The sequence below is a fragment of the Candoia aspera genome, chromosome 5 (assembly GCF_035149785.1).
Source record: "Candoia aspera isolate rCanAsp1 chromosome 5, rCanAsp1.hap2, whole genome shotgun sequence".
NCBI classification, from domain to species: Eukaryota; Metazoa; Chordata; class Lepidosauria; order Squamata; family Boidae; genus Candoia; species Candoia aspera.
In genome coordinates, this window is record NC_086157.1 from 63,160,832 (window position 1) to 63,223,249 (window position 62,418).

At 36.4% G+C, this 62,418-nt stretch overlaps 2 protein-coding genes across 2 annotated transcripts; both read left to right on the forward strand.

Annotated features, from left to right (window-relative positions):
- The first annotated feature begins 9,687 nt into the window (after positions 1-9,687).
- EPCIP (exosomal polycystin 1 interacting protein) lies at positions 9,688-12,107 on the forward strand. The gene has a single exon (XM_063304419.1). It carries the CDS (start codon positions 10,342-10,344, stop codon positions 10,993-10,995), a length of 654 nt encoding a protein of 217 aa, XP_063160489.1. The 5' UTR covers positions 9,688-10,341; the 3' UTR covers positions 10,996-12,107.
- Positions 12,108-25,128: 13,021 nt separating this feature from the next.
- On the forward strand, positions 25,129-60,250 carry PAXBP1 (PAX3 and PAX7 binding protein 1). The gene is made up of 18 exons (XM_063305424.1): positions 25,129-25,739; positions 32,980-33,105; positions 34,677-34,853; positions 36,295-36,516; positions 38,166-38,269; positions 39,516-39,736; positions 41,084-41,273; positions 47,910-48,033; positions 49,132-49,231; positions 49,995-50,110; positions 50,922-51,121; positions 51,775-51,919; positions 52,020-52,141; positions 53,873-53,949; positions 54,061-54,127; positions 55,183-55,329; positions 56,852-57,006; positions 59,189-60,250. Exons 1-18 carry the CDS (start codon positions 25,280-25,282, stop codon positions 59,304-59,306), a joined length of 2,871 nt encoding a protein of 956 aa, XP_063161494.1. The 5' UTR covers positions 25,129-25,279; the 3' UTR covers positions 59,307-60,250.
- The last annotated feature ends 2,168 nt before the right edge of the window (positions 60,251-62,418 follow it).

A 62,418-nucleotide genomic window follows, 5' to 3' on the forward strand; every position in this document is an offset into this window, starting at 1 on the left:
TTTGTCCTTGGGGAACCTGCCATATTGCATCCTACTTTGTTCAGAAGGTCCCATCCCAACTTGTAGAGGCACAGGTGTGAAAGAGGATTTTTTCCCATAAATTAGTAGGATTAAGGTTTGTTTCACTTATTTTACTTATAAAATTTCTAGCTCTATGCACTATAATCAAAGATGTAATTCTATGCAATCATTTCATTCTGAAATTACTGTAATTAAAATGAATATAATTTTTTTGAAAAATTACTGAATTGATTGTATAATTGTATAATTATAAAGAATGAAGTTCTTTATAAGCACATATCTGGAAGAGTCTTTGAACTGAGTAAGACCTACCATGGACTAATCTGGACAGGACTGCTTTCAATAACATGTTTTAAGTTGGGTCATGCTGACTATTTTTTTTTGTCTGTTTAATGGAATAAGATAAGAGTATGAGCAAAATAAATCAGTTAAAGTGTGCCCTGAATATATGATAAAAAGCAGGTACATTATACATAGAGTGTATTCTATGCTGTGATTGAATAAACAGGCACAAGTATCACAATGAAACAAAATAAATTCTGTAAGAATTACTTATATTCCAATTTTGGAACATTTTCAGTATTGCTTCTCTTGAATTACTTGCAAACTGGTACATAAATCCTTCAAACAACATGAAAGAAAAAGCAAAGTAAAACTGAAATATATTTCAACTGATTCCAGAAGAGAAGGAACTACCAGCTCAAATTCAAAATGCTGATTTTGATCTTCCAAACTTTTTCTTACATGCAGCAGTGACGGTACATTAATGAAAATTTGGTATGCTGGCAAAACCACCATTGCACATACTTACAGCTGCCAAACCTTGTGGGGGGAGGTTTTCTTTGTCTGCAGATAAATGTCCGAAGAATCACTGAGAAGGCTCTGCTTCTTGCGGAGATCAATTTGGCCTCTGCTCATGCTGCAAGTATACAAAGAACCCAAATGTAGGATTTTAAACTTTGAGGAAGTTCCTGAGGATAGCTGTTATGCTAGCCAGAGTCCAATTCATGGAATATTCCTAAATTCAGGATTAAATTTGACTACAGTTTGCTGTTTAATAAGGGTATTAGATAAATGTATAAAACTGTTAGGGATATATGATGACACTGTACTTGGATAAATAGTATATAATATAATTAAAATGAGAAAAGGGCAGTCCAGTTGCAGCTTTTTTTCAGCACCAAGAAAATCTGCATCTACTAATTTTAAAAATTTATTTCAGTGATCTTCTGAAATAAATATTTAGGATTGTATTTTATTGGCATCAGCAATTAACCTTACATCAACCAATTTTTAAAAAAAACTGTGCTTTAAAAATATATTTTAAGGTCTACTGAAGGATGCCACCTTGTATAACGTACTTCAATACTCCATAATTTAGCTGCCAGTTTTGCAGTATAATATTCCTTTCAGAAATTACAGTTTCCTGGCATTTTATATTAAATCCATTAATTTTGAATTCCTAACTTTCTCAGTCCGAGCTTAAAAGTCTTCCAGTATCAGCACAAATATTTCGTGGGAGTAACAGGCTGCTATGATACCACATGCTTGGATAAAACAAACATTGGCAATGCAATCACCCATTGGCATTTGCAAGTTTGCTTAAAAGAAAACTAATTCCAGGAACTGAACACTATGATACTTGGGGTTTTTTCCACTATATGTTATCTAATTTTAAGGACAATGTTATTTTTTTAAAAAAGCATAGTTAACTATACTGTGGGAAAAACTATAATTTAAGCACATATATTAAAAAGCATACCTACAATTGTATATTTAGAAAAGCAACTTCAGTCACTATGATTTAGAGGTGGGCAATAGTGCACAGAGAACTGAAGCTTAATGCTCTCATCCCTGTATTATTCCAGCATCAAAAATGCCTCTGAAGGTATTATTTGCAACAGATAGCACAATCAATTTTCTTAGCTACTGAGATGTTATCAGAATAAAAGACCTAATTGTACTGAGCATGTTAATGAAGGAAGGGTTGGTAGGAAAAACATGTTTAAATAAATCCAAAATACATTTATTAGGCCAACTGACTGTGCTATCTAAATCTACTACTGTAATGAAAACTTTAAAAAATATTTATTATATGTCAAGATTTGAATCATCTGTCATTTTTGTATATACAATATTATTTCTTGATTCATATGTTGTGCAGAGCCCAGGCAAAGCACAGTAAACCACAAACTATGCATTATAAGCCACAATAGCTAGGTTTATACAACATGCTAAGCCAACACCAAACTACTTGGTACAACATGTGAACTCAGCCACTAACTAAACCTATTATTCTCACTTATTTCATCTATTTGGTTTATTATGTGGTTTGTAATTGTTGGTATTGGCAGATCTGCCTAGCATATTGTTTATCTGTTATTTTATAAGGTGGAACTGTATATTTTGTGCAGTTGTATATAACTAGGGGCAAGTGTTAATGTATATTTAAAATAATGAAAATCTGCAGGCCACTTCAAAGGATGTAATTGGGAAAGGAGCTGGCTATTTTACTCTTTTTTCCTTACACTTACTATTTTTCGTTCTTAAGTAAAAAGATGTACACAGCAAAACCTGAGGTTGTTTAGAGCAGGAAAAAATGAAATAAAAAACAAACCAAAACAGCCTAATGAGAAAGAGTTAAGTAACATTTTCCCCACAGATTCAAGGGTTCAGCACTTAAAAGGTTTACACATTAAAAAAAAAAGCTGTTCTACATACACAAGTCCCAGTGTCAAAGCAATATTATGGGAAGCAGGCAGAGTTGAATCAAGAACCATGGGACAAGCAGAAGCCAGGACTGAAGAAATGACACTACTGTAGTCAAAGGTCATTTAGATATTAGTAATCAACAATGATTCAGCTACAAGTGAAATCAAATTCTCTATCCTGGGGGATCCATTAGCCAATTTGGATGGGCAGAGTCATGTCAGCCTAGATAGATTTATCACAGCAGTTCACCACATGGAGCATTGCACATAGTCCACCCACTCCCTCTAAGACCCACCCAGTCCATGCAAGTTCTGTCGTTTTTTGCAACAATTATGCCTTGACATGTAACTAGACTTTGACAAAATAGTTTCTGATGATCACATGATATAGGTTTCTAGCTTCACTCTAGCACTGATCTAGCACTTTTTTTTTTCTATCATTATTTCTAGGTGATATATTGAATCTGTTTTAGATTTCAGATATCCAACTTTCAGCCAATAGGTATACAGTGATCAAGTTTCCTTTTGAAAACATTTCCAGATATTTGCCATTCAGGATTTAGATGTCAATCATTCCTTTCTGTTGGGTCAAATGAAATATGCTTCAGTTTCAGTAAAGTAAATGAGGATATGTTTGAAAAAGTTTCGTAAAAGGCAAACTAATTTTTAGGAAGTGAAAATCATCAAGTTCTCTATCATCGTGCAGATCCTGGAAAACATAGTCACTCAACAAAATAAGGTACATAGAATATATATTGTTATTAAATAAATCTGATCATGTTTCAAATTCTGCACTGGATTTGCAGCTTTTAAAAATTATATCTATTTTCTTGCTAAAATGTAAGTTTTAAATATGTTATTAGGCTTATAGCTTGTTGAATTAAAAACAGAAGTTTGAGAATAAAAATATAAGATTTTCTTTGAAATTTATTTGTCAATTGCCATGAGCATTGATAGCAGAATTTTGGCCACTCTGTGCTCCAAATCTTGTTAGTAATCATCCAAAAAGGAAGCCATTATTTTTGTAATTATGCATTTTTCATGCTACAATTTTTCCAAATCATATAAAACTATTTATTCACTATTCAAACTTATTTAAATCACAATTTTGTTTTTTGTTTTTAATAAGAATTTTATTAAGTTTGAAACAAAGATAAAAACTACAAAAAAGAAAAAAAATTACAAAAAGAAAGGGAAAAATCTAAGAGCATGAAACACAAGAAAAAAGTATTTTGAAGATTACATAAAGAGGTGACTTCCAACTTTCAATAACAAGAAAATACAGCAATTTCCATAATCGATCCCTTACTCTATATCAAACCAAGATCACATTATTTCTATAAATCATTCCATTAACATATTCTAAAAATCACTCAGCACAATTGCTCCTTCCCCTTACATTAAAAGAAAAATATATAAACCTCCAAATCAACTCTCCCCCACAAAACATTTATTTAATTATTTCCTTCCTACCACTATTCTATATATTTCTGTCCACTATAATAGAAATCAAATTATTTATTTATGTCTCAAATTTGTACTACTGCCTATCTCCCCCCAAGGAGGGACTTTGAGTGGTTTACAGTAAGTTAATCAATTACAACATTAAAACAATAATCATAATAAAACATGAAATATAATACAATACAATACAAGCTTAAAAAATAAAATAGAAATCCAGATGGCTACAAAAGATCATAAATATGAGGGGAGCACTCTAAGGTGCCAGCCATCCCCAAGAATGACTCCCCCCCTCCCCATCCCAAGCACGGCGGCAGAGCCAAGTCTTCAGGGACTTCCTGAAGGTTGAAAGGGAAGGAACCTGCCTCAGCTCCGGTGGCAAATTATAAAAACATTTAAATTGTCTTTTATAATTAATAATACTATAACAATCTTGACCCTATTAAACAAAAACCAAGCAATTATTATTATTATATCTTATAAATCTTAACAATCAAACAAACCTTAAAAGCAATCCAATAAATCTTAATCCAAATCGTTCAAGAAAATGGAATCATACAAGCCTTAATATCAATCCATATAAATGTTCTTAATTTTTTACCCCACCTCAGAACCTATACCAAAACATTTCCATATCTCCATATTACACACAGGGCATTTTTCCTACAGAAATCAAACAGCCCAATTGCCCACCCCCAGAAATTCAGACTTCTCAGCAAAAAACTTCCCACGGAACAATGCCTCTTCTTTCCCATAACATTCCATCAAAAAAACAACCCCATTTGTAACTTGCAAGTCAGACTGTCTCATTAACCCCTTCAACACCAAAATGAAATTGTTGCCTGGCATTTCAACAAAATCTTCCATCTGTCAGTGGAAACATTTCTATCTTGGTTAAAATCTTCATCTTCTTCCACAACGTCCTCAGCCAGATGACACATTTTAAAGCTGATATTTTCTGCAATGTCCTGAATATCTTGCAGAATAGCTTAAAAATTAACATAAAAGATCTGTTTAAACTCACAGTGAAGCTTACAACAGAACTCTGAGAAAGTCTCATTGAAATCCTCCATGTTTCATGCAGTAGATTATGGCGCCCCCTAGATACTTGACCAGCAAAAATAGGAGTTAATGAGTTAATAGAGAATTGGAGAAAGTTGTTGACATAAGAGAAAGTATGCTAACAAGCAGCTCCAGGGAAAGTGAACAGAAAGCTGAAGATTCAAACCAGCAGATTCAACATGTAGGAAAATATTAAATCCTTCAAAAGCAATACAAAAATAATAACGAGAAAATTATTTATTCTCAGTCCTCTTCAATATCCAAATGGGAAAACAAGCCAAAACTTTAAAAGATTTTTAAAAATTAATCCTAAAAATAATGATAAGCACCAAGAGAGATCGCTTCTCCTTGCTGTAGAAAGTCTGTCTTAGGGTACATAACTTTAAAAAATATATAACTTGAGTGTTTTAGAAATGGGGTGGCTCAATCTAGTGTCCCTTTAAGGCTACAGCATGGCTTGGAAATGAGCACATCCTGGCCTCCCAGCAGCTCTTATCCGATCAGCATGAATGCTGTTTCCGATTCTCAGGCTGCAAGTTTCCATTCCAGAGGGCAGATGGGATGATCCCAAGAGTTTCCTTTGTCCATGAAAGCACTCTTGGGCTTCGGGAAAAAGCCTGCCCATGCCCCCCCAAAAAACTGCCACTGTCACTTCTGTCTGTGGAGCTCACAAACACAGCTGTTCAGTCGGCCATGTCCCCACTGGAAGTTGTAAATTGCGATTTTGTATACCTGAGCTGCCACTCCTCCATTTTACTTCTAATAATGATTCAGAAGATCCATAAATAGGAGCTGTAATTGAATGCATCAAATATTAGTGATGTTGTCAAATAGATTTTTTCCTTTCAAGTAGTAAAGTTTCGCAAATCCTAGCTGGAAATTTGAAAAAAAAGGACACACAATGCAAACTGTTTGAGATGCACTCTCATGTGACACATCCCTTGTAAATCAAGTATCAGCAGTATAGGTGGTTAAAATTATTTCAGAAGTGAGAATGGTTCAGAACAGGCATTTCACTGTATGAAACACAAAGGAACTTAATACTGTATTCAGGATTGACTGATGTTCATTTGTATTTCAGTGACAACTGAAAAAATGAGCAATCATTTTCAAAAGTACTCTTCGTGGAACATCAAGTTATAGAGGACTGCTTTGTACAGACACAAGTCAAGTCAGATGTGAAGAACTACCAAAACAAAACTGAGGTAACTCAAAGCAAGGTTTTGAACTGAATTAATTTAGCCATGGTTTATATATTTTTTAAAAAGTGAGATTCTAGAGGCAACTCACAATTTTTAAATTAATTATATACTGCAGCTATATATAATAATACACCGTAATTTCTATTTCTTAACAGAATAGAAAATACATGTGGGAATTCTGAAATTCAGTTGGCTGCTTTGGGTGGTATCAAAAACATCTCGGTAGAATAGAGTACTCCAGATGACTTCAGTGTTGTTCAGCCAGTGCATACATCTGGACTGTTGAGTGTCTTGTGGATGCTATTGCAAAATGGCTACAAAAGGAAATGGCTAGCACATTCACAAAGTGATTGCCATGATGATGGGCATGGCTACTCACAAAACCAGAATTTTCCAAAAGGCCAGCTGGTACAATTAAAAGACAAACATATCAAAAAACTTCAGTAACAGGAGAGCTGTAGTTGGTACTCCAAAATAGAATGCTCCTCCTTTTAACCCTCTGTGTCTGGTCAACTCAGAGACAGAAAGAAGTAATTTTGGTACAAAGCAGAGGTGAGAATCCCACGTATCACATTTGTTCCCATAAAGCAACACAAATACACCTTTCATAGAAGGCAAAATCTAATTGTCAGGTTAGACAATTGTCTAATTTGCCTTGATTACAATAGAAATCAAGGCAAAATACAAATATACACAATACAAGACAGCCTATGCAATCTTGCATAAAGCAAAGGAAGAAATACCCGTCACCTCATACCACTGCTCCCCAGTCCCTCATCCCTTAGGATGCCCCTCATAAATCCCCTATGTAACTTCAATTATTTTAGTCAGAATGAGGCTGTTATTGTAGGTGGCAGGTTATGAGTATCCAAATGTATCACAAATGCACAATTATTCTATTTTTATTGCTAAATGTATCTGTTCCAGATAGATTTAGTTCTGACCCACATATTCACCTAAGCATAATAATATTTTCTATTCCACAAATTTTGGGGAAATATCACCTCCCCGCAAATATTCCTCAATAGTGATATCCATTGTTCTTTTTTAATATATAAATGACTATGCTTGCAGCTCACGTTGTCATTGTTAAAGACGTTTTTAAGTCTGCAGTGTATTAGTTGGCAGAAAGATACAATATATACTGTACATTCAGAATGAACACAAGTAACATATTAAATTATATATAAGCTCAGTGAGAATATTGTATACATTTTGGCTTAGTTGATGTAAAGCCTAGAAGCCAAGATTAAATCGGGGGAAAAAAACAGGGAGAAAAATATTATGGGGAAGTAACTGGATCTGCTAGTTAATGCATGTTTGGGTTGTTAGATATTTGGTCCAGAGTTATCACTGTGGAAAGCTAATGCCTTCAGAACAGCTACAAACACAATAAAATTAAATGAAATATAGAGATTTAAATGAAACTAACATCTTTCCCATTTATAAGAGCTCCATCATTTTTATTCTGCCCCTATCTTTGGCCTGTTAAAGCTAAACTAGCTGAAATTGGATTGTTAAACTAAGCATATTGCAGCAGATGAATCTTTACTATAGCAGTCTAGAATAATCTATCTTATTAGATCAGAAACACATTCAGAACTTTGAGATGAGGTAGCGGGCATACTCACAAAATAGCTCTCATGGGAGAATTGCCTATTTACAAAATAGCAGCCATGGTGGCCATGATCAGTCATAAAACACCCATTTATCAACAGGAAAACAAAATCTCCCTTTCCCTATGGAGCCTTTAGGTAAAGGTAAAGGTTTCCCTTGACATTAAGTCCAGTCGTGTCTGACTCTAGGAGGTAGTGCTCATCTCTGTTTCAAAGCTGAAGAGCCAACATTTGTCCGTAGACACTTCTGTGGTCATGGGGCTGGCATGACTAAATGGAACACCATTACCTGCCTGCTGAAGCGGTACCTATTAATCTACTCACATTTGCATGTTTTCGAACTGCTAGGTTGGCAGGAGCTGGGACTAGCAACGGGAGCTCACCCTGTCACACAGATTCCAACTGCTGACCTTCGGTTTAACCCACAGAGCCACCGCGAGCCTTTGGGGCCCCCAAAATAATTGCTGCAAACAAATATTATGTTAAAAAAATACTATGTTAAAAATGGATCTTTCACTTAACGCATGCCAGCTTCCTGTCATATTTCTTAAAAGTTTAAAAATGTCAGGTCGAGTAGGGAGCATGCTGGGCATCAAGGAAGATTCCTGGGGACACATTGGTGCTTATGGTCACCAAGTTGTCTACCTCAATTTAGAGTATTTCCTATGCAAATAGGTGTACTTTTTTTGGATACTACAAATGTAAAAAGACAGTTTGCACACTCGCAGATTTAGAATATAAATCCCTTTTCACAGAACCTGGCTGGTAAATGGGCATTGTTTCCTCTAAGTATGGCACCTTGATCAGCATGAAGAGAATATTCTTTCCTCAGCAAAGAATTGAAAATACATGGGATGCTGCTTGTTTGGAATGAGACTGAAGGTGGTGACCTTCAATCTCAATTCTGTTCTCAATTCTCTATACAAACGTTTACAAAACAGCTGCAGAAACAGCCTGCAGAAACATAAGTCTGTATTTCTCGTGAAAGCTTTTGGGCTACCCTTCATCCATAAGCAGAAGACTGCCCTCTTTGAAAGTCCTTGTAATAAGTTCTGACTGCTAGCAATATGCCTGCTAAGGCAAAAACAGTTCCAAATGTTTAGATCAAAAACTATGGCTCAGGGATGTCACTGCTGTCTTAACCCAGTCACACATTTTTCAGTCATGTACCTTTTCCAAGAGTACATGGAAAACAAGGTGATAGAATGTTGTAACTGTCTTCTTATAGGAAGTGGTTGGTTGAATTACTACTTTATTAAAGCTGCTGTGTGGATAATTGGTCATATTTTTTCCTGGGAGGCTTTCTGTATTTTCCGACTACAACTGAAATGAGCTGGAGAATTCTTTAAGTCACCACCCTGTGAAAACATCAGTGCAACTACCATACTGTTGATGCAGAACTGATACCTAGAATCTACTGTCCATTGTTCTGGGTCTGAAAAGTGATATTATATTATGCAAATCCCTTGTAGATGACATCTTTATTACTATATATTTTTTCTTCTATTGTTTTTAATGCATTATCTTTTCTTACATGCTGCTCAGCCAGTCTGGATGGAGCGGCACAGAAATCTTAGTAATAATAATAATAAAGGTTATTTGTTTTTCAGATCCCCTGAAGTGGCTGCATATGGCCCTGATGCTTATGTAAAAGATATTTCACTAAAAAGAAAGTCTCTGAACATCTCTGACCATTAGCAAGCAAACAGATATGCATCAAACTGAGCCTCAAGGAAAGTGCTGAAAAATTGATTCCAGGCACATTTTCATGTGATTACTAAATTTAAGCCTGCGAGAGACATAAACTGAAACCTACAGAGGAAGGAGTATGGCTCTGCCTTAATATTTGGACATATCCAATCTTATTTATCCTTCCAATGATATTATGAATTAGATCACTTTTTTCCCAAATGTACAAAAGGAGAAGTGAAATTAGAAGACAGTGAATTATAATCCCAATGGAAGCAATAACAGGAAGACAGGAAAATCCCAATAAAGAAATAAGAATTTCAGCCTGGGTTTAATGCATTTCTGTGTTGTAAAGAGGGTAGAGTATTTTGCAAGAATTACTACCCCAACTCTCAACCATTTTATTGTGTTCCCACATATAAATGGATGCGGTAGAAATCTTTGGAACAGAACCTGTTTTCTGAATGAAATGTTCCATCTGGTATCAATGCTACTTTTATTCTCAGTTGGTGACAGTCATGGTGAGATCGACTGATTTAAGTAAGTGAGGATCCTAGAACTATCAGCTCCACAAAAATTATGGTTTTTTCAGCCCACAGGCATCATTTCCTTTTGATTGGTTTCTTAAGCTTCTGTGTAGATAGCTCTGCGTGCAGTCAAAAGAATAACACACTCATTTTCACCAAAGAAAATACAATTCGTAAGTGCACGTGTCCTGATAGTATTAATAACAATGACTGTGATTATAGCCTGGCAAATCTAATTTGCAACTGTAAGACTGTTTTGCCCTATACAACAGACAAAACCTATTACAATAATTTGGTAATTTGGTTCACTGAAACATACCTGTTGCGAATCCTGTTAAATGTTACATTTGTGCATAATCTAAAACTCTCCCTCTGTGGCACTATTCCTTTGTCAACAAAATATTTGACTATTTGGGGATTACGAAGATTACAGATAAGAAGTGAGAATAATGGCCAGTTACAACAGCAAAGTTTAACAATCTCTGCCAGCTGTGACAATGGAACCCAAGGCAAGTTGAAGATGTCATACAAAGACAGAAATATGATTACTCCTGTTGTTGTTTTAGACACAACTCTTTTCAGTGGCAGTGGCCCATTGAAATCATACAGTGTAGAAAATATTTCCAGCATTTCAGACCAGTTTCCACATTTGGACAAATTTTTTACCACAAATAACAAAAGTTGTATCATAACATTCATTTACTAACACACAAATCTTGGCCATTTCTACAGTATAATGTAGAAATTACAAATTGCGCCATCATGAGATAGCATTGTAGAAGCTGAGCTTCTGTTGCTCTTTATATTCAAAAAAGAAAAGAACAGGGAGATGAATTAACTTTAGTCCTAATAGTTCCTATTTCAGTATAAACTATAGAATGCTATAGAATGTTTTAGTTCAGCTCACCCCAAAAATCCAGCTTTTAATTCTAATAAACATTTATCATTGCTGAAGTCATGTTATATTAAAAATGTAAGCTAATTTATTCTATGGAGGCATGTGGAGGATAATATTTCAACTTATCTGAGAAATGTGTCGAGTTGCACACAGCCTTCTTGATACTTTGCATGCATGCCTTCAAGTCAGTGTTGACTCCTGGTGACTGCGCTGGACAAGTCCCTGCAGTTTTCTTGGCAAGATTTCAGGTGGTTCCTGAAATCTTGCCAAGTTCCTGCTTCCTAGGGCTGAAAGAGAGTGACTGGCCCAAGATCACCCAGCTGGCTTTGTGTTTAAGGTGGGACTAGAACTCAGTCTCCTGATTTCTAGCATGGTGCCTTTAACCACTGCACCAAACTGGCTCTCTGTTCTTGATACTAGCCAGAAAATAAATTCTTCCGTTAAGCAGTTTCCTCACTGTGTCTGAACAATACTTATACAACTCCAAAATAAGCCAGGCCATAATTTCATAATTTGAAATTGGCTTTATATTGTGCTTGTTCCAAAGCAATTAATATTTGTAAGTTTGAGCAAAATAAGAGACAATAGTTAGTGAAAGATATCCATGTTTGTTTGCCATCTCATAAAAACAAGATTGGTGTGCAACCCAAAAGCTACTTTATGTGAAGCTAATTTCTCATTGACAGATTTGCCCAAGTTCAATTTACCATACATTTACAAAATCAATACATTTGATAGTAATTCCTAGCAAGTATTCTAGTTGTGGAAAAAATATTCTAGTCCTGGAAGACACCTTTGATATATCAAGCAAGACTTAAGAGAAACCATCCTAAGATTAGTATACTGATCTTATAAATATTTTAAAATGAGAGAATGCTACCACTAAACATGATTTTTTAAAGTTGATTTTCTATATTTTCAGCAGGTTTCATTTTACATTTTATAATGTAAATATAAAAATGTTGCTGTTTTATAGAACAGAAAAATCCTGCAGAATCTTCTTATTCCTATTATACATACATGGCCACAGATGTTTATTGCAATTTCTTTTTTAAGAAACATAATTCTAAACTTGTACAAATTCTTGCGGGCATTTTTTGAAAAAAATGCAAAAATCTGTTTTTGCATAATGTATTGCTTTGCTTTATAAGTAAAATATTTTGTTAAAAATTAGAGTTATCTAAACTGGAATTGACTAATGACTTTTCACATAATCTGGTTAAAATCCAGTGTTGTCTGAGTGAACTTCTAATTGTAGAGTGAACCCTCCGACTTCTACTACAATCCCATCCATACTCCCAATCTTCTCAAAACTTACATTTCTCTGATGAAATCCACTGTCAGAGAAGTTATTGAAATACAATCCATTAAGAACTACTAAAAATATAAGTCCTACATTTAATCCCGCATAAAAGATTCAAATCATCTGTTACAGATGCAAAGTTTGCAAGATCCCATCATGATATGCTCCTCATTCCTGTATCTATGTATCAACCCCACTTTTCAGTCAACCACATTAAAATTCTTTCTAGCCAACATGTAGGTCAAGGATGGGCAGCCTTGGTTACATGTAGCCACCCGACACCCCACTGACAGCCTCCAGCCCCTCTAAGATCACAAAATTATACATATTCAATGCCAGAAAATATATTGGAATAATAACTGGAATAATTAAGATAATGCTAAGTTTGCTTAACTAATACATTCAGATGAAATAAATAACTAGTACAAACCCAGAGGTCGGGAGATGTCCAAATTGGAGGAATTATGTGGCAGTGGGATCATAATTACTGAAATTTTAGAAAGGCATAATTAAAACCCATAATAAGGAAAAAATGACCTAGAGCTTTTGTAGCTATGTGTGTAACTTACATTTGAATTCCCAGAAAAATGTCAAGAACTACTGGTATAGGAGCTATATAGTTGGGTCTTACTCCATTACATTCAAACATTACTGTATTGTTTACAGATGGAGGCACAGAGGTAACTATCCTATTTTAAAAGTAAAAATAAACTTTAAATTATGATTTAGACATTTCATGATCTGAACATCAGAAATTAATGTCATACCACTAATTCTTCAAACAAAAATAATGTAAACAAATAAAAATGAGCAATGTTATTAGAAAAATTCCAAAATACATATTAGAACAAATACACAGGTAGTCCTCATTTAACGATGCTAATTGGGACCAGAAATTCCATCATTAAGCAATGTGGTTGTAAGTTGAAAAACCACGACTGCACTGCTTAGCAACGGCAGTTCCAGTTGCAGTTGTCAAGTGAGGACTATGCAGGTTATTAAGTGAGGACCTCACGTGACCACGATTTGCAACTTCCTGCTGACTTCCTCATTGAGTTTGCTTGTTGGAAGCTGGCAGGGAAGGTCACATGACCACAGGGATAGTGGGATGGCCATAAGTACAAGGACCGGTTGTAACTACTACTTGTTCAGCACTATTGTAAGTTCAAATGGTTGCTGAACAAGTGGTCATTAAATGAGGACCACCTGCATTTACTAAGGCTATTCAAATATCAGAAAAGTGCACAAGTTTTCAAAATCTCCAGATCTTATCACCAAGTCAGATGCCATCAAAAATACTAATGCTGGCTTCATCTTCAACATCTTCAGCCTCCTGCTTCACTTGTCCTTTGTTTTATCATATAACAATCTGACAAAGAAATTTTAAGATTCTGGAAACTTGCAGTTATGTAATCTTTGAATCATATACCTTCATGATACAGATTTTGAAAGAAATTATTTCTTGCCTGAGAAGTAATGTTACTTCTCAGTGCTAAACACTAAAGAACTGTTCCATATCCTACCAAAGTTTTAAAGACAGGATGCTTTAAACTCACTTTATGTAATATACTACACTTACATTTATATGCATAGATGAAAATGCAATGTTTGTGTAAAACATGCACACATGAATTTTATTTCCATGCCTAAGACAAGTATGTGCACCCAGCAGCCATATTTGACAGGGCTATTAACTGTGTGCAAAGGAGTTTAACATAAAGTGATTGTTTGAGGACTTTAAAAAATTGATCTTACTTTGTTCAATAAACAATCTAGCTGAATATATCTACGAAAATATTAAAAAAAACAAAACTAAAAATCAAGGTCCCTTCCAATTGTATGATTATAAGATAATTTTCTTTTCATTCTGGTAATCAAATAATATTGAGATATTATTATTATTGTTTGCAATCCTAAACTCAGTGGATGATCAAATTTCCAATTATTCCCACTAATTATTTTATCCATATGTTTTTTTTTCTCCCTTTTATTTTATTGTTGTTAATCTTGATACATTACATTGTTTCGATACAAAGATATTTGTACAGTATTAATTAAAATTATTGTCATTCTGTTATTTAGATAACAGAGAATATTAGAAATAAAGAGAAACATTCTACCAATCTTTATTACAATTTAGGATATCGATGTTACAAGCGTAAAATTATTTGACTTTTTCATACTAAACTGAGTATAATATTAGAAAAAAGAAACTGCTGCAAATTATATCAAAGTATTTATTGTACAATGAATGTTGCAGTCTTGAGTGATTATTTAGTATTGAAATCTGCATTGTATAATTGCTATATATATATATGTGTGTGTGTGTGTGTAAATAAGCACCATGTTAATAAAAAGAAAAAAATAGATAAGCAATACAAATTTAACAAGAATTAAAATACTAAAAATAATTTTTAAAAAAGGAAAAACAAAAGGGAAAAGAACTGTTACGTTTCTAACTTCCGCCTTTTGTAAATCTGCTAATTTACAATATTGTAGACATTTAAGCCCCCTTAGAAGCCATACTGTAAATGATTATATTTGCCATCCTGGGTCATGTATTTTATGTATGGAAACTGGTTGAACTTCTATTGTGTATCTATACTGCTAGTTTTGCCATATTCTCCGAGTTTAAGTTCCCAATCAGATATTGTCGGTATTGTATCTTTCTTCCAATGCTGAGCAAAATTTATTCACACTGCTGTAAGCATGTATCTCATTAAATTATGATGTTTCTGGTTGATTTTTTCTGAGATTACACCTAGTAAGAAACGTTGTGGTTTCATTTCAAATTTAAATTCCGAAGTTTTCTGATTGTACTATATATATTTATCTTTCCAGTCCTTTGGAGGTTTTTTTTTCATGTCCACCACATGTGATAAAATGTTTCTTCTGTTTCATAACATTTCCAACATTTGTTACTATATGATTTGTCTATTTTAGATATTATTGATGGATTTGCATATCATCTGTAGAACATTTTGTATCAATTTTCTTTAAGTTATAATTTGGTATACATTTTATAGATTTAGTCTATAATCCTTCCCATTCTTGTGTTGTAACTGTTTCTTTAAAATTTTGCATTCATTTTATCATATAGTTTTTAATTGCCATTTTTTAAAATGTTTTTAATAATATCTATCACTTAGTGATTTACCTTGGGTTGCTGATGGGATTTATTGACATTGAATGAAATTAGTTAGACAAAGATTTTATTTATGTTGCATAAAATGCAAAAATATTTCTAAAGGCACTTTCTAACTGATACGTGGTCTTGGCAGTTAGGGACTTACAGTTTCAAAAACTCCTGTATGATTGCTAAATCTCTTACATTATGCTATTCCATGGAGAAGAAATAGCAGGATAATCAGCAACTGAGATTCTGCTGCCCCTAGTAATAAAAAAACAGAATCCCAAATATTAAAGAAGCAGTGAAAAGATTATAGTATGAATGAGAAACAGCAATTTATTCATTAAAAAAAAGAACCTTAAAACAAAACTGTACTCTCCACTGCATTTAATACTGGGTAACCTGGCAAAATAAATAATAATGAAAGAATATGTTTAATTTTTCAAAGAAAAGCACCAGAGCATAACATATCTGTAAATTATTCCCTCTGAGAGTTTTATTCTCAATCAGATAGAATTGTGACTATTCTTTATCTTCTTTTTTCTGTTTCTTTTGCTAGCATGCAAGCTCTTACTTACGACTCATGGCCTTACCAGCATGCAATGAGATAACGGCAATGCACTTGACCCTGTTTCTCCTTATTGTATCATACACACTCTTCTCAAGTACCTTTTTCATACTGCATTCAACCTATTTTTATGTTTCTCCTCGCATACCCAATTCTTGCTTCCATTAAACAAGGTAAGCAGAGACACTCTCTTACACACAGCCATCTTTGCTTTTTCAACTTGCATTCCTCACAAAAGACGCTTTATTTTCAACAACCATTCTGCCAGTATTTGCAATATTTAATTTCTCTATCCGTTTTCTTGTCTTTAATAAAGATTCTACCAAGATTTTATACACACACACACACTCACTCACTCACTCACATAGTATAAGCAGCTGGATAGTGTAGTGGTTAGAATGCTGCCTTTGGAGTGGGAGACTGGGGTTCAAATCCCGACTGTACCTACCTTATCAGTAGGGGTCCTCGGGCAAAGGCCCCCTAACACTTCACCTGCCTACCTCAAAATATGAGAGTGGCACAAACTAAGAGAGTCATGCCGGCTCGGACATCGCCCAGATTAACAAGGTCCGCATCAGATGTTGGGGAACAAGGACAATCTGATGATAAGTGGGCTACTGGAACAAACCATACATGGACGAGACAAGAGAACCTGAACTTGATGGAATGCTACTACAACAGCAGACCTAATGAGAGGGGATATATGAAACGCATAAGGGAACTATGGACGGACAGAAGAGTTGCATCCACACTAACTGAGAAACAGCTAGTTACCCAACACTTCAACATAGTGAAGAGGAAGCTGCTCTCACAACTTGAGATAGACCAACTACACATTATCCCAGACTCAAGAAGATCTGGAAGAACTACTGCAGGTGCAGCCAACACCTGAAGCTGGAACATCACTTCCACCCCCTCCATTACAGAGCACACCAGCTGATATGAGGCAAAAGATCATGGATAAACTAGCTGCAATCAACTCTCGAGACCGATTACCAAGGCTCAGTGGAGAAGTACCATCAGATAGTATGCTAGAAGATGCCAACAGAGCCATCATGACAATCCCTACTACCACTATAACTCAAACCAATGAACTAGTATACGCTACAGCCGCTGTAATCCTGGAGATGCTTGGCTACATGATCAAGAAGAATAGGAGTACATACCCCCCCGGAAAATGAGGTTGGAGGCTAAGATCAAGGCAACTCGGAGAGAAGTTAGGCAGCTGGTGGAACTACAGAAGGGTGTGGAGATTAAGGATAAGACTTGGCTACTGAAAAAATACAAGGGCCTGACTCCATCTGAAGCCCTAGAGACTGCTAAACAAAGGCTCACAGCACTGGCTACCAGACTAAGGAGATACACTAGAGAAGCAGAGGCCAAGAAGATAAATGCCCTGTTCACCGAAGACCCATCCAAGGTGTACTCCCAACTGCAGTGCAACAACACAGTAACAGCAGAGCCACCAATACCAGAAACTGAACAGTACTGGAAGAACATATGGCAGAAAGAGAAGACACATAACACCAGTGCAAAGTGGCTGCAGGACCTGAGAGCAGATCACAGAAATCTCCCAGAGCAGGAACCAGTCACCATCACAGTAGCAGACATCCAACAGCGGGTCAAGAACATGAAAAGCTGGACAGCACCTGGCCCAGACATGATCCACACCTACTGGCTAAAGAAACTAACAGCAGTGCATGAATGCCTAGCAACACATATGAATCAGCTGCTAGCAGCAGGCTCACACCCAGACTAGCTAACACAAGGTAGGACAGTGTTGATCATGAAAGACCCCAACAAGGGAACAACACCATCCAACTACGGGCCAATAACCTGCCTCCCCACAACATGGAAAGTCCTATCAGGCATCATAGCCGCCAACCTGCAGGACCACATAGGTCAGTACATGAGCACAGCTCAGAAGGGCATTGGGAACAGCAGAGGCCCCAAACAGCAGCTGCTCATAGATAGAGCAGTCACCTGAGACTCAAGGTCTAGACAGACCAATCTGAGCACGGCCTGGATTGACTACAGGAAAGCCTACAACTCAATGCCACACAGATAGATCTATGAATGCCTGGCACTATACAAAGTCAACAGGACCTTCCTCAAGAACTCAATAGGACTGTGGAAGACAACATTGGAAGTCAACTCAAGGCAACTTGCACAAGTGGCCATCAAGTGTGGCACATACCAAGGTGATATACTGTCCCCACTGTTGTTCTGCTTGAACCCCCTCAGCCAGATTATCACAAGAACTGGATATGGATACAAGTTCAAGAGTGGAACTACCATCAGCCATCGCCTCTACATGGATGACATCAAGCTGTATGCTAAGGGTGAATGAGACATCGACTCACTGATCCACCTGACACAGATCTACAGTGAGGACATTGGGATGTCATTTGGACTGGAGAAGTATGGTCGGATGGTAGTAAAGAAAGGGAAGGTAGTTAAGGCTGATGGGGTGGAGCTACCAGCAGGCCACATAGCAGACATACAGACCAGCTACAAGTACGTTGGTATCCCACAGACACATGGGAACCATGATGGGGCAAGGAAGACAGCAACAACCAAGTACCACCAAAGGATAAGACAGGTCCTGAAGAGCCAGCTCAATGGGAAGAACAAGATCCATGCCATCAACATGTATGTCCTGCCAATCATCAGATACCCTGCCGGTATAGTGAACTGACCAAAGGAGGACATGGAGGCTGCCGATGTGAAGACCCAGAAACTCCTCACAATATATGGAGGCTCCCACCCCAAGTCCAACACCCAGAGACTTTATACCAGGTGGAAAGAGGGAGGGCAGGGTCTGGTGAGCGTCCAAGCCACTGTCCTGGATGAAACCCAGAGCATCCAGGAGTACATCAGTAAGATGGCCCCTAAAGATGAGCTGTTGAGAGAATGCCTGAGGCAGCAGCAGATATGGAAGGAAGATCAAGCAAAGGAAGTGCCATGGCAAGACAAGACCCTGCATGGGATGTACCATCGAAAGATAGCTGAGGTGGCTGACAGTGGGAAATCCTACCAGTGGCTGGAAAGGGCTGGACTAAAAGACAACACTGAGGCACTGATCATAGCAGCACAAGGACAGGCACTAAGCACCAGATCCACAGAAGCAGGGGTCTACCACACTAGACAGAACCCAAGGTACAGACTGTGCAGAGAGGCCTCAGAAACAGTCCAACACATAGTGGGAGGGTGTAAGATGCAGGCAGGAACAGCATACACTGAACGGCACAACCAAGTAGCTGGCATTGTGTACAGGAACATCTGCACAGTGCATAGGCTAGACCCTCCCAACTCCAGATGGGAGATTTCACAGAAGGTTGTGGAGAATGACAGGGCTAAGATCCTGTGGGACTTCCAGATCCAGACAGACAGGCAGGTACTAGCCAATCAACCAGACATCATGGTAATAGACAAGCACCAGAAGACAGCGATGGTGATAGATGTAGCGGTGCCAAGTGACAACAACATCAGGAAGGAGTATGAGAAGCTGGAGAAGTACCAGGGCCTGAAGGAGGAACTAGAGAGGATGTGGAAAGTGAAGGCCAAAGTGGTCCCAGTGGTGGTAGGGGCACTTGGGGCTATGACCCCCAAGCTGGGAGACTGGCTCCAACAGATCCCAGGAACAACATCAGAGCTCTCTGTCCAGAAGAGTGCAGTGCTAGGAACAGCTAAGATACTGCGCAGAACCCTCAAACGCCCAGGCCTCTGGCAGAGGACCCGAGGTTGAAGAAGACACATACCACCCATAGGGGTGAGAAGGGAATTTTTTTTTAATACACACACACACACACACACACACACACACACACATATACATATATACAAACACATATATATAAATAAAACTAGAAATTGCTCACTCTATTTTTCTTGATTTGCATTCTGTAAGACTGAATAATGCCTCAAGGAACAACTATTTTTCTCCTCATTGCATTAATTTTCAGATCCATACTCCTTGATGCATTGTACAATTTAACATTTGCTGCAAATCATTCAGATTCAACTCCAAATTTGTGCAATTGTGATACAAGTGAAACACCATAGAAATAAGGTATGCATGGCAATAAATTGATTGTTTAGCAAATGGTTCAACAATGAGCAGTTATGGGTTATGTTCCTTATCATCAGTTTACAAAAAGAATACTCCCATTCACACCTCAAATGTCATTACAAATGTCGTACAATCTAATAGTTGCCCCAAATCATTTCAGTTTTCAGCCAGAAGCATGGCATCACCTGCATACATAAGTACACAGACATTCACAATCTCAACCAATACACATCTAAAATTCCTTATAAAGGTAGTCCTCACTTAATGATGGTAATTGGGACAGGCAGCTCCATCGCTAAGTGACATGGATGGTAAAGTACGATGTCATGTGACCACACTGACTTAAAATGGCACTTATGGCAGTTCCGGTTGCCATTGTTAAGCAAATCTCGCATGGTCATTAAGCAAGACATCACATGATCGCCATTTGCGACCTCCTGCCAGCTTCCCCATTGACTTTGTTTGTGTAAGGATGGTGGCTGAGGCTGGCTCCGATGCAGAGGAGGTGGAGCCGACGGTTGCAATGGCACGAGAACTGACAGTTGAGAAGGAAAAAGGCGTGAAAATTAAAGGAGATCAGTAGCCACTGATTGGAGAAGACTCTGAAGAGGAGGTTCAGCAGCCAATCAGTGTGCGAGCAAGGAGGGTGGCAAAAAAAGCACAAGAGCACGAAAGGCTATTGGTTCCCAGCCACAAGGGGTAGGAAATCCAAGACAATAAAAGGCGCCTAGGACAAGAACAGGTTGTCAGAGACAACGGTTCTCACTACTCTACCTTGCCTTTGGATTGCACCTGTTGGAAATGTTAACAAATCAGCATGCCTCAATTAGCATGTAAATTGAGTTTGTTCCCAGGATGCAACTCGACATGCTTGTTAGAGGAAGCTGTTTGTTGCCACTCCCACTTCCTCTTTCTCTCTCTTCCTCCTTCACCATCAGAGAAGAAGCATGGTTTGCTTCTGTCTCCATCCTGGGCCAAAAGCCATGTACTTAGCCCCTTCTCCCATGCAGCTCTTAGCAGCTATAGGGCTAAGAGATCACTAAGTATAGTTAAAAAACAGAAGAAACAAGGAACATCATTTTTCCACCAGAGATGGATATAACAGAACCAAGAATAAAAGTCAGTAGGACTCTTTTTACTTTACCTTTGAACCTACTATGTCTAAGCATGTAATTCTTTATGCTTGGGAGAGCTAAGTGTATAAGATTTTGCTTATTTATTTATTTGTTTATCTGATTTGTCGCTGCCCATCTCCCTCCACCAGAGGGACTCTGATCAATAACCTGTGTTTCTCTGACATGCTCATTAAAGCTAAGAGAATATTCTTTTTCTGTGCACAGCTCATCTGTTGTGATATCCTCTGCTCCATTACGTGGTTCTAGCAGGCCACTAATGGCTTCAGCGCTGTCCCAGCCGACCTCCTTACCTTGCCTGCCAGAACTTCCCCACCAGATTCCAACACCTCCAAGCCTCCTGCCTCTGCTCCTTGCCCTGCCACTGCACTGCCTCTTGCCTCGCCTGACAGCTGAGCCACCAGTCTTCACTTCCAGTTCTACTGCTGTACTGCCTCTGCGCTGAGCTTCTGCCTTGCCTTGCTGCTGAGCTGAATGCAGTCTGAAGATCAGTGTCAGCGATGCTCCAGCCTTTATCTTAAGACCGCCTGCCTTGCCTTGCCTTGCCTTGCGATTGCGCCTTTTAACTCTGTGAGACCAAGCTAGCTGTCATCAGATTTCCCTGCCACGAGTCTGGAAGAGCCTGTTTCAGGTGCAAGATTGTTAATTCGTGCTTATTCCAGATTAGTCTGTTCAATTCAGTGTAGTGAAATAAAATTGAATAAATAGAGCTTGCTCACACCTCTCCCATGTCCAGTCTAGTTGGCCAGGACAGCTTGTCCAAATCTGACAGTGAAGGTGTAAACGGTGATCATATGACATGGGACGCTGTTACCATCATAATTGCAAGCTGGTTGCCAAGCGCCTGAATTGCAATCATGTGACCACAGGGACGCTATGACAGCCACAACTACAAGGACTGGTCATAAGTCTCCTCATTCAGTACCCTTGTAGCTTTGAATGGTTGCTGAACACGTGGTTGTTAAGCAAGGACTACCTGTACATTTATCCATAAATACATTAAATAATCTAAGGAACATCACCCATCCATGCTCACTTTTGAACTATCTGCTAAGCAGTCAAATTATTCTCATGCACACCTTAATTCTATGATCACTCCTATCATATTCACCAACCTTCAGCTCCATATTTGTACAAATCATTTTGTACTTTATGTGTACAGTATTCACTTTATCTGATCTTTTTTCCTAAATCTATAACATACAATAAATTCTTTCTGACATTTATGCATTTCTAATGACCTGCTAAAAAACAAAAACTTGGCTTGCACAACCTATGCTCAACATAAAGCCATACTGCATTTCCCAAATTCTGGTTATTATCATTTCTCGTACCCTTTCAATCAGAATTTTGCCAAGTACCTTTCCAAGCCCACCTAACAAATTAATCTCCCTTCATTTTTTGCATTTATCTTGTTTTTTTCTTTTGTATAAAGAACCAATGACAACATTCTTCTACACAGAAGGCATGGTTACACTCTTCATACATGTTAAATAAGTTGCACAATCCTCTAAGTAAACCACAGTCATGTTTTAATACTTCTTCACATATGCCACCTACATCTGCAGCTTTATTACTTTTCTAGATTCCTACAGCCTTTAGGACTTCCTTCTAATTTTTTTTATAGAACATTAGCATTTGTAATATTCATTTCACTTTCACTCTTTGACATAACATTATCATCCCCATTCAAATACCCCTTCCAGCATTGTCTCAGTTCATTTTCATCACAAACCATTTTACTGTTTTTATTTTTAATTCTTTCACTGCTTGATATTTGTTTAGTATTTCCTTTCCTTTTTAATCTTAAAACTATTCCATTCTCTCTTTGGTTACATTATTTGCATTTTTATCTTTTGGTACACATTCTACAATATTTTGCATGCACATATTAAGGGAATGTTCCCTTTTATGTATTTTCTCATCTATAACCTCTTTCGTTCCATAATTCCACCACACATTCTTTTTCAGACTTTCCATTAATAACTTTACACACTTCTGTGGCACTATGCAACATTTTTTTTTCATTCTGTTTCAAGCAGCTTCCATAGCCTCTTTACTTCCATTTTACATTCATTCTAATGGGAGATCAATTGGTTTTTTTTTAAGACTCATACTTTCGCTTTCAGCACTTACTCTATTTTTACTTTTGTTTGTTTTCACTTTTTTCCTTTTCTTTCCATTTTTTCTGAAGAACCACTCTTGATACTACCAAGTAATAGTCTGTCCCACATTCAGAACCTCCTATCACCTTTGAATTTTTCATTAATTCTCTTAACCTTTTTCACAAATAATTATGCTTTTATATTCATTCCTTTGTTATGGTGTATGCATCAACCATGCATTAAAAACAAATTGATTTTTTCCTAAGTATTCAGCAAACAAATACCATTCTCATTCATTTTTGGTTCGCAAAATGATGTAATCCTGGGACCATGAGTTCTAATCCTGCCTTAGACATGATGCCAGCTGTATGACTTTGAAGGAGTCAAAGACAAGACACTTCTGAAAATGTTGCCAAGAAAAGTGCATGGACCTGGCCAGGTCACCAGGAGTCAGGACTGTCTCAAAGGCACCACCCCCAAAAGTCCTGAAACACAAGGAAGTGTATTATAAAATTTTAATACAGCCGATTGTTCTGGAGGGCAGATGTCATTAAACCTGAAATTACATCATTTGTATTACAAAATTGTTGTACATGGCAACCTTTGCACTAAAAACTTGTTTTAACAGATAAACCCTCGATTTAACTGACATTACTCTTAAATGATAATGAAGTCTGAACCAAATTTTATCAGTTCTAATAATCAGCCCCTTCTCTCCTGACCCGGAAGGCCCTGAAGACCTGGTTTTGCCGTCTCGCCTGGGACAGGAAAGTGAATAACCATTCTTGGGGATGGCTCGCACCCTAGAGTCCCTCCCACCAGCCTGGATTTTACATTTCTCTTGGATTTTATTTATTTATTGGATTTTATTATAATTGTTTTGTGTGATTTTAATGTTTATGTTTTATGGGGAATTTTATTGTAAACCGCCCAGAGTCCCTCTTCTGGGGGAGATGGGCGGTGGCTAAATATGAGTAATAAAATAAAATAAATAAAATAAAGTCCATTAAACCAAGGTTTTAGTGATGTAGCACACTCCAAAAGAAGGAGTAACCATTATTGCTTACTATTGAGTTCCCAGCGATTTGCAAAACCCCTTCCTGCTTACCCGGAAAGGAACAAGTATGTATTGTATGTTATTTAGTATATTAAACGAAACAAGGATATTGCGAAAACCTTCGTCGTTTTTTTCATTTCGTTACAGTGTAAGACGAGTGACTGATCACAAGTGCAACTTCGCCACCCTTCGAAATAGCGGCGTCCGCCGGATCCCTCTCTTCGTAAGTCTAACACCACCTTACGAAATTCTAAAGCCTTTCTTTCGAACATTCTGTTCAGTGGTCATTTTCCCGCCCTTTCACATCCGTTGCCACGGGACCACTCACGTCACAGGCCTTCCTCTCCTTTCCCCACCTACTTTTTTTTCAGTCCCAAAATGGCCGACTTTAACCACCATCCTGGCGGTGACTCTTGCCTCAGTCTATGGTATAGCGAGGCGCTCTATCCACAAGGGGAACTCGACGGTACAGTCATGTCGGATGTTTCTTCCTCTGTCCATGACGGCGAAGAGGGTAAGAGTCAAATTGGCGGTGTACAGTAGAGGGCGCTGTGATGACTTCTGGGCGCTGACGATGCTCTTGCTGCAGCGGCGGGGAGTGAACGAGGAGTGAGTCGCGGCGTGCGCGCTCTTGGAGCCGTTGCGGTTGTTGCTTTTTCGCGCTTGTCTTCCCCCGCTGCTTCTTCAAAGCTTCCCGCAGCGGCGGCGTTTTGGTCGAAGAAAAATGTTTCGCAAGGCGCGGCGCGTGAACGTGCGGAAGCGGAACGAGTCTGAGGACGACGACGAAGAAAGAGATGAGGCGTTACAGTCGCAGCCGCCGCCGCCGCCAGGAGGTGATGGGCCTGCGGCGGAGACCGATCTGCCAGCTCCTAAGCCACCGCTGCTGCCGCTTCCGACAGGCTGCGTCCCTCTCGTCTCCTCGTCCGGTGGAGGCTTCGCTTTTAGCAATGCTGAGGTGGTGGGCCGGGGAGGCCCCGGTTTGCCGGCCCCAGACTTGCAGCCGCCGCCACCCCCGCTTGCGCTTGTCCCGCCGCCGCCTTCGCAGCAGCTGCCACTGGGGAACAACGGGCACGTGTCCGCTGTTTCTAAGTCGAAGGAGCGGAAAAAGGGCAAAGAATCGGTTGCCGCGCCTGGTGTGCCCCGCGGAAGCCTCAGTCTTCTCAGCTTCCAGGACGAGGAAGAGGGTAAGCACGCGTGGCCCGGCTTATTTTTCAGGAGGTCTAGTCTCCCTCTTTTTTCACGGGGCCTAGTGCTTTATTTCTCTCCTGCACCTCCACCCCGTATATGAGCGCTTGTGCTGGTCACATTAAAGCTCGATGAACCCATTACTCAGAGGTATTAGGCTTCTCCAAACACGCCACCTCAACTCCTGATTTTTTCCTTCTTGCTTATTTGAAACTCGGTCTCTTTCACAAGCTGTTTCTTTTTCTTGGAAGCAATCCCATTTAAAAAAAGCACAATCTGCATCAGTGTTTTTCAACCTTGGCAACTTTAAGATGTATGGACTTCCAACTCTTGCTGGCTGGGGAATTCTGGGAGTTGGAAATCCGCACATCTTGAAATTGCCAAGGTTGAAGAACACTGATCTATAGGGATCTTTCTTCTCCAGGCAGGTGCTTTCTAGACATGTTGGGCTCTAACTCATATCGCTATTACTGAGAGATACAGTTCAGCATATTTAGAGGATGTGTGTGGCAAAAATCGTGTCATGTATGTGTTTAGCAAAATTTGGGATTTATTCTTCATATGTATGAGAATTGTTTTGCAGGTGTGGAAAACACATGTGCTTGAGATCCAAAATGTCTAGGTTAAATATTGCAGTTATCAATGAAATGTCAGCAGGGGGAGTGGAAGGAGGATAAGAATCATGTTATATTCTCAAAGAAGAGACTGAAACTTATCACAAACATTTGTGGTGTTTTGGACTTCTGGGGAAGAAATGGCAAACTGAAGGCAGCTCCAAGGAGAGGACTTGAGATTGCCCACAAGTGCTCATACAGTTGCTCCTCTTGAGGAGACCACAAAATAGCAGTTTCTGGTGCGTGAGGAGACCACAAAATAGCAGTTTCTGGTGCGTTTATTTCTCTGGGAGATGAGGGAATAGCCATTTTGCTCAAAACATGGTCAGCACCTTTAAGGACACTGGGTTTGCATACTAACTTTTCTAATCACTTTTGGAAATTGACTGTTAACTGCTTTTCAGCTACCTTTGGATCAACAAGTTTGAAAATACAGGGTGAGTTTCCTTCAATCCTGAGCAAAAGAAGTTTTGAATACAAGTTTAAGGACTTAAACAATTTTTTTTTTGAATAAACAGCAAAAGGGTGATTAGAACTTTGATTTTGGAAAGTTACAAACAGACTAAGGGTTCAGATGGATTTGAAATAAGATTTTGGAAATTATAAGAATCCTTTCTGTGGGAAAATCCTTTTTTGAATTTTTGATTTATTTTTTTTTAAATGATAGGGTGAGACTTTGAGGGTTGGACACTAGAGGGAAAAAGAAGGAACTAAAGATTACAATTAAAGGAGAAGAACGTTAGTAAGTTTGACTTACTAATACAGAATGAAGCAATATATTTTAATGTTGGACATATTGAAGGATATTTTTGAACAATGGGCCTGGAAGTTAATTTTAAGAGTGTCTGCCTCTATAGATACACTCTGTTTAAAAGATGTTATGGAAGAGGAACAAGTTTTACCTGACAAGATTGAGACTGATCTGAAAGTGGATTTAAGAATGACAGGCTTACAAGAATAATATGGGAAAAGATGCTACACTGGACATACAAACAAAACTAGCTGATGTCTTAATAATTAAAAAGGGATATACAAATAACAAACCAAGGAAGTGACCTGGATAATTTTCCTATATTGGATTTACAAAAGATTCTTGTTAAAGCTTTGAAGAATTTTGTGAGAAGGGACAAATAAAAAATGAAAAGAAATCAAGTTGTAAGACATTATTTGAATGGACTAAAGATCAAGATTGGTAAAAGGAAAGAATATAAAGGTGGTTTATTTGGTCAAACTTAAAATAAATATGTTATCTCTGGTAACCTTTAATGGACTTTTGCTGATCAGGACTGAAATGACAAGGTTTATAGATAAGGGATGGGATATGGGAAGAAGAGATTATTTATTTGTTGTATTTTAAGAGAAGGTGATAAGTTAATAAAATCGTTTATATTTGTGATGAAGGGGGAAGTAATTTCTTTATATATTTATTTTTTTTGTATACCATATTCTTACTTTTTTTTCTTTTCTGCACCTTCCATTTTTTCTTTTTCTTTTTTGTTTGTATTAGTTTTTATCTTTGCAGTTGTAATTTTTGATAAAAAATACTATTTAAAAACAAATATTTGAGATGTTTTATTAATATTTAATATTCTATTTTAGGTATTTTATATCAGATACGATAACGGTGGTCCTCATTTAACAACCACTTGTTCAGTGACCATTGGAACTTACGATGGCGCTGAACAAGTGATAGTTATGAATGGTCCTCGTACTTACGGCCATTGCAGCATCCCCACGGTCATGTGATCGCAATTTGTGACCTTCCCTGCCAGCTTCTGACAAGCAAAGTCAATGGGGAAATGAGTAAGAAGTCGCAAGTTGCAGTCACGTGAGGTCCTTGTTTAATGACTCATGCAGTCCTCGCTTAGCAACAGCAACTGGAACTGCTATCACTAAGTGGCACGGCCACATGGTTTTTTTGACTTATGACCTTGTCACTTAACAATGGAGTTTCCAGTCCCAATTAGCATCGTTAAGTGAGGACTATCTGTAAAGCGCATGCAAACAAATACAATATTGCTATAGTTTGACCTATATCATTTTTAATTGCTCCTATTACTGATTCTTATGTGTTTTAAGGAGTGAAAAAGTTTTGATTAACCATGCCATACTAATAACTGCTAGAGCAGGTAGCAATATGTACCCAACCTTGGTTTGATTAGTATTTGGAGGGAGACAACCAGGAAATCTCAAGACTCTTGGCTAGACTAGAAAATAAGCAGATATCGGGAAGAAGACAGTGGCAAGTTGCTTCCGTAGCATTGCCAAGAAAACTTTATGTGTCCATAAAGTCCCCAGGAATCAAGCTTGATTCAAGTGGGACTTGACTGCAGCAGTTCACTGCTTCTGATGATCGTTCAGAAATTTCATTTGGCCCAAACTGTAGCAGCTAGGATCTTAATTGTCCTGGCTTATGTGCTTCTCATCCTATCAGGCTTGATACAGGCAGTTGACTTGCATTATGTTTCTAGGCTTTGATCAGTAAATCCTGTTAGTATCTGATGTTTCTGTACAAGCTGCCAATAACCTGATATAACCTGAAAAGTATCTTTACATTCTTTCCTCTCTTTAGGTTAGCAAGCAGGAACTGAAGAACTGACCTTTTTTCTGATACCTCACTATTGTGGGATCCATTTTAAGAATTTCTGTCCTACTTCTATATTGTAAAGAATGTCCAAAATAATCATTTTAAGTATTAAACCTTTTAGACTGTATAATCTTTGGTGGGTTGTACAAAGCAACAAGAGGCAAAGCAATTTTTAGTAAATTTTTCATTGGCTATGAAAGTTTCTGGTAAAGAGTCATGAAGTTGATTTTCTAGATACTATTTTGCAACTTAACTAAAAGTACTGTCTAATTTTATTATTCATCTGTTGAGTAGCATTCTCAGGAGAATTGATTCTTCTTCCTCACCACCTTCATTCTCCCTTCCTCCCTCTACCTCTTTGCTTATGTCCCTTCACTCTCCCATATTTATGTAATTTTGTCATAATAGAAACTGTGGTCATTACTTTAAAAAGATAGCTGTGGGTTTTTAAACTTGCTTGCGAATATGTTTGGTAAGTAAAGACCCCTTTGAATCAAGTTTGTTTCCTGGGATTTGCATGAATGCATCCATCTATCTATCTATCTATCTATCTATCTATCTATCTATCTTTATTTATACACAGCCAGTTTGGTCTAGTGGTTAAGGCAATAGGCTAGAAACCAGGAGTCTGTAAGTTCTAGTCCCACCTTAGGTATGAAAGCCAGCTGGTTGACCTTGGGCCAGTCTCTCTCTCAGCCCAATTCACCTCACAGGGTTGTTGTCGTGGGGAAAATAGGAGGAGGAAGGAGTATTAGGTATGTTCGCCGTCTTGAGTTATTTATAAAAATAATAAAGGCGGGATACAAAATAAATAAAATAAATATTTATTTATGGCTTCTTCACTGTTATGTGATCAGCCATGGTTAGCTGGATACTACCACCTGACTATTAATAAACAGCTGAAAAGTAATTAAAGGAGAAAGTAAATGAGGCATTAGTTTGCTATGAATATTACAGAGAAAGTAAATTTGCTAAAATTGGAGTTAAAATCTTAATTTTTATGAAAATGGCAGAAGGCAAGTATGGCAAATGAATCTGATCATTAAAAATATTAAACATCTGAAGCAGCAGATGAAATCAAAATATAAAGAAACAGGATAAAACTGTTAGAATACCTGATAAAGATCTAGATCAAATTTCCTTCAGCAGGACATCATAAAGCTCAGAGCAGAGAAGTCCTGTTACTCTCAGTTTATTTTAATTCTGTGTGTGGTGGTGGTATTTTAATGAAAAGGTGCTAGAACAGGGATTAGCTTCTGCATTCCTCTTTGTAGTGGCTGCAAACCCAGATGGGCCACTGTGTGCATGGTTGTATTTATTTTAAACTGCAGCTATTGCTGGGATCCTGATTGGGGAAGAGGAGGAAAGGTTAACAGCTGCTGGATTGTCTGCCTTGCACACTATGGATAACTCGATGGATAATGTGCCAGTGTAGAGAATGCATTCGGTAATATAACTTTCTGTAGCAAAGGTATGTGTCATAATGCAAAGATAATCTGTCTTGCTGGACGTGTCAGATAGCCAAAAGCACAGTTCATGTCTGATTTTTGAAAGGATTGTTGCATAGGTATACCTTCTGTATTGACCAGAAGTGATGTAAATTCAGTGGAGCAAATATTCAACTATAGTATTTTACAAGCTAAAAGATAAATCACGTTAAATACAGTTGATTTATTTACAATAAATATTTTCTCCTAAATAATTCCTGTGAATTGGTGTACTCTTGGGTTCCCTGAGAAGAATTAGAAGATGAACAAATGCATAGGGGTGTACATCACTGCAGATAGAATACTGAAAATATGGGTGTATCTGAAGATTAGTTCTGTTAAAGATGCTCTTTTCTTTCTTTCCACCTCACTCCCTTTGTCTCATCTGCATGCACATTTTGTTCACCATTTTTCTTCCTTCCCTTCCTAATGTGGCTATCCTTTCCTCTTTCCCCATCTCTATTTCTGCCCCCCACTTTTTTTTTTGCTATTTCTGCTGGAAGGAGGAAGGGGAATATGTGTGTGTGTGTGTGTGTGAATTTGGGTGTTTCTTTGTATGAGTGTTAAAATGTCAGAGAAAGAAAGGTTGGTATATATATGAGCACCCCCCTTTTTTTTTTAAAGTATAGATTTTGGCATGTGCATACTTTTGCACAGATATACATGTGTGTCACATGCACACATTGGGAGGAGCTAAAATCTTCTCAACTGATTTCAGATGAAATTTGCAATTCTGGGTTGTTACAGTGAGGAAGCTTGGCATTACACAAGTTTTATTTTTTTTTTTTTAGTCTAAACTTGTTGGGGGAATCTTAAATTCAGAGTCATATTTGAGAGCGTAAAAAAGTTATACTTGGGGATTATTTTTATTGGAATTCTAAAGATTCTAAGATACAGTACATTAATAGCATTCTTTTTCATTTTTTAAAAAAATATGTAGTTATCAAATTGTCAGTTTTATGAGGAAATTTTTTTGCCTGATGTTTAAACTTATTCATTTCCAGGCCTTTCTGGATTTAGAAGAACGGTGATACAGTGTTTTTTATTTGAAGAGTGGCAGATGATGTTTTCGTACTTTGGAAAACTAGTTTAAGAATAGACATGATACGTAACTTCCCCAAAAGTAGTTAATGCAAATCAAAGAGAACTCAGCACTTAATCTGAGCCTAGTATGTAAAAAGAATAGAGAAAGAGAGAAATGTCTGTTTATAAATCAGACGACTTTATAAAATTGTATATTGACTTACTGTTTTCTTTGACCTGGGAGGGAGCGTTTTTTTTTTTTAAACACACTGTGTTTTCCTTTCAAAGGAGGAATAATCATGTCTGGAAGGCAAGAGGCTTCTGTGCAAAGCTCTGACCATCTGATCTGATGCTTACTTTGCAGAGGGAATTAGGATGGAGAGAGAAGGAGGAAGGTAGTAAGGCTGCAGTGAGAAGGGAATTATAAGAGTAGGAGAAGGGATTTTCGAGCGCAAGGCTGGAAAGGAGAGAGAAGATGAGTTGGGTGACTCATCTCAGTAGTTGTACTGGGAGAGAGTACCAAGAGTGGCTTACAGCCTCTAGTGGTTTACAACCTAGAGCAGTTTAAGATAAGCTGATTTAAGGCAAGGAAACACCTTTCTTTCCTGAGTTTAGCAAATGAGAGTAGCTGTCTTCATAATGGATCCAGATTAGGAATTATGCAAATATAAGCAAGCTCATCCTTCCCATAAAATGGATTAATTAGTTTAGAAATTTCTTTTGCCTCACATATCTCTGAATTTGTTAGGAAGAAAAGGAGCCTTTCACCCAGTGTTTCCTTCATATGATGGCTAGGTGCACTCCTGGTGTTCAAAGTAAAATACGAGATTCTCTTTTTTAGGCTGAAAGAATAAAGATGTGATTACTCCCAGCTTCTTTCCATATTGGAACGGACTGCCTTTTTACACATGAAAGAGATAGGGAAAGATTACATCCTGCATTTAGCAGAATGAGAGGTAGAGAGTAGGTACGTGCAATATTTGTTCTTCTGTGAATGGAACGTTCTGGAGAACAGTTGAAAGTTTCATTTTCCACTTAATCATGCCCAACCTCTTCCCAGACCATGTTGTTCTGGGATAATTTGGTGTTTTCCAGAAATAAACCTTCCAAACAAAGTGGTCCATTGTGTCCTGTGGGTGGTCTGGCCCTGAGGCTGTTTTGCATAGAATATGTTTGAAACATCTGAATGGTTCAGCATATATCTTCTGTAAAGTGCCAGGCTGCGCTAGAACTCTGTGGTCTGGAACTCTCTTGAATCTTCTGTCCCTAGATCAGTGAATTTTCCACATCCCGAATGGAAGGTTTGGCAGTTCACTTGAAATCTCACCATTTGCATGGAGAAATCTGGCAGGCTCCATTCAGCCCAAGAGTTAGAATTTCTTTAGCCTTGCATTAGTTGTTGTGGCTTCAAAATTTCTGTTTGTTAAAATTATTAATAGATATTCTGCTTCAATTTTAACAATTCAATTTTAATAATTTTAATTTAACAATTTTAATTTATTATTTTTCTTTGTTTCCTCAATTAAAGAAACTGAAGTTTTTAAAGTGAAGAAATCAAGTTACAGCAAAAAGATAGTAAAGCTGCTTAAGAAAGAATACAAAGAAGATCTTGAAAAATCAAAGACAAAAACAGAAACAAATTCTTCAGCAGATGGTAACCTTAGTTATATATATTTAAAATATTCATACTTTTCCATTGCAGATTATAGTTATTTCAGTCTGTTGGGCTTAAGAGGCTAATTCAAACACTCACAGCACATATTTAATGATCCTAATAAATGTAATATCTATAAATGTTAGAGGTCTTTCATTTTGGACTGTTCTGAATGTGAAACAGGTAACATTTTAGAAATGTTTGGGGCACATAACAGCTGCTTTGCATTTGGAAGCTTTCCAAAATGCTTGAAACATAAATGTTGTTATGCTTGGGATGGAATATTTTGCAAAATATCACTCACAAAAAATATGCATCTACTAAATGTTTTCAGTATATTTTCTCGAAGATATCAAACAATACCCCCAAAAACCCTCATTTAACTGTCAGTCATTTAGAACTTTCTGAGTTGACTGTGTTCTCAGGAGTTACTCAAAACTGCTGGCATGTTCTGGTATTCTGCCATAGGAAACAATGCTAATTTGGTATTAGTTTTTTGCTCCCTTCCTTTTTGTTTTTTGTTTTTAATTCAAACTTTATTAAACTTTCAAAGTATAGGTAAAAACTGAAAAGCATGAAATTATATCCCTTCCTTTTTATCTCAGTGCCTCAAGAATAACTGGGCTGATAATCTATGTTCACTGCTATGAGCCAATGAACATACAGAAAAGTTGATCAGAGAGATCATTTTTTAAAATTACTAAGATATAATTGTAGCAGATTGAAATTCATGTTATTTATTTATAGTATTTCTAGCTTGCCTGATATGCACAGTTCTATACAGATCTGAAAAAATAATAAAAATCATATTTTTTCATTCTTGTCATTTGTAACTTGTTTCGTTTACTAGTATGTGAGTCTATATATATATATATGTTATATTTGCTGCTGTGAGTTATTTATAAAAATAATAAAGGTGGGATAAAAAAATAAATAAATATATCATTTGTGGTAAGAGTTCTAGGAAGGTTTTTCTCTACTTTTAATGTATTTTAATTCAAAAGGTTTATCATGTACACCCATTCGGAAAATAAGATTGCTTGTGGGTTGGATCCGTGTTCTGTTGTGCATTGGAAATCTCCCATTTGCGGTCCTGCAACCCAGAAGGTGGGGAAATGGATGAATTATAAATGAGAGAGTACTTTGGATAAAGTATAAAACACAGCATTCCCTCATAATTGGGCACAGGCATTTTCCCCAGTCACAGCTCCATTATGGAAAGTATTTCTGCCAATTAATTCATATTGCATCACATTCTATCCAAATCAACTGGATCTCTTGACTATGCAGCAGACAACAGGGAGGAGGTGAAATCTTCTGTTACCTTTGTACACACAGACCCAAACAAATCTTCAGGAGAATTGAAATATCTCATATTTGACAATTACTTCACTCCTGTGTATATATAGTTTAGGTGACCACATGCAATGTATGATGTATTGTTTTAATGTAATTAAATTTAATTACATTAACCCTAACCCTAACCGTAATTTAATGTGATTAAATATGTGATGTAATATGTGTAAATAATTTCATAAGGAGATTGAAGTACAGAATAGTTTGTTTCACAGATGAACAATCTGCAGACAAAATAGGACTGTTTAAAGATACAGTTCAGGAAGATGGGGCTACAAATAGCGAACAAGGAGAAGAAGAAATGGAAGTTGAAAGTGAGAAGGAAGAAGAAAAAACAAAAGCTGCAGGAGCATTTTCCAGTGCTTTGTCATCTCTGAATGTTCTGCGTCCAGGTTAGTACATTTTCCCTCATTGTTTCAGGAGACGGATTATTCTTCCTTGTTTTTGCCTTGTTGACAGGCAAAAATAATATAAATAAAAACAGACTAATAAGCTACAGTTAGAAGAGATATCATCTGTTTCCAGTTCTGTTAGTATGTTTTTCTGTAGTTTTGCCCATTCATTCTATTTTAAAAAGCCAAATATTTTCTTACCTCCTTCAGATAGTTTTAGTTGTAATTCTGTACACATTTACTTGGCTTCTAGTCTCTCATTTCTGCTTTAATATTCTCTAAAAAAGTTACCACTTTCTGGACTAATGCATCTTTTTTCTTTTGTAATTATTGTTTAAATGTTTTGTTTCTTTTTAAGATGTTCAAAATTATTTTCTTAAATCTTTTGTCTGATAATACTAAATTCTCTATTTTCTAACCTAATAACACATTATCTTCTTATGACTGTTTATTCTGCAATATTCAGATATTGTTAGATCTTTACATATCCACAGAGTTGCAGGTAATGTATTGGTTCTCTGTTGAAAGCAGCCAGAGGGAATGGCTGCTGAAGGAGAAAGCAATGGGAGGGGAGAAGCTGACTGGTATTTGATCCCAGTCATGTTGATGGAACAAGTTATGCTGTCTTGCCTGTTTTTCTGATGCAAATCTTGAATTAGAGTTGCACTGTGACATGTAGACCCTGTGATTAGATATAACTGATAGCTTTTAAAACATAACCATATAGACTACTGTAACACGCTCTACATGGGGCTACCCTTGAGTATCCGGAAGCTACAGCTGGTCCAAAATGCAGCTGCGCAGATTATTTTAAGATAAGATAATCAAGATCAGCACATATAACTGTGCTGCTTCGTGAGCTGCATTGGGTGCCAGTTGCTTCCAGGTCCAATTCAAGGTGTTGGTTATCACCTTTAAAGCCCTCCATGGCATGGGGCCAGGTTACCTGAGGAACCGTCTCATCCCTGTTACATCAACCCGTCCCACCCGGTCATGCAGAGAGGGCATGCTACGGACCCTGTCTGCAAGAGAATTCCATCTGGCGGGGTCCAGGAGGCAGGCCTTCTCTGCAGCAGCTCCCGCCCTTTGGAACATCCTTCCCTCAGAAGTGTGGTTAGCCTCCTCCCTTCTGGACTTCAGAAAACAGCTGAAAACCTGGTTTTGTCACCATGCTTGGAGTGGGGAGAGGAAGAGCCATTCCTGGGGCTGGTTAGTTCCCTAGCCCTGCAGGGACCGGCCTTACCCCTTTATGGGCTGAATTTGATCTGCCCTTACTTGGATTTTATTGTATTTTATATTTATTGAGTATTGGTATTTATAATTTTATTGATTTTTAAATTGTTTTTATTGTGAACTGCCCAGGGTCCCCCATGTGGGGGAGATGGGCAGTGATAAAAATATGATAAATAAATAAAAATAAATAACTATTTTTCCCCCTCAGGAGAAATTCCAGATGCTGCTTTTATTCATGCTGCTAGGAAAAAGCGCCAAATGGCTCGTGAACTTGGTGACTTTCTTCCCCTTGACAATGATCCTGGTAAAGGGCGTCTTGTGAGAGAAGATGAAAACGATGCCAGTGATGATGAGGATGATGATGAGAAGCGAAGAATAATTTTTTCAGTGAAAGAGAAGTCCCAGAGACAAAAGATTGCAGAGGAAATAGGTAAACTTTTAAGAAGAGAAAAAAAGATAAATGAAGTTACCTTTCAAATATTTGCTATGAATATTTAATGCATTTGACATAAAAGTCAAATATGGTGCTGACTCATACAAGTAGGCAGAAAGAAACACTCTTGCCCTTCCCAACTGCCTTCAAAAAGCCTTCTCCTGGACTTAATGTATTTCTGAATTGGTCATTTCATACCTGGGGATTTGATGAGGCGGGAGGGGGGTTTACCAAAAATTGATTGAAATTTGCAGCTCTGCGGCAAATCATATTTGGCAATACATCCGGATCAGATAATGTATTCAAGTAGAACTAGATTTTGGGCTTCTGTTTTCTAATTAGGTTTGTTGTATGGCTTCCTCCTGCACTATTCACATGTCAGCCTGAGTTAGACCCAGATGTGAGGAACATTTCTTCTGGCAACTGGGAGGGAGTTGGATTATCTGTAGACAAGCGCCCAAAAACCAGGCAATTAGGGAAGTTTTAGTCTTTCCCCTTGAACAGTTACCCTTCCTATCCTCCTTGAATTTGTATAACAAATCTTAGGAGACTCTAATGGTGATCGTTTATTACATGGAATCAATTTCAGGTGTGCAGTAGACTAAAAGACAAACATATTGGTGTGCAGAATTACCTTGGATGTGTATAAGCAACTCTTTGGATCCTGTCATGAATGAATTTATGACAGGACACTACAATTAATAATCCCATTTCAATCTCTTGCTGTACTGATTGTGAAATAAGACCCTGTATAACATACACGAGCTACTTGGGCATCCTGAACAAATCAGAAAATCAATGACTGAATTGAAAAATGGGGTGTATATTAATGATGAGGGCAAGCTAATAGTGAAACATATACAGTATTGTTAAGTGTTAACAGTCTGTTCCTGGTTTCTGTGACCATCACTTTAAAAACAGCTATAATTCCTTTATGCCTGTGCATTAAATTGTGATTTAAAAATCCTCTAAAAGGGCCTGTTTTGATCCATTTTAATGTTAAAAAAAAACTGCATTATAGCATTGGAAATATTAGAATTCTGGTGGTTGGCTGAATTCCATTTCATCAGGTATTTTCATATAGAATTCAGAAAGGTAGTTAAGACAGTGTTTTGCACAGTGTAGGATATGAACAATAGCTGTAGAACAGGAATCCTCCAGCTTTTGGTGGATATCTTTGGATTTTTTAGAACATCTTGTGGGTACTGGGGACTTGTTTACACAATGATTGCTAGATGAGAGAGAACTAGTAATAAAGGACAGATTTACCAGAATGTGACCTATCACCCCTCCCCACAGGATGTTCTCTTCCATCCCTGCTTACCCTTGCCCTTTTCTTAGATAGGTATGCATAGTTCTAAACAAAAGGGTGACTGCAGCTGCCATAATTTTTATTTCAAAGAAAGCTTATGGGAGGTATTTCAAAATAATAATTCAGATGGAGCAGGAAGCCAGATGTGCCCCTAAGTAGATGCCTAGGCACAGTAGCACCTTTAGACACCAGGCCAGTGGAATCTCTTCTTGCTATTTTCCCTGAAAGAGAATTGTACACTGCTTTATTCACTGAGACAATAAAGCTTTCAGTATTTAATTCTGGTATTCATACTAGTCTGTATTCTTACATTTTACTTTACGTTTGTGTTTAGGTATTGAGGGAAGTGATGATGAAGCTCTAATAGCTGGAGAACAGGATGAAGAACTAAGCCGGTGGGAGCAAGAACAGATACGGAAAGGCATTAATATACCTCAGGCATGTATTCAAATATCTTTAGATTTGAAGCAACAGATGATAGCTTTTTGGTCCAACCTACTGCCATGTACTCCCAGTCACCAGAGCAAAAAAGAAAGAGTTGTGAATGAACAACATCTGTGGTAGAGGGATTTTGCCCTTGAAAATTTAGGATAGACCTTTTCACTTCATCTGCCCCAGTTCACAAGATTGTCTCCTCTGGTTAGAGCCAGGTTAATTTACTTGAACATAGTTCTCATTGAAATCAAAAAGTCCAGTGATTAATTCAGATTCAGTTAAATTGTATTATGTTAGATTTCCATACAGCACAATTAATATGAATGGTACAGGTTCAAACCAGTGGCAATATATTAAGATCACATAACATAAAACAATAAATGTAGATGATACAATGTGTTGTAGCTTGTATTCTAATTAAAATGCTATTTTTTTAAATATAAGCTGTTAGAACTGTGAAAATATAAGTGTGCTCAATTATTTTGATTAAGATTTGAAAGGGGGAATAATGATTAAATGATAGACAGACAGACAGACAGATAGAATACCAAATGTGAAAAATTGCTATATGAAGATGTTCCTGCCCAGTCTTGTTACAGTGGAATTTTGAAATAGAAAAATTCATTTATTTTTTCATAACAGGCAGATATAATGAGCTAGATGTCATGTTAATAAGTTGAATTACTGTCTTCAGAATTAATTAATTATTAGATTTAATGGGTTTTTATTCTAGTATTTTGTGTTAATAGTTTACTGTACTAATTCTTTAGAGTGAGGATCAGCAATTGGTGATCCCTAGACTAGATTAATCTACTGGTGAATGCCATCTGCTCCTCAGTTACCAGTACAGAGGCAAGAAAGATAAATGGTGCGTATGATAGCAGCAATAATGGGACTTTACGGCAGTTCACTTCAGGGAATTATAGAGGGGCACTACATCATTCTTCACCCATCATCAAAGTGATACTCCTGTAAACTATTTGCTCACAAAGGATATACATACAGTATAACTGCACTTTTGAGATTTGTTGTTGCTGCTACTGTTATGCTTCCCATTTTCTAGTTATTGTTTTCAGGTGTTGCTTTCTTTGATATGTACTGATATGCATAAGAAACACATGGTTAGATTGGTAGAATTTCATGGTAACTTCTAAAGTTGTTTTTCAACAAATGAAAAATAATTTATAATAAAGTTTCCAGAATCCCAGTTTTTATATGCCTGTACATATCATATGTTTCGTTCCTGTAGGTTCAAGCAAGTCAGCCTGCTGAAGTGAACAACCTCTACTACCAGAATGCTTACCAGACAATGCCTTATGGTTCATCTTATGGCATGCCTTACACATATGCTGCATATGGATCATCAGAGACAAAGTCTCAAAAAACAGATAACATAATACCTTTCAAAAGCCCCAGTAATGAGATGACTCCTGTTACTATTGATTTGGTAAAGAAACAGCTTAAAGACAGGTAGGGCAGATCAACTTATTAAAATGTAAGACCTGTCCTCTAGGTTTCAGTCTGGGGGGCAGATCAGAATTTCATCAACGGAAGCCCACAGACTGGATCCTGCATTGTAAAACGTAAGAAAACAAACTGTTCAATAGGCTATTTGCATTACTTTTCTGGAAGTGAAGCATAGACCCATGTTGAAGACTGGTACATCTGTTCTTGGAAAAATAGTTTTGTAACTAAGAAACATGAAAGAACTGATGTTTTCCACTTACTACATCATGATTGTGTAAGAATATAAGCAATTCAAACCCTAAAAAGGTAAAAGTTTTAAATACTATTTTAATTGGAAATTCAAAATACTGTACAGTATACTAACTGAATATTTGCTCATGCTTATGAATATATAACAAGTACCTTAATAGTTTGAAGATGAACAAAATTAGTAGAAAAGAAGTGATAACTTAAAGGTTAACTATTTGCAAACTCTTGATGTTAACCTCCAAGAAATTGCCTTTCATGATTTTTGTATGCTTCTCTAATTTCTACTGAGACCATCAGGAATTAAGGGTGCTGAGTACTATGCCAAAGTGATACTCCTGTAGGTAAGATACCATATGGGAAAGTAATAGCAGAAGTAGCCAAAGTTATTTCTGTCTTATTTAAATAATGTAGTGTATCTAAGCAGTTAAGCCATGAGCAGAGAGAAAGTAAGTATTAATTTTTCTGTATGTTTGGGTGCATTGCATGTATGTCAAAAATCACAGGGTTGTACACATAGTAACTGAGAATAGATTAAAGCAGCAGTAGTAAATATGGAGGATATTTGCTGAATGAAGATAGAAATAATGGAGTCATGTACTCCATTGAGTACATAGCTTTCAGGTTAGGCACTATTTTAAAATAACACACATAGCTTTAAAATAGCAGAGAGATGTGGTATCCTACCATGATAATATAGTTTTCCTGTATCAGAAAGCGTTTACCATAGTTAATTAGTTGGTCTTTTGTAGGGTTTTGTTTTATTTATTTAACAGAACAGAGAAAAAAAATCATAAAAATTAACAAAAAGAAAAAAGAAAGAAACAATGCAATTCCAGCAAGATAAGTTATAAAATCGTTGATCTTGAAGATCCTGCAAGATCCTTCATCTAAAGAGTTGTTTGTGATTGAAGCAACCTACACGATAAAGTAAATAAAACAAATTTGTAACAGAAACAAGGAATGTGCTTTGCCTCCTGGAAGCAATTTCCCATTGTTATTGTTAGGATTTTTTGTTTCTTGCTTTACCAAAAAAAACAATGTATATATACTGCAGCTTATACTGGGCTTTTGGATGTAAACGTGTGTATTCTTAACCTTCAGGTTGGAGTCACTGAAAGAATTTCACAAAGCCAATCAGCAACAACACGAGAGGCATCAGCAAAACCGTGATGACTCTATCAAGACAATTGAAAGATTGGAAGGATCTTCTGGGGGTGTTGGTGAACGGTATAAATTTCTGCAAGAAATGCGAGGGTATGTCCAAGACTTGCTTGAGTGTTTCAGTGAAAAGGTAAGAATGCAAAATATGTCCCATCTTTTTCAGTAACGAAGTTTAGTCTGTGCTCAAACATGTTCTCTTATACGTGCCAGTGAAAGCACATGTTTGAAGATTTGGCTTTAAAGGTGGTAAAAGCATAGTAAGTTAACTTTTGGAATAGTTCTTGGAGTAGAAGATAAGCTCTTGATACCAGCTTTATAATTCTTAGAAGATAATGTTCCAGAAAACCATTGTGATTCACAATGGTGCGCAAATTCTTTTTTTAATTATTATTACATTTTGCAGTTTTTGAGGCATCAAGAGGTATTACAGTAAAACATTGGATCCAAATAAGTGGTCCATGCACAATTATTTGCAGTTAGAATTAGTTAAATAAAAACATTGAAACAAGCCCTACTTCTAATTGCATGCCGAGTTCTTATGTTGGCTTCCTAGGAGATTTATAGACTGTAAAATCAACAATTGTCTGTGCCCCTTCCTTCTAAAGCCTGACACTTTGCGTCAAATGCCATACAACTTTTCCAAAACTTGATTTCAACCAGTTCAGTACACATCTATACTGTTTACTTGACCTTGCTGTTGTTGAAGGATACCTCTTTGTCATAGATCACAACTATTTGCACAACTGTGTAAGCCCTATTATACTTGATTTACTTCTGAATAAATAAACATAGGTTTGGAATGTAAGTATAGGATGCTTTTCTTAACATCTTTAAAAAATTAACAACTAAATTAAAATTCTTTTAAAGAAGTCCTGCCATGGAGAAAATGGGAACCTGGTTATGAAAGAATGTAAACTGTCTATGCAGAGCCCTAATATCATGCACCCTATGAAGTGTACAATATATAATTGTTACATAAACATGATGCAATATGTAGTTATACTAATAAATTCACCATTTTATAGAAAAAGTGCTAGAAGAAAATCTATGCAGCACCTAGAAAATCCTGACTTTCCCTCCATGAGCTGAAAGTTTATTCTTGGTGAAGGAGGGAAACATTTTCTTAGAGTTCTTCAGTGCTGCTTCCTATGCTGAACACCATAAAAGGCAGCACTCAAACTATAGTGGAAAAGAGAATCTAACAACCTGCCATTTTCAGCAGATCTGTAGATCTGCCCATCATGTGGCTGGATAAACAAATGCAGAGTTGCTGAGAGTTGGGCGGCATACAAGTTTAATAAATTATTATTATTATTAAGGAAGGAGATAATGTATTTGAATAAAAGTGGGATAGCAGGAAGTTTTTGACAAGAGATCCCTAGTGTATAAGTCAATTGAAGTTAACAAGATTAGTCTTTATAAGCCCAGTACTATCTTGATGCTGTTTAAGCAATGCTAACCGTCTATTGGCTTCCCAGTTAAAAAATACATCCCCTGCTGACCTTAAAGTTTTAGCAGCAACTATAATTAACATCTCTGTCTTCTCACTAATAATATTTAGAACCAAAGTATAGGGAAAGTCCACACGAAGGTGTGAAGAATCCAACGGGAAAGGGCTCCTTTAATAAGATAATTAACAGAATTATGTTACCTGTTTGTTGTGAAGACTACTGCAAACAAGCAGTAATGCTTAGAGGTATGTGTTACAGTTGTCAATCAATTGAATAACCTTATTGGTGGAAGTGCAGTGGACTTACTAAACAAGTATTTCTTTGAAGCTATGGATTGTTTCCAGTTGTGTTCTGCTAGTACAAAATTTTCATCTGGGTGTGTCAAATCCAATAGTTTGATTTTGTTTGTGTAAATTGCCTCATTTGTTTTCACAGTTCTCTATTGGGAATACTTGCACTACTTAGTACTTGTGCAATTGCTAGCTGAACATGTAACTGCTACTGGAACATTTCTTTCAACTTAGTCTTAAATTGGGTACAATTCAATTTGGTTATGTGTTACTGCAATATACTAATTATACTGCAAATATAAACAAACATTTCTTATTTCAGTAATGCGCAATCAAAATGAGTAAGAATTTGTTAATTTTTATCTCCGTATATTAAATCTGTCTTTTCCTGTTGAAATTTAATATCTTGGTTATGTGTGTGGATAGTTCAGTCTAACATTTGTAGTTATGGGGGAAAATACACCAATGAAGTATTTAAACATAATCACAACAGACTTAACAATAGCATCAGAGAATAAATAATACTATAACATAAAATAAAAACATTTATTTCTTAGGTTCCATGGCTTTGGACATAAATACACAATTTGCAAGTAATTTCTTTTTAAGCCAGGAATGGGTGGGGTTCCCCCAATTTTTCCATGATTTCTCTTTTCCTACTTCAGTTCTATGCACTATATGTCTTGCTGTTAGAAAGCATCTTGAAACCCTTTGGAGAAGACTTTTGAGAGGTTGAAAAGGAAAGAGATGAATATTCTGTTGGTTAATGGAAGTTAGATGCATCTTATTTATATTATTATTAATATGTAGTTTTATAATGTATTTTATATATTTATTGTTTTACTGAGTATTTTGTTGTAAACTGCCCAGAGTCCCTCTGGTGGGAGGAGATGGGTGGTGACAAATTTGATAGATAGATAAATAAATAAATAAATTTATAAGATTGGTGTAGGAAGTAAACCATTGATATATCAGGAGCCAAAATATAAACAAATAAAAGCAAAGAACTTAAAATTTAAACATGCAGATCTGTTTTTTCTCATCAAATACCCAGTATTGACTACATTGATTCATATGTTTGAATATGCATATGGTTGTAGTGTAAGTGTTATAAACATTTATTTTTTTTCGAAGAAAAGAATCAGTAGGATTATCTAATTATGTCCTCATGGTAATCCACATCCCAATTTATATTAATTTTACAATCATTAGTCTGTAGATTATGGATTTTAAAAGAATTCTTTTGTTGTAACCTAACCTTCAAATCTTTCCAGAAAATATGAAATGGGAAAAAAGGAGAAAATGCACATAGTTAAACTACAGTCAGGACCAGAAATATTGGAACAAGGATAACTGTTTTGGCATTTGGCCTCTGTACACCACCACATTGAAGTTGAAAGGAAACACACCCAGATGGGAGCAAAGTCAGGACTTTCAGCTATAATTCAAAGGGTTTGACAAAAGTGGGGCACTAACCATTCAGGAAGTACAGCCAGTGGCATACACACACACCCACTGTTGGTGGCTCATAAGTAATGGAACAAATGGCTGACAAGCAGCTGCATGGCCAGGTGTGGCCGGTTTCCTGGGTACCCCATGACCAAGCAAGCAGATAAAAGGCCTGGAGGTGGTTCTGTTACATTTGTATTTGGTAGCTGTTCACTGGAACTCTCAACATGAGGTCCAAAGAGTGAAGGAGGCCATCATTAGGCTGAGAAAACAAAATAATTGCTTCGATTGGTAAAACAAAATAAACCTATCAGAGAGATAGCAAAAACATTGGGAGTGGCCAGTACAACAGTTTGGAACATCCTGAAAAAGAAGAAATTAACTGGAAAGCTCAGCAACAGCAAAAGGCCTGTAAGATCATGGAAGACAACTACAGTGGATGACCACAGAATTCTGCTCATGATGAAGAGGAACCTTTTCACAGCATCTAGCCAGGTCAAGAACACTCTTGAGGAGGTAGGCATGTCATTGTCAACATCTACAGTCAAGAGGCGGCTTTATGAATGTAAATACAGAGGTTTCACAACAAACCACTGATAACGCTCAAGAACAGAAAGGCCAGATTAGACTGCCAGCAAAAACCTAAAAAAGCCTGCCCAGTTCCGGAATAAGATTCTTTGGACTGATGAAACCAAGATTAACTTGCACCAGAATGATGGAAAGAGAAAATTATGGAGAAGGAAAGGAACAGCTCATGATCCAAAGCATACCACATCATCTGTCAAACATGGTAGAGGCAGTGTTATGGCATGGGCATATATGGCTGCCAATGGAACTGGGTCACTGGTGTTTATTGATGATCTGACTGCTGATAAAAGCAGCAGGATGAATTCTTAAGTGTATAGGGCTATACTTTCTGCTCAGATTCAGCCAAATGCTACCAAACTGATAGGACGCCACTTCATATTGCAGATGGCTAATGACCCAAAACATGCAGCAAAATCTACCCAAGGGTTTCTCAAGGCAAAGAAGTGGGATGTTCTTCAATGGCCAAGTCAGTCAGCTGATCTCAACCCAATAGAGCATGCTTTTCACTTACTGAAGACAAGACTGAAGGCAGAAAGACCCACAAACAAGCAGAAGCTGAAGGCAACTGCAGTAAAGGCCTGGCAAAGCATCTCAAGGGAGGAAACTCAGCATTTGGTCATGTCCATGGTTTCCAGACTTCAGGCAGTCATTGACTGCAAAGGATTTTCATCCAGGTATTAAAGGTGATCCTTATGTTTGTAATGATGTTGGTTTGTTCCATTACTTACGAGCCACCAACGATGGGGGGGGGTGTATGCCACTGGCTGTACTTCCTGAATGTTAGGTTAGTGCCCCACTTGTCAAACCCCTTGAATTACAGCTGAAAGTCCTGACTTCACTCCCATCTGGGTGTGTTTCCTTTCAACTTCAATGCGGTGGTGTACAGAGGCCAAATGCCAAAACAGTTATCCTTGTTCCAGTATTTCTGGTCCTGACTGTATCTTATATAGGATGATCTGCTAAACAAATTAAATTTATTATAGCTATCATAAAATTTATACTGGCACTGAAAAATATGTGTGATTCAGACAGCTTCATTGGTAACTTTTTCAGAAAAGTTCTATTTACATCACAACACTGCAGTTGTGTATTATGGATCTGAGGAGCAGGTAGGACAGAGACAGATTTACCATGCTTTTCTCACATAAAATATTTCCATATATGGAACAATAGTAGGGTATGCAACAATTGTGCTGCTCTCTTCGTGCCCTCCTCTCATGTTTCTGCTTTCTTCTTAATTGGGTTGGCAAAATTCAAATTGAGGGGCAAGGAAAGAAATCTTAAATTAGTTTGAATTTTATTCACACCAAATCAGCAAGGGTGACATTTGTGAAGATATAAAGTATAAACATGTGGTTTACATTATTTGATAACCTGTTTTAGCAGATCATATTTCAGTTTCTAGTGGCAACATAGATAAGAATAGAATATTAAAATTGGTAACAGCAACAATGAAATCCTGGGATCTAGTGTGAACACCAGATTTAAAAGCTACTTTTTGATTGTAATTATAAGGGCCTTTCAGGGCTTTGCAGTAATTCAAGTTTCTGGTTTCTTGAAAATATTTTCACAAGATATACTTTATTTTTTTTTAAAAAAAAGTTCACTAATGAAAGTTTTCTGTATTCAAATTTGTAGTCATTTCTCTTTGGGTAAAATGTTGTCTTTGCTACTTCGTCTTACAACAAAATCCTTGTGTTTACCTTAGCTTAGCTTACCTTTCTGAATCCCATTATCAAATTCCATGCTATAATGTAAAACAGTGTTATTAATGCATCAGTTAACATTGCTGTAACATTTGAAAATATTGGTTGGGTTAAATTGGTAAAAGCGAAGAAATAAAGGATAGTTTCAAATAACAGAATAGATGGGCTTATAAAACTTTTAATCTAACTGTCTCAAAAATGAAGAGGGAATTGTTTCCCTGTAATGGCTTACAAAAGTAAATTCTAATCTTTTCAGCATCACTGGCAAGGTTTGAATGGTTAAATCACACCGATATTTCTCCTATATTTTCCCCATGTTTCCTTTTATTTTTAACTTCTAATTCATTTCAATGTTAGAAACGTTTTATCCACAACAGTAGTGACCTACCTAGGGATATCTGCTTCCAAATAAATTCCACAGAAAGAAATAACTTTCAAATAACTGTGTTTAAATCCAGATATTAGACTGTAGTCATATCAACCTTAAGGTAAACTCTTTCTTCAGTAGAGCTTGACTGCTGGTGATAAACATCCATGCATCCTTCTGGAACAGTAGAGATGTGATTTGCCTTTTATTTCTCCTGGGAATTTTTATCAACTTCCCAGTCTAGTCTACAACCCTGGGATATCATGATGGTCTCCCATCCAAGCGCTAACCAGACCCACCACTGCTTAGCCTTTGGGAGGTCAGCTATGAGCAGATATGACTTGGGGGTGGTGTACTGTGAGGCAGGACCACAGAAGTGACAGAATTGGGAATTTCCTATTTGTAGAACAAGATTCCATTGCTTGATTTGAGGCAGTTGCCCCCTCCTGGTAGGAAACATTTCAGAATATTTGGAAATCTCAGCAGGCTTCAATAAGTGGTTTTTTTGTTTTAAAATCATGAAAAAGCTTCTAAGAGACTTGTTTTTATTGTAGTTTGTAATCTGCTAAGTCATCTAAAAATAATCTGCATTTGTTTGTGTGACAAAGCTTTGGATGCAGTGTTTTCTTTCTTTCAGACTACTCCAAATTAAGCATTGTTCCAATGAGGCAGATATTGGGGGCAGGCTAATGAAAATGTGTGGTAGCCTTATAACTTTCCTGGATTTTTTTGTTCAGGCTTGATAATTTGCTTCTAGTCAGGGAGGTTTAGTGTTCTTCTTTTCTATTAGATATTAACCAGTAATGAAAGTTAATAGTAAACAGAAAGTGCAGCAGTACACTTTGGAATAGTGTGGCATCCCGTACAGTTAAACACTTGAAAATATTTTTATTACGAAGTATTATATTTTTACAGGTGCTCCTGATTAACGAACTTGAATCAGCAATGCACCAGCTGTACAAACAGCGCGCCTCCCGCCTTGTCCAAAGACGACAAGATGATATTAAAGATGAATCTTCGGAGTTTTCAAGCCATTCAAGTCAGTCCATCTTGAAGGTTTTTATTATTCATTAAACAACCTTGTTTACATAGTTCAGTTTTAATATAAAGTGAAATTTCATAGTATGTCTTGGTTTAAATCTGGTAAAAGAAAATTGGATTAAAGAAATCTAGCTCATACTTTTAAAGTACTTTTCCCAGACTTTGTCTTACAGTGGCTGAAAATAGTAAAAAATTATTTAAAAGTTAGTAACTTACGTGACAATATACAATCTTATTCACTCCCTGAAAGTATTTCACAGAAGGTTATCTGAATCTGAAAATGATTAAGGCTATTCTGCTAGCAGTTTTCGTTTCAGTAATACTGGTTTCTGATGCTTAAAAACAAACACAAAAGGTACAGTTTGTCATATCTTTCTATTTTTAAACATTAGTGCTAACCTGTTTTGTTTTATATAAATTTATATTATACAATTTTGCTTGGACTAATTTTTAAAATAAATGTTGCAAAATATCCATTAAAAGTGAGTATAACCTTTCCAATAAAAGCTCATGCTTTCATTGATAGAAGACTGTTTCTTGGGCAAACTACATTTATCCAAGAATCCTCCCCTGTTTCAGAAATTTTATTGCTTTCATATGTGGCAAACAAGCATTAGATATCAAGTAGTGTTCGATTTCAATATTAATTGTCTTAACATCTACTGAAAATTTATTAATTCCTGTTGCTCATTAATATTATTCAACAGGATATGCAAAAACCTATTTTTCTTCTCTGCGAAAATGCTAAACACTATTTTAAAAATACAGACATAGACTTTATGTTAACAATACTTTTTTTAAGTATTCTGTTTACTAAAAGTTCTAAATGCTGTGATAAAACCTTTAAAACTTTGCTGATAACTTCAAAGACAGTCCAGTATTCCTAGTATCTATCTGAAAATAATAAGGAAATTCACTTTCCACTATTTTATCTATAGATGAGTGGATAAGGAGCAGTATAATCAAACTTATAGATGTATTGCACTTATATTGGTATTTGTTAAATACGTATGTGTATGCAACACTTACACACATAATAGTATTACATTTCCTTACAGAAGATAGAGTCCTAATTTCAGTGTTTGTCCTCTTACAGATAAAGCACTCATGGCACCAAACCTTGATTCTTTCGGGCGAGATAGAACCCTGTACCAAGAACATGTAAAAAGACGGACTGCAGAAAGGGAAGCTAGAAGGTAGAAAAGCATTAAGGGGGTTTCAAAGGGTGGTTCTTATTGTCTAGCAGTATCTGGAGAGCTACACATCCCATTGTCCTTGATCATTGGCTAACTCCCATCAGCTCCAGACAGCACAGAAGTTTGAAATGATACGGAGGGCTGCAGATTTTTATCCATTACAGTATACAATACGTTTTGGTGCTTAACTATTCCAAATGGTAACTGTCTTTAAGAAGAGTAATGTTTCCTTATGAATTTGCATAATGGGAGATAAATACACAATCAAAATTATATGTCAGTAGCCTCTTAGCTGGAATATTGCTTGGATCATGCACAGAATATATTGAAGCAGTTATTAGGGATGGAAAATTGCAGGTTGATATATGAATGGTCTCAGACTAATGGAAAAGGAGAAAATAATAAAACATTCAAAGATTATATTATTGCATAACAGGAATGCACAATTTTTTTGAGCTTTTGACTGACATTCTGGAGCCACACTTCAGAATACATTGGGACTAGAATAAAGAATTGGACAGAATCGTGACAAAATTTATTTTTTAATTAAATTTTTCCTGGGAGTAGCGTTAAAATTTGATTTGGTGGCAACAAAGGCTTTGAAGGACTGTTGGTTGTATATACCATTTATCAAGGTGGGTGGGTTAAGCATATTTCTGCTTCAGATGAAGAAGCCAAGGCATAACCTGTACAGTATTATATATCCTTTCTTACTAGGAAGTTACCTTCAACACAGCAACCACTCACTCATTCTTTTTAATAGAGCTCGTCGTAGACTTGCCAGAGAGCAATCTGGGAAAATGGCTGACCACCTTGAGGGTCTTTCTAGTGATGATGAAGAAACCTCAACAGACACAACGAACTTCAATATGGAGCGAGGTTAGATGATTCACCTTTATGATAGAAATCATAGCAATTTCTGAAACACAATGTTTTGTAGAAAAACGTTTTTGGGGATTATGGCATAGTTTAATATACTGTCTGAAGAAAAAAAAATTAAATTCTAGGTTACCATTATTACTTTAGTATTGGGCAGAGGTAATAGCTGTCCTTAGCTTGCTAACCACTGAAACATAAGATAGTATAGGATATGCTTCTTTTGTTCTCTTTCATAAATGACCATTGCAGGGAGCTAGAAGTACTCACTCTTGGCAGCAGCAAAAACCAGACTTACTGAAAAGTACCTTCCTTCTCTTCATGCTCTTAACTGAGTGCAGCTTTTTGTGAGTGGCTGTAAGGAAAGTAATGACAGGATACCTGTAGGCCTTCTTGAATTACATATTAAAAGTAGGATATGTAGTTTGATAAAAAATATATTTGCTTAGAGAGGGAGCTTGGTTAGAACCTTGCTTTCGTGAAGTAGTCTTTCAGATCATTATCATATCAGAATTGTTGGCAAGTGATTGTCCATAGAAAATAAATCACAAGATCCACCTCCAAATTTAATCACATACTTCAAGCAGACAGGTTAAATATTTCTTGTAAAACCATCTGGGAAAAATATAACAAAAATCTAATTGAATATATAAAGAAGCTACAATAAAGCATTCCAGTTGATCAGGATCTTCTTTTACATTTTCTTTGCTTGATTGATGTGGTTAGTAAATTAAGATTACAGAAGTATATCCCACAATAAGCCAGCAAAACAGGAGATTAACTCTTTAAAATAATAAAAACATTTCTATTCTAGATCGCATTTTGAAGGAGTCTAACAAAGTTTTTGAAGATGTGTTAGAAAACTTTTCCTCCATTGACTATATTAAGTCACAGTTTGAAGCCTGGCGTTCTAAGTATTTGTCTTCATATAAGGATGCTTATATTGGCCTTTGCCTACCCAAGCTGTTAAATCCTTTAATAAGACTTCAGTTACTTACCTGGAATCCTTTGGAGGTGAGAGAATGTTAAGGTGTATTCAGTCTGTTTAACAAGGTAGAATGTTAAGTAGAAATTAATAATATCATACATAAAATGATTCTTTATTGACAGGTTGTCTCTCTCAAGCATTAGATGGGACCTACAGTGTATATTACAGCTTCAATGGTTGATGTGCCATTTTAAAAGTATCATTTTAGCAGTCTAGCTGCTTGATAAGATGTACTTCACACCATCTGGACATTTATCAAGCAATTAGACTGCTAAAATAAACAGCTTCATCAGTGTACATGGAATATATTGATGGCATTGCAGTGAAGGAGACATATATCAGGAAAAGATTGATGGGTTCTGCAGTTTCAGATCTAGATATATTAACAAAATAGATCAAGAACGTGGGGGATGGAGGACTTTGGCCTTCCAGATAGTGCTGAATTACAACTTCAGTAGCCCAGCCAGGAAGGCCAGTGATGAGGAATGTAAGATTGTGATATTTTAAAAGCCATAGGTTTCTCTTCCATGAACAAGTAATAGAATCAAGTAGTGCTGACATTCAGGACATCCTGAGAGTGAAGCCCACAACCAAAAGATTTCCATTGGTGATTGGATAGGGTGTTTGTACATCTTGAATTTAAACACCCACTTGATATTTACAGCATTTATTTTAACAGGACAAATGCCAAGATTTTGAAAGTATGCTGTGGTTTGAATCCTTGCTATTTTATGGTTGTGAAGAATATGATCAGGAGAAAGATGATGCTGATGTTTCACTGTTGCCTACTATTGTTGAAAGAGTGGTTTTACCAAAATTAACAGGTACTCTGTATAGCACTTAATTGTTTTAAAAACAAATTTTGTGATTTTTCAAAATACATTTTTAATTGAGTTCTGAGACATACTACTTCTTCTTTGTTAGTATTGGCTGAAAATGTATGGGACCCCTTTTCTACAACCCAAACATCCAGGATGGTTGCTATTACCCAGAAACTAATTAATGGATACCCTACAGTAGTAAATGCAGAAAACAAAAATACACAGGTAACAAAACATTGCTTAACCATTTTCTCAGTTTCTGCCACAGATTCATTTTCTGCGTTGTTTCAAATTTGATGAAGTATTTTCTTACCATTAAGAGTAACACTGTCTTGTTGACTACAATTACGGACTGTAAATTCTTTGGTGTTGATATAAATTGTCAAACTGAAGTATAGTATACCACTTAGTCAAACATAGTTTGCTTTGTGCCAAGATATATTCAGCAGGGTAAAAATGATATTTCCATTTTGGTTTAAATGGTTAATAAACAAGATTTTATACGCGTTTTGGAATAGGAGTCAGAATATTTTCTTCAGATTATATGTTTTTATGTAAAAATAAAAGGGAATCATGGAGAGTTGACAGTTTTTTAAAATGCTTCCACTCATCACTTTTAATGTCTAAATAATATGCTCCTGTAATTGTGAAAGTAGAAGTCTTCAAATGAGTTCTGTAGTTTCTTAATAGAAAAGAATTCATGACTTCTATATTGCTTCAGCTACTGTTACTGAATTACCATAATTTCCATGATTGCTTCTCCTCCATGTTCCAAAACATACATTCAGATATAACATAGAAATTGTCCATTATGTTCCTGCTTCACATATGAGTAATTTGGGAAGAAAACAGAGCAGAGAGTAATTTAGTGGTTTGGATCTAACATTCGTGCAAGGGACTGTGACTAGACAACCCATGACCTCTTGGGTCATTGTTTCAGAAATATTTCCTTACCAATTTCTCAGTGCCTTCCCACAATGGTAGAGTTTATAATATACTGTCTTCACTGGAAAAGTTCTTAAAAATTCAGGAAGATACTCAGTGATGTATCTGCCTCGAAAATAGCCCATGTATTCCGACTGAACTGTATAGCACAAACATCAGGAGGTGACCACAGGAAATGTTTTGTGACATTTTGTATTATGTCATAAAATGTGTTATGATAATATTTATATCAAAATGTTTTATAAAATTTGCCAAATTTCAATTGCACGGGAGTCATGGGTCCCAGATTTTGGGCGCATTCTGTAAGTTAACCCACTTGAGGTGCCTTGGTCCAAAAATCGTTGCACTATGATGCACCGTTTTGCCCAGTTAAAGGTTACAGACAGACACAAGAGTTTTAGTAGTATATAGCTAGATTTCTCCAGAACGAAAAGGTGGGATATGTGTTGTGTGGTGATTAAAATATTGGACTAGGAGTGGGAAAACTCAGGTTCTAGTCTACACTCACCCATGGAAGCTCACTGGGTGATTTGGCCAGTCCCTCTTAACACAACTTGCTGCACAGGGTGTTGGGATGTTGGGAAATTGGAAGGAGGAAGTGCTATGAAAATATAAATCTAACAAACAGTTTTTTCTCCAGATTTGGGGGTGGGCAGGCAGAGTTATTGCAGGATGGTACACCTAGAGGAAGAAAGCAGCGAAGGCCTATTAAGTGAACAAAAATCAGTTTCAAAGTTGCAGGATCCAATCTGTTATTTATGGAAGCTGTGTTCAGTACATAGTGAGAATGGGTGCCAGTCTTAGATGAGGATTTTTACTTTAATTACTTCTAGTACCTTGTTGCTCAAAGAATTTCCATGAAGAACCTTCATGGAAAATAGTGAAAATAAAGTGGGTTCCTAATTGAGTTAAGTACAGCTAACATGCAGAAGAGTACTTGACTTAGTTTTATACTAAAATGCATTTTAAAATACTGTTTTAACATAATTTGTATTAAAATTGAACTTTCAGACTTTACTCAAAGCCCTCTTACTTAGAATGAGACGGACACTAGATGATGATGTGTTCATGCCACTTTATCCCAAAAGGTAAACTTGCTATTGTAGTTTGATTATTCAATTTCAGAACCATTTATCTTTGTAATAATTGTAACATGCGGACAACTCTTCTGTGCTATTGAAACATACTTTATATTTCAGTGTTTTAGAGAACAAGAACTCTGGTCCTTACTTGTTTTTCCAGCGCCAGTTTTGGTCTTCAGTTAAGGTAAACTAACAAAGAGATAAAGATAATCCCACTGACTTTCCCAAAGTGGATGAGTTAATTTGCTTGGATTTGTGGTGGAGTAGACAGGAACCCCACTACTTTTGAGATCTTATATCATTATGAAATTTAGTATGAATTGGACACAGAGGCTGTGATCCTGTAAAGTTATGTATGCAACCAAATTGTATCTTCTCAATTGTATCTTCTCAATTGTATCTTCCCTCCACATGGTGAAAAGGGCAATGAATCAATGTTATATGGGGGTTGATTGAGAATATTGAATAGGTAAAGAAGGTGGATTTGGGAATGACATTCTATACCTGAAACATGAAAAACTTTGTATAAAAGCATTTAAATTCAAGGTATAACCAGATCCAAAAGGTAACAGACACTTTTACAGAAATAGTTATTTCAGTCTTACTATTATACACTAAATTATCTGAAACCCAGTAGCTCCTTATTTATCACTTGTGGAACTTTATACTGGTTTTTTTTCCCCTTTCAATTCTGAATATCAGTTAGCACTTAGGTTAGTATTAAATAACCTAATTATATACGGTCTATGACCGTAATAGAGATTTGATTTGATAGGTTAGCATTAAAATAGGCAGCATCTCAGATACTCAAATTCTATCATGTTCTAATAATTTCATTTTACCTTTGGAAATAAATTACTGATTTAACCAGCCTATAATTTTATAATTGACCATTATAGAATTATAAATAATTCGAGTCACTTTACTACTGTGTTTTTGCTAGCAGATACTGATAATATTTCATGTTTTATAGCTGACCATTCCACACAAAAAAAGGGTTGTTGCTGGAAGAAAGAAGCTTTTTAAAAAATAAACAAGTGGGACATAGTCAATTGGATTGTAGCACATTGCTCTCCTTTTAGACTGTAGGCAGCTCTGAAAACATCCATTCTACTTTTGGCTGCTTGCTTTGTTCTTCAAGAAATACTTCATTTAAAATGTTTGTTTGTGTTTATAAATGATGTCAGCAAATGTTAATACAGGTCTACTACTTTGCTATTTATGTGAAATTTTTCATAGCTATTGGGAAACTTTCTGCAGTGGCATGGAATATTCTCCAACAAAACGTTACAAGAATTATCAATAGATGGTTTGCTAAATAGATACATTCTTATGGCTTTCCAGAATTCTGAGTATGGAGATGACAGCATTAAGAAAGCTCAAAGTGTAAGTTAATATGTTTTTAAATTTCATTTCATTTTTTTAAAAATTCCCTTTTCAGTCTGTTACCAATGTATTGAGAGGCAGTGTGTTGTAATAAGTAGAGTAGCAGGGATCTGAATATGAAAAATCTATTCAAATGCACATTTAATCATGAAGTTCATTTGTTAAACTAGACCAGGTCTTGATTTTCACCTTAAAATACAACAATGAGCCCAGTATATCCTATTTTCTGTCATTGGATGAAGAGCAAAACAAAAAAAAAAGTGTGTAAACTTCTATTTTACAACAGCAAAATTTCCTGATTTTCATTTCTAATCTAGCACTACTGTAAATAGTACAAAAACTAAAATTAACATGTTATGACTTTATATCTATGCTCTGCTGTTTATTCAAGATAAGCTCCCCAAGTGACTTATAATAAGATCCACTAAAAGTTTCAATACACTGGGAATAAATAGAAATATCTGTGGCAGATGTCTGGCCTCTGGCAGTTGATAATCTAGTCCATATTTCTCTGCTAAGGGTATGGGATGGGTAATACATGCATATGGACAGGGACCAGCTATTGCTAAATTGCTGGGGCATGGGTGGGCAACCTTCCAAGCAGTAAGAGTTACAGTTTGCTCTCCAAAGCAGCAAGGGTTACATGTGCTAGCACAGAAAAAGATGGAGTTATCCCCCCACCGAGTATATTTTGCATGGTTTGGAGGGATATAAGGAGGAGAAGGAAGCCTCTGGGAGGCAAAAAATGCCCATTTTTCCTTGAAAAGGCTCCCCAAATGACCCAAGTTCATGCTGGCAAAATTGTGTATCAAAATAGCCAAATTTCAGCTCCGCGATTTTAGGCCCTGCTGGGTGGGAGGTAGAACTGTCTGAATGGAAAGTGGAACATTTTGCTTCAGTTTCTATCCTTATTTGGAGAAAGATCCAAAAATCATAGCTGAAAATTGCCAATTTTGTTGTCAAATTTCAGTGGTGCAATCTTGGGAGTGCTGGAGGTAAGTGGGGTATTATGTGTTGCCTGCAGCTAAATGGACAGTTTATCTTCTCCGATGTTTTAATGCAGTGTTTCTCAACCTTGGTGGCTTGAAGATATGTGGACTTCAACTCCCAGAATTCCCTATGGCTAGCTGGGGAATTCTGGGAATTGAAGTTCACACAACTTCAAGCTGCCACGGTTGAGAAACACTGCTCTAATGTAATGCTGTATTATATTGCTAGTTACATGGAAATCAGCTTGCAATTAGTGTTTCTCTTCCTGTTCTATATTAAAGATTTAGTTAAATAATTTGGGGTGAACACTGAAGTTGACATTTCAAGGTATTACAGACAATTTCAGATTAAAATAAGCTGGCAAATATTGCTGCTGACTAGCATCAAACATTGTAGTTGGCCATATTTTTCAAAGTCTTCCCTTCTTGTGAACTATTCAAATAACCATTGTTTCAAGTTTATTGTGTTAACTCTATTCATAGGATTGTACTGTATTTTTAATCTTATTTTTAAAACAATCTTCTTTTTCTAGGTAATTAACTGCTTCCCTAAACCATGGTTCACTAATCTTAAAGGAAATAAGACAGTATCGCATCTAGAAAATCTCTGTAGATACCTTGTTCACCTTGCTGATACAATATACAGAAACAGCATTGGAAGCTCTGATGTAGAAAAAAGAAATGCAAGGTACCCTATCTTAAATAATGTTTTGCTGATTGGAATCATTCTATATAAGCAACAGAAGTATTTAAATATATTTAAAAGTATTTAAATATATTCAGTTATATTTATTATAGCATTTATTGAATGCAGTTCAAATGGCCTTTTGTCTCAATGAATGATCAAGATGATTTACAATAAACCCATAAAATCTGAAACTAAACAAAATAATAGAGGAAACTTTTTAAAATTAATGAGCAGCACTTATTATTTGTAATCTAAATAACAAAATATTTTGTATTGCTGTCTAAAAGCTAGTAACTTTGCATGAATATATATTTAGGGATAGTTTTGATTTAATGAATAAGATGTATATGTTCCTTTGCATAGGACAGTAAAAAACAGTCAGCTTAATCTTCCCCTAAGACAGGAGATTCACAACCAAAGCTTTTCAGATGTTCTTGTTTTAAGGCCCCACCACTATCATCTCTCTAGAAATCAGGTCGATAACAGTGTCTTAGATAAATGAACATAGAAAAGTTTGAGAGAGAGGAAAGAGTCTGTTTTTGGTATGTTAGCTCCAAGCTGTTAGGTCTTTTTAGGGATAAGAAAATCTTCTTAAATAGAGCCTGTAAATTAATGGGAAGCAAGTGAAGTTGTTTCGAGAATGGTGGGAGGTCCTGCAGTTTGCATTCGCTGCAGCTTCTAACTAAATACAAGGTAAGTAAGGCGGCAACCTTAATGTGGCCAAATAGGCATAGTTCCAGTCTCTCGTTCCATCCAGATAATGGTGCAGGATTTTCAAGAAGATCTTGGCATCAGTGGAGAGAGCGCTATGTATCATAACAAATTGATTCAACCTAAAACTCCAGTACTTACTAATTAGGATTTCATATAGATATTTAAACATGGAGAGCAAAACAGAGCGCTGTAGATCAAAGGATTGAAGAATAGTCTTCCTTCCAGGTACACTCTGCCAAGTACAGTCATTATAGCACCTCCAAGTCCCACCTCCTAGAAAGATGGCATGTCAGTTACTGAATCTTGCTGTTAGAAGCAGCATAACCAATAGGGATGCACTTCTCCTATTTCATTGTCATATGGTCAAAAACTGGGCAGAGTATTCAGAATTTTTTTAAAAATCAATAAAATCCCCAAGAGCCATATTTATAATTATTATTTATTAATTTTATACCACCAATGTTACCAGACTCAGTGGTTTACAGTACAACATAACATCATGTAGTAAAATCTCCACAGTACAAAACATTCCAATAACATAATAAAGGATTCAGCAAAATCTAAGTACCAGTATCAATAAATGTTTGTTGTTTTTATATTATTATACTGTTAACTTATGGCAACAATCATTCCCCAAAAGCCCTTCAGAAAGGCTTGATTTTCACCAACTTCTGAAAGCTCTTACCAAGGGGACCAGTCTAGTTCACAGGTGGAGGTTGTTCCAGAGTATTGGTGCCATGAACTAGAGGCAGTGCTTTTCTAGCCTTAGTTCCTCTCGCCTAATGAAATTGGGGCACCACTAGCAGTTTCTCCTGGGAGGACCATCTTGACAATTGATTCAGAATACAATAGGTGGTTCTGCAGGTATATTGGCATCACGCCATATAGGACTTTATAAGTCAACCACTTGTACTTTGAATTGCACCTGGAAAGCCACTGGTAATCAATATAGAGCCTGCAAGATTCGTATAATGTGATCATAGTGCCACGTGGCAGTCAATGAGCAGGTTGCTCATTTTGGACAAAGTATGATTTCTGGGTGATCTTCAAAACAATTTCATGTAGAGCATGAAAATGGCAGCAAATGTCAAAGCTGTTCTTTATTTGGTTCACACTTATTTGATGGGCCACAGTACTACTGATGCACCAGCTGTTAGCAGAGCTGCTTGCTTTTTCTTCAATATGTAAGTACTTTGTGGGCATGCATTTAAAATAAACTAGTACAAACAATTAAGCATGTTTAAAATTATAAACTTTTTGGAACAAATTGTTGTTGGAGGTATAATGCTGAATCTATTCTGAATTGTTCACCCCATAGTCATTGTAAGGAAAAGGCTTTGTGAGTGTCTTAAGTACTGTTGCATGATTTATTTTATTGCGTTGCATATTAGCCAAAAGATATACAGTATCTGTACTTTGTATGTTTTTTTTTTTAACAAACTGAATTTTTTGTTCTTTCTCTTTATAGGGAACATATAAAACAGATAATAAAACTTCTATCAAGTATTCGAGCACTGGACCATGCTGTTACAGTAGCAAATGATCATAATGTGAAAGAGTTAAAGAACTTAGGTGAAGGGAAATAAAATCGCATCAATTAATTCTACAATATAAAAACCATTCCTGAACTGTAATTTTGTACATATGTAAAGTTTTCTTAAATTGTAAACAATTGGTTGTTTTTAAGACTGCATTCTTAAATACTTCATATGTAATAGTGTTGATGTCTTTAAAAAAGTGAAAGCCAAGATTTTTCACGTGCATCTTGTTTACAAAAACTTTTATACTCCATGATGGCCATCTACTCAGTTAATTTCCCAGTAGTTAAGAAATTCTGTATGATAAAATGAATTAATAGATGATTTGCAAATATTTATACCTCCATAGTTAGGCGTTTGAAATGATACCTTTTAAAGTAAACTTTTTGTTTGCTGGATTTGGTCACAAATACATAATGTGTATGGCCTTGTGAGAGTAAACAAGTTTCCCAAATAATACTTTATGTTGTTAGAAGTATACATATTGATCATAAAGTAATATTCTTAATATTCAGGCAGTAAACCTGCAGCCACAGTTCGTTACCCAATAAATTATATCTCAGGTTAAATTATTTGTGCCATGTAAGCTAGATTCTTATTTTAGGAACAACACTGCTAAATTACAAGTATTAGAATTTTTTATAATTAACTCTTTGGAATGAATTTGCTCATAACATAATTTAGAATATTAGGGCTATCCCAAAATGCCCATAGGATTTTATCTCCTGGGATCATTCACTGAATATTCCAAAAGTTACTTGAGTTGTTTAATTTAAGACTAACTTTTTGGTTGTCATGGCCTGCTCCTAAGTTTAGTTTGAATTCAGAAGAATGTTGACACTGTAGATAGCCTTTTTGATCTTATCTTGATATATAGTCCTTTGTACCTGAGAAAACAAGTGGCCTACCAAATCATCATACTTTATCATGGTCTTGTCATGTGATGGGAAGAAAATATTAAATGTACAGTTTGTCTTTTGGACACTAAATAATTTTATGAATTCCTTACCCTGATTATTTTCAATCATAGCCCAAATGGTATCAAGCCTTTAGACCTACATACACCAATAAATTGCAGTTAGTATTATCATATTGATGGCAGACATTAGAATGCAATGTGGGCAATTTGCAGTTATTTCCATCCTGTCCTCCAAATCTGTTTAGAGAGGAAAAGTAAGGAAGAAATATGTTCCCATATTTCGTATGTGAATAAATAGAATAATATACCTGGGAATATGGAAATACAATCTATATTGATAAATTCTTGACATTATTTATGTTGGGTTGTCACACAGATTAGCAGTACCTGTTTAATCAGCCTCTCAGTATACTGAATGGGAAGGACAACTTTTAGTAATTTTCTTCTTTGCAACCCCTGCACTGCCTCCAGCATTTTTGAGCAGCAGAGGGATGCAGCTGGAAGGCAAACATATTCTAAGGGCTGACATACAATATTGCTGTCCCACTTCCTTTGTACAGTGCCATCAGAAGTCATCTGAATGCAAGGCTATCCTACTGTGCAGTTACATAACCAAATTCTGCTATGAGGAAAGAGGAAGAAATGGGAAACGTTCTTATGTAAAACTGAATAGTAGATATTTTTATCAAAATTTATTTTAGCACTACACAAACTAACATTAATGTTGAAATTTTGGAGGTAAATTATGTAAAGAGCTGGTGAAGCTAGATCTGAAAATGTGTCAATATAAGGCTTAGCCATCTATGAAGCTACAAAGAGACTTTTTGCAACTCAGAATAATGCTGATTCATCTTGTTCCCGATTGCAGACAGTGTTAAGAACTTTTATTGTTCATTCACATAATATCCCGTATTTTACATGTGTATCGAAGGCCAGAGGTAGGCATATTCCCCAGACCAGATTTGTAGAAATCATATATAAAGAAACCTTTTCTAAAATTTAAAAATTCATTTTAGAAATGTTAGTCTTTTCTGATGCAGTGTGAATCAGAAAATCAACTTCCCTCTTATAATATGCACAGTTGAAATATATTCCTTAGCATAAATTACAATTATCTAAATTTGGCTATCCTATTATTTTTTTAGAGCTTGCACTACAGTAAGTTTTCATGCTACCCTGTATAAAAATTGCAGTTTTAAAATTTTTTTTAAATAAGATGTATTGCTTTGATTGTCTGAATTGCTAACATTATCCAGGGGCCTTTACAAGTTTCAAAATACTTTCATTCTGAAATACGCAGTCCGAGAATAATTGCTGCTAAAAGGTTATCACCTATTACATAATGAAATATTTCAGCTGGAAGATTAACAAAATTAACTAATTCTTTAAAACAAGTTATTAATATAAAATTCCTGCAAGTTAGTTGCTCAACTGTGCATGTAATGTGCTCATCTGATCCTGGCTGAAACAATTAGATGTATAAATAATTCAAAGTCACTAAAAGACAAAGCATAACTGAAAGTTTTCAAATGTTTGTAAGTATTGAACTCCTTCCTCATTGCAGTATGTACATTTCTGAGTTCTTCCTTAAAATGTAGCAGATACATTTGATTGCACAATTCCTCTTTCACTCAATGTGGCTTCTACTTGAATTCTGTAAACAGGCAGTTTATCAGGTTATCAATTAACTATTTCTTAAAGGATTTTGACAGTAATAGCAATATAACCAAAACACAGAATTAAAAACCTTACTGAATTGAGTCCATGCCCTAGTCTCACTCTGATAAATAAAAATACTTTTCTAATATTAGAGAAATTATCTTGGCAGCAGTCAAGTGTTTTTTAAAAACAGTTTTTAATAACTTATTAAAAATATACCAGAAACATCCAATTACAGACTAAATTTCTTTCTTAAGGCAACAGTGTAGTGAATACATAATGCAGGGTGCTGGGAAAAACAAGTTTATAAAACTCAAAAGTATGCTTTTAAAGGATATTAATTGTAAGAGTAGTTGGCTTTTTATGTCAAAAAACAAGATCCTTACTGTTCTAATTAGTTTACTTGTCTCAAAGTTAGATAAAAACACAATGTGGGACAGATAATTCAGTGATAGCATGTGAATGAATTTAATCCCCTTTTGTGAAAAAGACTATTTCAAACTCTACATACCTCTTACCATTTTTCTAATATTTCAGTTCTCTAATATGTAAGTTCATAGAAGTACACATATACTGAGTCAG

Bases quoted from the DNA above. Each gene is read 5' to 3' on its own strand.
- EPCIP (XM_063304419.1), top strand. From the start codon at position 10,342: ATGGTTTTTTCAGCCCACAGGCATCATTTCCTTTTGATTGGTTTCTTA.
- PAXBP1 (XM_063305424.1), top strand. From the start codon at position 25,280: ATGTTTCGCAAGGCGCGGCGCGTGAACGTGCGGAAGCGGAACGAGTCT. The intron at 51,122-51,774 runs GTGAGAGAATGT...TTATTTTAACAG, and splicing joins TTACCTGGAATCCTTTGGAG to GACAAATGCCAAGATTTTGA. The intron at 54,128-55,182 runs GTAAACTAACAA...AATTTTTCATAG, and splicing joins AGTTTTGGTCTTCAGTTAAG to CTATTGGGAAACTTTCTGCA.